We start from the raw sequence: 72,089 nt of genomic DNA on the forward strand, positions 1-72,089 counted from the left end.
TGACAGACTCGCTTTCTTGTTGCAAATGCGTGGAAAGCAGATGTCTAGTGTGAATAACGCTTGGAGACTTGTCGTAAACGCCTTTCAATAATTCTACAGCATGTTCAAAACCAGAGCAACCTTCGATAACGTCAGCAACAGAGGGACCGATCTTTAAATAGAGAACTTCTAGCTTATCAGGGTTTAATGAAGCAATAGTTGATAAGTAGCAATTAAAGTTGCGGGACCATAATTTCCAAAACTTGTTGGCCTGAGGGTCTGCCGAGGAAACATCAAATTTATCCAGGTGAATTATCTTCTCTATGAGGAAAATAAAAAATTAGTTCAGTAAATCCTAGTAAAGAGGTTTTGATCTGTCTTCCATTCTACGATAAAACACCTAAATTTACCGAACTAATATTTCAATCAAATAGATTTATTGCCTACTCTAGCCGAGGACCAACTGTGGTGCACCAGGAGGAAGTTTCCCATGCCTTCCCACATTGACTGAGTTCACAATAGATGTAGTCTATATTCCACGGTAGACAGCCTACCGTTGATTTTATAAAATTATTATTATGGAATGGCTTGAATTAACATTCAAAATACAAAAGTCAAGTGTCATGGTTCAATTGTGCTCTTAGCAAAAACATTTATTTTCAACACGCCCCTGTTTTATCAAAGAATTCATTGTTAATTTTATATGCCGATCCCTGCTGCTTGTGCAGTGATAAAACTTCTCAAATACACTTGTGATGTTAAGCTGTATAAGGGTGTTATCTTTAGTCAAAATCGAACTGTTTATTGTTTAATTGGATTTTTTTCAATTATCCATACTTATCTGAGATATTCTGATACAAAACTTAACTAAGAACACTCCCAGTCACATAAAGTACATTTCTGTGAAATTTAAAAATAAAGTAGGCCAAATCGTTTCGGAGTCCATAGAGAATAAACTCACATATGCATAGACAAAGTTCCCTTTTTATATAAGTAGAGATAGAGATATACCCTATCTATACTGATTGTCTTAAAATTGTCACATTTATCTTGACTCATTAAATAGCTGTTTGGTGTAGAATAACTTTTAACAAGTGAAAAAAATGAAAACTCTGCACTTAATCATGTCGCTGGTTCCTGTTAGATCACCGAAGTTAAGCAACATTGAAACTTGTCAGTAATAAAATGGGTCGTCCTGGACTTCTCCTTATCACTGGACTCAAATAGTGCCAGGAGAGGTGTGGTTAGAGATTGCGCAACTCTTGCCATACGATTGTACATGCAGAGACCCTTACAAGGGGCATCCATTGTTTCAAGACTGAATAGAGGTATCGAAGCTCTGCACATTAACTCAGCATAAAAAGCTTTACTTTAAATTCTAATAAAAACAATCCAAATTTATTCTTTTTGTAACTTATTAGAATGAAAGCAATTATACACTATTTCCTCTTCTTGTTTATCATAATAAAGCAATGTCCACCTGAAATTTTTCTTCCCAGATTTGTTTGTTTCAATTATATTCTAACCGCTATGATAAATTACTTATCATAAAATAATTAACATTCATCGAAAATTAAAAGTTTTGTTCAATAAAAGATTCACAATATAAATTGAAACAGATAATGAATATAGATATATGAAACAGATAAAATAAATTGAAACAAATTCATTGAGGACATTGCCAAGGATGCTGCAAAGAATGTAGGCTCCTTTTACCATACTAGAAAATTACTTACACCTGATAGTATCCTATATCGCTACAAAGCCATAATTCGCCCATGCATAGAGTATTGTTGTCACATCTGACTGATGTCTCTAATCTCTTAATTTTAGACAAGGTTTGAAATGGGGCCTCCAATCAAATGAATCTCACACTATCATCCAAGCTTTAACTCTTATCCAATCGCCACAAATGTTGGATCCCTATGCCTGTTCTGCAAATACTTTAATGAAATGTGCGTTGATAAATTCATAGCACTTGTGACTCCTCAACGCACATATTTCCGACTAGTCTGTCAAGCATATACGGCATAATCACGTTGACACATCAGTTCTTGTAAGATTACCGAAGTTAAACAATGATGACCCTGGTCAGTACCAGATGGGTGACCAATTTGGGAACACTAGTCACACCTCAAAAGCATTTTACTCGACCATTGCCGTTTCACTCGATTTGCTTGACTTTCATTACACCTGTGTAACCTTTTGCCGAAAATTATATTTTAAATATAATGCTTTTAACTTATCTTTTGTTTGAGAATTGATCAAGTGTGTTGCTTCTTTACGGCAGATACATGCGTCGGGTTCATGATTTTTATGTAAATGACCTTTTTAATAATTACTTTATTATTCTTGCATTTAGCCAAATGCACGCTTTTGTCAAAATGAACCCTCGCTAGGCACAGCCTACATATTAAACAAGATACCAGGTTCATAATTTTTATTCAAATGACGTTTTGGTGCATCTGATAATTATTTTTTCTTACTTACATTTGTTGTCAAGTGGACCCTTTTGTCAAAATGAGTTTTTCTACACACAGCCTAGATATCTAATAACTTGTGTTTCAATAAAAATAATAAAAACGTTCTTTATTTAGTGTATACTAAAACCAGGAACTTTAGCTTTTTTTTACATAAGCATCACCACTTATTAAGGCCCAGAGGTCACTCGAGGATAAGGGTTAAAGAGTGTACAGTAGAAATTGGACAATATAGTAATCGTTAGTAATGGAAATTCGGTAAATTTGTTAACTTACATGGAACGGCTCATGAAAAACTTGTTTACATTAGACTTGAAGACAACCATATTTTAGTCAGCTGGAAAGCAGGAAAACGGAAGACAATTCCATAGGCGTGCAGTTCTAAGAAAGAAGCTTTGCTCATGGAATCTATGTTTAGGTTTAGGCACAGATAAAGAGTGGGGGAAATTATTAATAGTGTTTTCTGCTAGACGGGTGTTTCTTGTGAAAGTCTAGCGAGGGGGGACCATAGATTGAAGCTCAGCCGAGCACTTGCCATGAAAATAACGATAAAGCAGAGACAAACTCGCAATATCTCTTCTGTGAGAAAGAGGTTGCAAGGAAGAGAAAAGGACATCCCCTATGAGACTACGAGCTAGTTTTATATAATTAATTCTTAAAACAAATTTTGATTTTCTCTGTCTTTGTTTCGTTTTTTTTTTTTTTTTGACTCTCCCTGTTTATTAACATTGGAACGAAACTCTTCGACAGATTTTATTTTTTAAGCATACATTTTTTTCTTCCTTCTTTTCATCTTTGACTCATCTATTTTCATCTTCAAACTAAAAGTTGAGTTCTAAAAAATGACTAAAATTTATCACAAAATTTGTCTACGTGCCAAATACATTTTTTTCTACATGTTATTCTGCGAGTTTGCTCCAGGATTTTGCGTTTTTATTGCAAAGCAGACGTTTAAATTTCTCACTGTAATTATTTACAGTGACAACAAGAAAAATAAGTTTTGTAACTAATAGAAATATTTTTTCTTCCTTTATAATTGTTAAGACCATTAATATATCTTGGATTATTGTAATATTTACCGAATTTAACTAAAGCAATATAAAAGGAATTCTGTTGTTGAATCAAGAAAAAATAAGTGACTAACTAAACATTGACAATGAACTACGAGCATCGCATAGTAATTCCACAGTTGCACCATTCAACAATTTGCATCTTTTACTATTAATAATATTTATCTTGAAATAACAAATACCTGTCAAGGTTAATACTATCAAGGACGGAGATCTCTTTCTCCTTCAGTAAAAATAATTGTTATTCTCAGCACAATTTATTTTCAATAAATAAAACGAGTGTGTATTATTTGGAGTGTTATTTTTTACATTTCGGCTCATGTAACCTCTGATCTTCAGTTATATTTTGTTGAACTCGGTAATCTTTCCATTGAATTCGTGAATCTGCATAGAATTTGATCTACAGGAGTAGCATGCGTTCGTCAGGCTCAATTATGAAATCAGAACTCAAAATGAAAGTAGTCCGAATAATCCAAATAATACGAATTGTCAATACTCATCCCAAAAATTAATATTTCTCTTGAAATAATAAATTCTTAGGTCAAACAGACTGAAAGTAATTAATTATCACATTATCAGATTTGGTTAATTTTGTGGTACATCAAGCCTATTTGGGGTCATTCAATGAATATTGGCCCAATTTACTTGCCTATTTACAAGAGTAGAGTTAGACAAGAGGTCAGTTTTTGATGTGTGAAAAATCCAGCTATCCAAGAAGGGCTACTCTGGATCAAAACAAAAATAAAAATAACTTCAGTTTAAAAAAACTTCTCTTTTAAATAAGAAATGTCTTTCAGTTAATACTATTAAGAAAAAGTATCTTTTCTCATAAAAAATATCATCGTTAGTTTAATATGCTTTCAATAAATAAGATGAATACGGTTTTCATTTTCTATTTATTTAATATAAAAATTTATATATTTTTAAAACAATAGATGTTCTCTTTTTTTAATCAGTAAAATAATTGTCAACTAATTCGCTTTTGAATAAATAACATTTAAACAGACAGGTGAGATTTATATTATAGATTTAGTGATACTTGTGCAGAATTTGAACCAGACGGAGCAGGTTGTCATGCGCTTCGGTTTGATTGTAATTTAACGTAAGACACCTATTAGCCAATCAATGCACAGCAAAGAGCAGACGATCTTTGGGGAAAATATTGGAACAAAAATCAATAAATTCAGTAAAAAACACACCCTCAAATAGCCGTTCCTAACAACTTTATGTGAGATGAATGTCTCCACCTTGGATCGACAGTTGCAGACACCGGAATATGTCATTTTTGGTACTGATCTTTTTGTTTCCATCTTAAACATATCAGAAAGCTTTCTGGTTAGCGAAGTTCCTTCCACATCTGCTGTCTCTTCTCATCCCACGTTGACATCGTCTGATGCGACCGTAGAAAAGTCTACCTAATCCTAGGGGGATATCCCGGCTGTCTTAATTTAATGTTAGAAAAAACACAGTTGTCCAGTGTTTCCCTAAAGGAAAAACAATTGTTAGTGAATAGAAAAAAATAATAATAAAAAAGAAGTTACAAAAATAAAGAAAAAAATACAAAAAAAAATAATAATACATGAAAAACACATTAAAAAGTGCTTTTAAAAAAACCTTTTGTTTTAAAAAATATGAAAAGCACAAAAAATGGTTATCTCATTCATTTTTTTCAATTTTATCTGACCAAAAATTGCTGAAAAAAATATACAACTTACTTGTTTATTTTTTTCACTTAAAAATTTTCACAAGAATAAAACAGAGATTGTTACGGTAGGGCGTTGTTTCTTTTTTATTTTCATGTATATATTCTGCTGATTTTATTATATTTAAATGTTTTCTGCAGTAGTTTCCTTGAATAGCGTTCTTATGCTTTGAAAGCCGGCGGCTGACGTCATTTTTCAAGTAAAGTCGAACGTTAGTTACGTCTGGTTCAAATTCTACACAAGTACCAATTTAGTTATTGTTAAAATTTAACTCGTTTTAAAGTAAATAGTCTTTCAGGTATATTTTTACTGTAGTTAGCATTAAAAGAAAATGGTTTAACAGACGATTTTTTTCGATAAATGAATGTTAACAAAAGCAATATCAGTTGCTCTTCTGCCTACCTGAATAAGTCTAATTGTGTTTTAAAATATTTTAAAGGTTTTTTTTTGTTCAAAATAAACCGAGTGTCCATTGTGTTCAGTTGGAACAAAGAAAACATGGTTGTCATAAGCATTGCATAAGAATCCTTCATAAAATGCACAAAAACTGAAAAATATTTTCACATGATTGATGAAATTTATTGAATGAGTTTCTATCGGTATTTTGTTTAATTTTCTATTTCAGACAATTATCAGAGTCCTTATGCATTGCTGATGGCAGCCATATTTGTTTTGTTTTTTTTGTTCTAACGGAGAAGAGGAGATTCTCGATGTATTTTGAACCTGGGACAGAACAGATACTACATTTTAATTTTAGACAAAAAGTGTATTTTAATTCGAGTTTCATACCCAAGTGAAATAAGATGACTTTTAATAATTATTTTCCTTCCATTGCTTCTTCGGCAATCATTCGATGTCATCTTTAAAAAAAAAATGGCTGATAATAACGTACTGTTGTACATGTGTCTATACTCGTGTATCGTCTAGTGGTATAAAATGTTCTTCTAATGAATGTATATACGTTTGTATACACGTGCCACAGTCATCTAGATGACGTGTTTATATACTTGTGTTCGTCTAATCTAGTTTTTCTATCGTTCGTTTAATTGATGCGTGTATATAACACTTGATATATTAACAAATACAGTTTAACAACCGACATGTAACATTTGCAACAGAAAGGGACAAATAACAGTTTTCTGGGGTTTTACATTGGGCCACTCGGAAAAATATATCTGGATCTTGTTTGACAGATTCTCGGAAAAGCTGCAACAAGGATTCATCCAAATGAATCAACAAATCTTGGGTTGTCTTTTCAGCAACTTTATTTACCGATGGTTCCGCATTGATAAACTGAAACGCTGGTCTTAGACTAATGCATTCTAATCATCTCTACTGGGAACCATCACGATCTGTTGACCGTCATTCTCCCTCTCTCAGATCCAATTGCTCTCTCTCTCTCTCTCTCTCTCTCACGATTCTTGACTAATAAATCAGATGCGTTTTTTAAGCTATACCTAAAATCCATTATACTTTAAGTGACCTCTAATAAGACTACGTACGACTCTAGAGGTAAACCTATTTTAGATTGTTGTTTTTGTTCTAACATTCTTTTCTATTAAAGCATTAACATAAATAATCCCACCATTTGCAACAATTTAGCCAATAATATGCAAAAACAAATAAAAGCTGTTATAAAGGCGAATATGCCAAATATTATTGTTGTTAAAATAAGTTTATTAATGTTTAATCCACTATTCTTAACCTTACAGGGTGTCTCAATAAAATGTATACACTCTTTAAATGGCCATTAAACCAACATTTCTCATAAGAAAGAAAAGTTTCATACATCAGAATACTATGAACAAATATAGAAACCAATTAATTATCGAAAGTGTTCAAATTATTGGCCATTGTGGTTCATGAACAGCTGACATCACTCACTGATTGAAGCGAAAACGTTCCTAATCAGTTCAATTGGTATGTTGACACATCTTCTTTCAATGGTTGCTTTCAGCTCATTCATTGTAGCTTGTTTAGTGGTGTGAACCCTGTGTTTAACATGTCCCCCACTCACCCCAAAAAAGAGAAAAATCCTGGTGGGGCAAATCCAGTGAGCGTGTACATTACTCTATACTTTCTCTTTGTCCTAAATATCCGTTTCGCAAGTGAATATCAAGATATGCTCTTACACCATGATGATAGTGGGGAAGTGCTCTGTCCTGCTGGAAGTGCCATTCTTTATTACTAAACATCTATTGAGAACGTGGTATAGCGTATTCATGCAAAAGTTAAGATAATTCAAAGAGTCTATACATTTTATTGGGACACTCTGTATATAAGTTTGAACCATAATTTGGATTTTTCATTGGTACTCCATAATTTTGACCATGGCTATATATATAATGCCTGAAACCATGCCTTAGCCTAGAGTCATCATCTGATAAACACTTTGTTGGAAGCAATGTGTTTGTACAAGCAACAGTTATGAACTGATTATATATATATATATATATATATATATATATATATATATATATATATATATATATATACCTCTCATATATAGATCATCTAGCTGGCAGCCCGGCATTGCCCATTCGTATAATATGCTTAAACATGATATTTTAATTCATGCAGATTGCATATGTATTATTATAGAATCAATCCTCTATTGATTATTATATATTATGAGGAACAATTTGCCTGATGGATTAATTTGCAACAAAAAATCAAAAAGAAATCATAAAAAATAATAATTATAAAGTCATTCATAAAATTCTGTCTGTGTTTGTTTACAAGATCACGTCAGTTGATATTTGGGCTTGACGATGAATGCCCTGGAAAAGTTACTTCTGATTAATGTTTAGTTTTAAAATATGCAAATGTAGAAATGATTAGCAGCGGTTTTAAATAGTATCTTTTCTTTTATTGTAAATTGAGCTCATTAAAAAGAAAAAATTAAAATAAAATGGTGAGGTACACCCGGCCTTGAATAGGGAATCACTCAATCTGTAGTCGAATGCTCTGCCACTAAGCTATATTTCTAGATTATAATACATCTGATTTACAGAAGAAATGATTTGCTGAGGTTTGATTATTTTCCTTGGCCAGTGTAACGAACAATATTCCCTTGCAAAATTATTCTTTCTATCTATAATAGAGAAAAGCTATTTTAAAGATCGGATGAATTTCTGTATAGACCATATTTAGGGGCAGTGCCAGACATATAAATTAGCTTTGTGTGAAATTTGCAAAATATAAACTCAACCGTTTCGGAATCTATAGGGAAGGAACTCATACACACAAAGTAACTTTATATAATCGTAGAAATCGAGATACATATTTCAGGTGAAATTTATTTCTTGAACAGAACAGTGTTGCAGCACTTTTATGTTTTGTTACAAAGATCGAAATAAAAGTACATAATCTAAACCTTTACTTTAATTTTGATCCAAATCCATTATATGATTTTAAAGTATATCTCAAATTTGAGGCTTAACCTCAAGGAGGTTTAAGAAAAAAATGTATGTCAAAGAAGCTTCTTTGATCTAATGACTACAAACCAAATCCAATGTGAGTCTGCATCAATTCTAATGCAAATTTTAAAAGGTTTCTGATGTTATTTTTAATATCTCATTCATTATTAACAGTCTGAATTTTCAACAGATCTTGTTTACTTGTACCATATACATGACATCACTTCTCAGTGAACAGGCCTACTTAACGAAAGTCGTGGTTCTGTCCTTATGGTTTATTTAGAGGAGGGAGCATGTAAGTATTCAGTACTGAGGAAAACAAACATTCGGGAACATTTCCATTGCCTTACCCCGCGTAATTTCATATATATGATATAAATTTTGCCAAAATAGGATATAATTAAATTAGATTTTTCGATTATGTAGTCACTTGCATATTCAGCACAACTTCTATTGACTTCTTAAGAAATTTCTGCACACATGATTTAAATTTAATTATATTCCCGCTAAAAAAAAAGTAAATATCTATAATTAATTAGTAAATATTAGCACCATGCCGAAATAAGTGTTGGTAAAAAAACACTTTAATAAAATTAAATATAATTCTACTAGAAGCATAGCGTAAGAAAAAACGCTGGTCTGAATCAATTGCGAATTTATATGTCGACACGATTTTCAATATCTGATTAACTTAATTTTAAAGCGTGTATATATATTAGTGTTGGAACGATTAATTGGAATCAGAATCGGGAATCGGAAAAATCCGAAGATTTGGGGTATCGGAACCGGATTCGGAAAAATTGATGCCTATTTTCCGATGCCAAAACGATTCTTTTGTCTTTTTTATTTAATTTTGTTTAAACCAAAATCTTCCATTACTGGTAATAATGATAAAATAATAAATATTTATTGATTTTGAATTAATAGTAAAGCTAAAGTCGATAGATCACTCTCTACAAATGTATTTTAACGTTTAGGAAAATAGCTGCATATTTAACACGTGTTTTTACAATAACCGGGGCAAGTAACAATCATATAGTTAAATAATTAAAGATTTATAAAGAATTGGAAATTGAATCGGAATCGGGAATTTAGCACAGAATCGGTAATTGTATCGGAATCAGGAAAAAATATTGAAATCGTCCCATCACTAATATATATACACACACTATTCTATATATCTATAAAAGTGAAAGTGTCTGTCTGACTGCCTGCTATTTCTGTACACAATAACCGTAAATTTCTGTACACAATAACCGTCAATTTTAAGTCTACAGACTCGAAATTTGATATATAAGGTACTGAGATTTGGTAACATATTTGTAATCCGTTTTAGGCCAGAAATCTGGCTGTTAAGGGGTTAAAGTTCAACGATTTCACCTTTGAGAACTCTACCAAACTCCTCCGACAATTTTGGGTCTAAACACTTGCAATTTTAGATAGAGGTTGCTTGGACATGGATCTAACTTAATAACTTGATTTGAGCCTAAAACAATAAATGTAAAGGGTCATAATAGGGGTCAAAATTTTTAAATGTTTGACCTCTGCGGTCTCTCCCAAATTACTCAGACAATTTCTGGTCCAAACATTTGAAATTTTACATAAAGTGTATTCAGAGATAGGGCAAACTTTTTAATCGGTTTGGATCGAAAGTTTGAGCTATCAATATATAAATGTATGTATGTATGTATGTATGTATGTTTGCATGTCTGCCTAAAACTTTCGTCAGAGGCAACGGATTTTTACAAGATCAGTATCGTTTTGAAGGTCGACCATTCAGACGACAAATATCGAAAAATTGGCTAAAAACATTAATATCTTCATCCTCAACTCCACACTTTTCTACAGGGAGGGGTCGCTTTTTTCGCCGATATTTTCGAAAGTCATCCCCTATTTTCGGTTTTTTATTTTTTTAATTTAAACCTACGTCACTTCCGATTTGGCGGTGGTCGTAAGAGCAAAGACGTCACGTTTTTTTTTTTCACGTTCTTTTCCTCCTTTACAGTACGGGTTCGAGCCTGCTTTCCTACTACTACTTTTTTGTTTTTGCTCAACACACACCCCCAAACACCCGGGCACGCATGCTAGTATATATATATATATATATATATATAGATAGATAGATATATATATAGATAAATATAAACACATGCCTATAAATACACATTCGCATCGATATACATTTAAACATGTATATACTCACACAAATATCCATAAACATGCACACAGGCATCTATTATAATAAAGTCATATTCCTGTCTGATTTTTTTGTTGTTTGTTCATAATTGGGTTAATATATACAAACATGGGTACACTGTTTCTCAAATGCATTTAATACCACATGCATTAATTCCTGCATTATTTCTATATATACTATTTATTCCAAAGGAATCAACACTCAAGTAGTTATCTCATTTGCATATTAGATTAAAGAAAACCTGTTTTAATAATTAGCTCTAATTCTTTTATGGAAATTAGTAACAGAATTTTTAAAAGTATTCTATCAGGAAATATTATATAAAGTTGATTTATTGATTTTATTTTCATTGAATTTATTTTTAATTATAAGTCTAACCAAAGTCAGCTGCATTTAAAAACGGAAGTAAGTTTTTATTTACCCTATAAATTATTCCCCTTTAAGCTATAAGATTTTATTCCCCTGTTTGAATGTCATAGATGAACATTACTAAGTTTTATGCTTCTAAAGTCCAAAATATGGTTAACTTTCAGGGAAATTGTAACAACTCAGCATATTTGGTGTACCTTAAATAGCATGTGACTGAACCCTCTGCCTGGCAATGCTTTTTACTTGGCAACACCTAGAATGTATAGCTAATATATACATATATTATATATAAAAAAATAATATATACATATATTATATATAAAAAAAAAAAGAGAGAGGGAGAAAAAAAAAAGAAAAGGGGGGGGAGAAAGAAAAAGAAGGAAGGGGGAAAGGAAGGAAAAAAAGGGAAATTAAAGAGAAAAATAAATAAATAAAATTTAAATTAAAATCAAAAAGTTAAAAAATAAAAATGAAAAAGTTAAAAACAGCGTTTTTCCTCTGCTTGAATATGCCAGGTATTTTTTTTTTATATCCTATTTATTGCTTTGCCCAGCAGCAATAGCTGCTGGTGGCGCTAGGGGTGGCAGTCCCGCTTTAGCCACCGAAACTGTGTTATCACCTCTGGTTAGCGGCTGATGAGGGCAAAGTAAAAGCACATGTGGTCACATGTTGTATGTAGAATATATATATATATATATATATATATATATATATATATATATATAACTACTTAATTTACTCACATAAAGTTAATATACGAAAGTATAGATTTATGCGTAAACTTTAAGTATTTACTTCAAAAGTGCTCAATACGTAGGTAGAGCTAGTTAGTAAGTTATAAAGTGTATATGGCGATTAAGCTACACTGAATATTCCGCGTTTCATCCACTCTAGGATTCTTCAGGCTTATGCGCCTAAGCCTTAACAATCCTAGAGTGGATGAAACGCAGAATATTCAGTGTAGCTTAATCGCCATATACATTTTATAACTTACTATATATATATATATATATATATATATATATATATATATAATTATTTTTTCACTACAATAAATAAATACCTACAGACACTAGTGTTTCATCCTTTCGGGATTCTTCAGTGCAGGGTGTCACGATTACTACCAGTCGAACGATTCGAACCCCGCGACACGAGACATCTCTGGCTCGATTAGCGGAGGCCGTATCCATTCGGCTACCATTAATCATGTGAAATAGCGTTGAATTTTAAACATTTTAATTTAAATGTTCATTACGTCAGACAGACAGTGATCAAATCGTTATACGATGATCTACGCATAAGAGCTAAATTGACCGACTTTTTAATTCAACAGAAAGTGCTCAACGATAAGAAACGTATTTCTTAAAAGGGCTGTCATAATTATTTTTTCACTATAATAAATAAATACCTACAGACACTAGTGTTTCATCCTTTCGGGATTCTTCAGTACAAATTATTTCAAAACTATTTCAGACAAGGTTTCCTTGTGAATTCGTTTTGAATTCCATTCTTTGATTTGTTTTTCATTTTCGTCTCCATCATATTGTATGAATCCGAGGATTCGGTTGTTGGCTTTTATTTCTCCAATATTTTTTCTAATTAGAATTCTTTCTAGAAAGATATTGGATCCTTACAGGATGGACTATAGGAAGGTTGCCAACATCCTAAGTGAAAATGAGTTTTTGTGGAACGAACTGGATTCGAACTTGAAACACTTAGGTCCTGAGTCTGTGTCATTAACCACTTGACCACCATCAACTTCTTGAGTCATTGATGATTTCTTTGGGATTTTATAAACATTTAATAGGCAGATCCACGGTACGTCTTTGAAATTTGTTATGTATAGTTTGGAAATAAATAATTTGTGTGTATATATATAATCCCTACTTGTAAAAGTTAAGATAGTGTGAAGATCCTGGTTTCTTCGGATTGTATATTTATTATTATTATATTATAAAAAAAAAAATAGCAAGAATCAAAAATCTTGTTCTGCCTGAGTTCACTAATCAAACAATTTAAACGCAACAGGTGACATGTACAATAAATAACACAAAAACAAAAGACACCCACGCACTTGATGTCATGAAATGAGATTTCACTAAAAAGAAAACAGCAAAAAAACAAAACAAAAAAAAAGAAAACAGCAAAAACAAAACAACAAAAAAAGAAAACAGCAAAAACAAAACAAAAAAAAAAGAAAACATCAAAAACAAAACAAAAAAAATGCAGAAGGAATGAAACGAAAAGCAAACGTGCAAAACATTGTCAACAATGAACCTAAGAACATGTCAAAACAGAAAAAAAAATACAAAATTTGAGGATGAAAAAAAAGATGGTCGAAAAAAAATCTGGAAACTTTTTTAAGGAACTACAAAGCTAGTTTAGATTTAAAATTAGATTCAAAATTCGTTTGCATATGTAAAGCAATGAAAAATGAAAAAAAAAACTAACTTCACCTTTGTTTCCTTTTATTTTTTATTTTTGTTGTTGGAAGTTGAGCACAACCAATTAAAGATGTTCCAGGGATGATTATTACAGATTTGTACATTTTCATGATGGTTGCTGCTGTTGCTGATTATTCGATTGATGCTGACGATGATGAAGATTATGACATTGTTACAGCTTTGTTTCCTTGAGCAAATGAAATGTCTTCCTTTAAAAAAAATAACCCAAAAATGAATTTTGGAAGATTTCCCTAAAAATTGTTTCTTACAAGTTTGTGAAAATAATGACTTGGATCCGATCTGAATGACAAAATAAATCTACCATTCCCACTTCTAAAAAATATATTGGATTACGCATGCCCCACCCCCACCTACCTTCTGTTTACTTTCAGAAATATATAATCTAATTTATAAAACTCTCTATGTCTATCTATCTATCTGTCTGTCTCCATATTTTCAAACTCTATCTCTTCCTAAACTAAAAATCGCAGAGCGGAACTAGGGGCCTCAAGTGATTGGATTTCTATGGCCCGTTCTTTTATGGGGTTTTAACCGGTTAAAATAATTTTTATGGAGTCAAAAAGGGGTCAAAATTGAAAAAATCTTTATATATTTTGTACATTCATCTTAGTTTATTTTTAATTAGTTCATATGCGTGGTACAGTGGTAACGTCACCAGCTTTGAGTGCTACAGTTTTGCTTTCGGTTTCGATTCTAGCTGATAGCACTCAAATACTTTTTTTTTTACTTTTGAAATCACCACTTTATAATAATATATACGAAATCTGGACAAATTAAAATATCATATTTAAGCGTATTTTACGATCGGGCAAAGCCGGACACCCCCCTGTCCCCCCCCCGCTAATTTTAAATATATATGTTGCATATCTGCTCTCCATAGGGTACAGTTAAAGAATAAATCGAATTCAGTTTTATGAAAATAAACATATTCTTTTAATTAATTTCTCATTTAGTCTATTTTATGTATCCTCCTCTTCATTTTAAATATTCGTCCATAAAAAGTTATTTTATTATTGGAATTATAATTATTTCTTTCATTAAAAAGATTAATACTAGTACAGATTTTAAACAGACAAATGACTTTTTTAAAGAGAATAGAAAATGGACCCTGGGTTTACTTTCGACAGTCTCATAACTTTCGCTTCCCTTTTTTTCTCCTCTAGTCCTCATATCATATGTGTGAGGTTTCTGACAAAGGAGGAAGAACTGCTGTTTTTTTTAGGTTGGAATCATTCCATCAAACATTGTTTCCTAGTTTTTGGCATTGCAGCCACTTGAATGAAAGGGCAAAAATACTTCATGCCTTGTCTGTAGAAAAAATGTTAAAACATTTAAAGCAAAATAATAAAAAGCAACAAAAAAAAAACACTGACTTTATTTATTTTTACAGAAAAATTATCTATTTAACAAAACTATTTATTCATTTTTTTGTAAAAAGTTAAATTAATCATTTTTTTTTTGTACTGCTTCAGCTTTTGGACCAGACAAAAATTGAGCCGTTTTCTTTTTAACCTAACCCTAAACTAATCTTACCCTAACCTTAAACTAAACCATAACCTACTTTTATTGTCTTTGGTAGCAGTTAAAAGGAAAAAAAAAACAAAAAAAAAACACTTCTTGTTCTATGCTATTTTTTATTTTTATTTTTTTATTAACACGTTAATGAGGATGATCAATAAAGCTGTTTTAAATGTTAGAATGGATTTTTCTATTCTACGAATCCATCGCTTCTAGTTTTGTTAGGAATAAGTTTCATCTTATGTGCTTGCAAAATATCTATTAGCCCTTTTCTCTAATTAAAGAAACAACTCTTCTAAGTTTATATCGTTTACGTCCAGATTTGGAAAGTTTTATTTAATTCTATATTTATCTCCTCTCCCTCATCGGAAAAAAAATACGTAATCTTTCTTTTTTTTTTTTTTACACTGATTACAATTCTAATATTTGTGTGGAAATACTGTCCAGCCACCCCCTCATGAAAAAAATTAAATTATCTCCCCTTCATGTCACTTTTTTAAATTAAAGACGAAAATATGGCAGGTGCTCATCTGAACTCCAATTTCTGGTCCCCCCTCGCCAATCTTTCACGAAAAACACCTGTCTAGCTGAATCCACTGTAAAAAATTTCCCCCACTCTATATCTGTGCTTAAGTCAAAACGCAGATTCCATGAACAAAGCTTCTTTCTTAGAACTGCACGCCTGTGGAACTCTGTTCCGTCTGCCTGCTTCCCACCGGACTACAACTTGGATGTCTTCAAGTCCAATGTTGACAAATTCCTGATGAACCGCCCCCTTGAGTGAACACTTCGTCAAATCTCCACACTAACGTAATGTACTTGCAATAACCCTTATCCCTGAGTGGCTTCCGGGCCTTGATAAGTGGTGATCACTGTGTAAAAAAAAACAAAATATATATTTCATAAGTACACAACGATGCAGAAACACCAATAGTTTTAAGAATTGAATTAACCCATTGCTTAAAGAAGAATACCAGGCAATCTATATCATATTTCTCTTTGTCTGTCCATTTGTCTGCTCAACTTTTTTTTTTTTTAAATTGCTGTGTTAATCTGGCCGAAATTTTGTATGGACATTTACCTTGATAAAGTGCAGCGAATTGAGTATTATGGCATCCATTCGAGGAACAGTAAGGGATTAACAAGGATTGGTATTTAATCCGAAAATGAGCACAAATTTAACTATATTCAACCATCAATTTGACATAAAGCACTCATTCTAAGTCAACGGGCTATAACTTTTGCCATCTTTTAACAGGTAAAAACAATATAGTAATAAATAATAATAAAATAACGCTAATTACATAGCAAGCAAACGACACTGAAAACCTGGGTGTGTCATGGTCGAATCCAATTTGTTCCACAGAAAACCTTTGATCACACCCACGCCTGATCTTGTGTCTGACCTGAGAGAAGGTAAATAAAATAACAAGCAATTATAGATACTAAAAAAAAAATACATGCATGTTAACCGAAGTATTGCCATTTCTTAAATTTGAATAGCAATCAAACCTGGAAAATAAATTTTTGTAGGGCTTCAAATAATTTGAAATTATCAGGTGGATTAATTAAAATTACATTTACTTTTAATTTTTAAAAGTTCGTGAAAAATAAAAATAAGATCAGTAATGAAAAAATAAAGGTTCAAAGAAGAAACGATTTTAATTGTTGAAACAAAATGTCAATAAAAAAAAAATCTTGCATCAAACCCATTTTTTTATGAAAGGGATTATTCCCAGATTGTTAGACTAAAATTCATTCTAAAATTCTCTATGGTTTAATTATTGGGATTGAACAGACAATTAATTGGGCATAGTCTGATAGAATATTCGATATTTTTTCAGAAAAACATAGTTGCCAATTTGCACATATTTTAACAATAATTATGCAAAATTTTAATGCTTACATATCAAATCCTAATTAGGTTCTAATTAGGTATAATAGGTTCTATGCCTTATAAAAATTAGTGTTTTACAGCGAATATTTTTCGACTGTACAAGAATAATTAAGAGCGTGGGAAGAAAGCTAACTGGTGTAAATTATTAAAAGGGAGAAAGGGATGGAGGGAGAGGGAAGAGAGGAATAAGGGGGAAAGAGAAAGATGAGAGAAAGATAGGGGAGATAGGAAATAGAGGAGGCTGAAATAAGAGAGAGAGAGATGGCGAGAAAGAGAGAGGGATGAATAGAGGGAGGGAGGGAAAGACAGATTAAAAAGAGAGAGAAATGAATAGAAAGATGAAAGAACGAGAGAGAAATGAGTATGAGGAAGAAGAGAAAAGGGGATAAAGAGAATGAAGAGAAAGAGAGGGACGAAGAGAGAGATGAAGAGAAAGAAATAGAGATATATAAAGAGAGAGGAAGATAAAATAAAGCGGGAAATAAGATGAGAGAAAGAAGAGAAGGACAGAATATGTAGAGAGAGAGAGAGAGAGAGAGAGAGAGAGAGAGAGAGAGAGATGAATAGAAAGAGATGAAGAGAAAGACAAAATAGAAAGAAATAGAGGGTTAGATATAGAGAGAATAGAAAGAGGGATAGGGGAAAGAGTTAGAGGGAAGACAGAAAGAGGTAAGAAAGAAAGATAGAGAGGGAAGAGAGAGAAAGAGGGTGAAGAGAAAGGATGGAGGTCTACTTTATTACATAAATATGAGTGTGTCTGTTTGAAAGCAGCAGCAGCAGCTATAACTGCTGCTGCTACTGACCTACATAATATTAAAAACTGTTGATTTTTACAAATATTTATTAAAAAATTTAGGAATTTCTAAATATTTAATAATATATAGAACTTCCTAACCCAACGGGTCATGGGTGGTCTAATTTCATTAAAATGTATCATTACATTGCTTTACTAGCTAACGTAGCCGTCTATACCAGGGTTTCATTTTCCTCCTTTGAACGTCAACTTAACGAGACAAATGTGTTTATACTTTAACTTTTAAAAAACAAATAAAAGGATCTCTTTTTTTAAATCAAAAAACATTATTAGATTAAAAGCAATCATTAATTACTTCTTATTACTTATTGACATAACTAAACAACTATTACCTGAACAGAAATTCTGTACTCAATCATGTGGTGAAGCTCTCCAAAGAAAAACATGCATTTCATTTCGACTTTGTATTTTCGTATGACACTAATTAAATAAGATTTAGTAGTAATTAATGTTATAATATATTTGGTATAATCGAGTTTGGTAAGATCATAAAAAGTTTGATAATTATATTTATCGCGAGGGGTAATATGAACAAACCAATCAGATATCAGAATCGCTGTATAAAATATTCTGAATCTGAATTTTTCAATCAGAGCTTTTCATCTTGACACGAGAAGGGAACTAAGCTCTGCTGATCCTGATTGCATTAATACTATCATTCTTTATCTGGAAAGACAAAGCTGCTAGAAAGGACTTATCCTGCCTTGATAGAGTTCAAAATAGACTTCGTAGCCTCGTAGGGGATGTCCTTTTCTCTTCCCTGCGACCTCTTTCTCACAGAAGAGATGTTGCGAGTTTATCTCTATGCTTTATCGTTATTTTCATTGCAAATGCTCGGCTGAGCTCCAATCTATGGTCCCCTCTCCTCGCCAGACTTTCACAAGAAACACCCGTCTAGCAGAAAACATTATCACTAATTTCGCTCACTCTTTATCTGTGCCTAAACCTAAACGTAGATTCCATGAGCAAAGTTTCTTTCTTAGAACTGCTCGCTTATAGAATTGTCTTCCGTTTTCCTGCTTTCCAGCTGACTACAATATGATTGTCTTCAAGTCTAACGTAAAGAAGTTTTTGATGAGTCGTTCCATATAAGTTAACAAATTTACCGAATTTCCATTATTAACGATTACTATATTGTCCAATTTCTAGTGTACACTCTTCAACCCTTATCCTTGAGTGGCCTCTTGACCTTGATAAGTGGTGATGCCTATGTAAAAAAAAAAACAAGAAAAAATAATTTTTTTGCAATTCAAACTTTTCTAACTGGATTAATACTGCCTCTTTTTTACTTTGGACAACTGCGTTTAATATCTGCAATTGGACAATTTTCTTCCCATTACGATAGAGTGATTTCTTTTGCCATCTTTTTTTTTGGAGGGGGGTCATTTTTTTTTTTCTTTATTAGAAGAGTGGATTTTCACTGCAAAATTACAGATTCTGTTGAAATGAAAAATATTGAGCAAAATAAAAAATATTTTCATTAACTTACAGAACAAACTGAGATGTTACATATATCAGCAACAGACGTGAAGTATACAACCAGGGGTCCTGGGTTATGACGTCCCCAACAGACAACAACTCATAGTTATGTCACATTTTCAAAATCTGTAAAATATGAGAAAGAATGCATTAATTAAATATGAATCGTTTATGCATTGGAGTACAAGGAGGGGCAGGTGCTTGGGTTATTGCAAAAGTTAGGAATGGATAAACTAAGTTCGCAGAATTTGTATCCTTCTGCAATTAGATCACAACAAAGTGTTTTCATTGTTGACCAATGTGGCCTCCCAGGGCTACAAAGATCATTTTGTATTAATCCGACACCAAAAAGGCCACCGAAATGGCCTAATTACTGTCGGACTGATTGTCGATGCTGGAACCTCAACATATGAAAGTACACTGACCAGTGAGGGCTGAAAACATAGCAATGATATAACAATGATATGATATATGTGTAAGGCGAGTCCAAAATGCTTAACGATATGATGACTTTAGAAGATTAAATCTGGATTTTCTTTTTTTTTTATTTTACTTCATGTATAGTCTCAGAAATCAAGGGTGCCTCTTCCTAGGTCTAACACTTGATCTCTATATTGAATACATAGTTTTATCGTTTTTTTTCATGGCAAGTGCTCGTCAGAGCTCCAATCTATGGTTCCCCGTGCCTGACTTTCATAAAAAACACTCGTCTCTGAAACCACTATCAATAATTTCCCCCACTCTTTAACTGCGCCTAAACCTAAACATAGATTCCAGGAACAAAACTTCTTTCTTAGAACTGCACGCCTGTGGAACTCTATTCCGTTTTCCTGCTTTCTAACTGACTACAATATAGTCATGTTCAAGTCCAATGTGAACAAGTTTTTGATGAGACATCCCATTAAGTAATCCAATTTATCAAATTTCCACCACTAACGATTACTACAATATTTTCCCATCGACTACCGTACACTCATTAACCCTTATCCTCGAGTGGCCTCTGGGTCTTGATAAGTGGTGACTCCTTTGTAAAAAAAAAAAAAAAAAAAAAAAAAAAAAAACAGACATTCGAGTATTCAATTACAGTTATCCTTTATTCTCAAACGCTAAGTTAATAAAGATATAAAGAACATTAATTTTTATCTTCCAAATTGACCATCATTTTGTGATCTTTTTCTCTTACTGGATTCCATGACAAGAATTAATCTAGTTTGGTGTAGTATCCAAATAAGTTCTATTACTTGATGTAGCATCATATGAGCCAATGTATAGTTGTGTTACAACAAATCTTTCTTTTGATCTTTTGCTCTTACTGCATTCAACTTTCTTCAGGCGACGTCCCCCCAATGCTTGCTGGGGGCCTGTCAGAATAGAATCAAACATCATAAAAAACTTATCGAAAACAGAATAATCGCAAAAAGTTTTCCTATTTACCATTAAAATTTATTGAAATTAAAAACGAAAACTACTTCGGGAATATTCTGCATTGATTACGTTTTTCTGGTTGATTTTAGTCTGACAAGCCCTCAAGTGTCAGGAGACTTTGCTTGAAGAAAGTCTTAAATTCCATGACAAGAATTCACCCAGTTTGGTGGAGTATCAAGCTAAGAGCAGTTACTTACATCATTAGGAGACAGTGCCCTATTTCTTATATGAGCCAATGTATTATTGTGTCGAAGGAATCTTATTTGAGCTTCGAATATTATGTTATTTTGAATATTTGTTCACTTCTCAACCTATCTACTCAACGAATCTTTGATCTACAGACTTGAAATTTGGTATATAGGGTATTGAGAAATGTGGAAAACTTTTAAATCGGTTTTAACTCGAAAAAAAGGGACTGTTAAGCGGTAAAAACTGGAAAATTGTTATATGGAGTTTGTCGGATGTTTTTCTGTTTGCTAACTGTTTCATGAATGTGCATGCGTGAATCGTTCTCATTACCTATTCCCTATGTTAAGTATAAGTAGTTTTGAAAACACTTTTTAAAGATTGTATCACGCTGGTTACCATACTTGGCACATTGTGTTTAGGTTTAGGCTTCAATTTCAACTCGAGTATATTTTTTTACTTACAAAAAGTTAAATGTTTGAAAAACATAATACTTACATGCACATGTCTCAGCTTCTATATTAATTAAAATATAATATTTATGTATATTTTACGACCGGGCAACGTCAAGCGGCCTACTAGTATATATATAATTTTTCACATACATATATACATATAAACTGAGTATAATAGTCATTACAGTCTCATTATTATTATTGGAAGTTACATCAACACAAAACGTGAAAATAACAACTAAGATATGACTAATAGTAAAAACACTTTTCATTCTTCCTCCAAATCGTCTCAGTCACCAATTGTTTTGGGTAAACTTCTCTCTGGACTTTAACAGTTGCAATCAACGTTCTATACACCCAAAAACGGATTCATAATGTTTTTACTAGGGACAGGGTCACTGCTTATCAAGGCCTAAAGTTCACTTGAGAGTAAGGGTTGATGTGTATCATAGCCGGTGAGGCAACATCGTGAAGATCGATAATGGTAGAACTTGGCAGTGTTTAATCATGAGGATGGTGCAACGGGAACTTGTTTACATTAGACTTGAAAATGGACGTGTTATAGTTAGCTGAGAAGTAAGCACTCGGTATTGTGTTCTACGAACGGGTACTTCTTGCAAGCAAACTTTACTCATGGAATTTATGTTTACTGCTAGGCAAAAATAAATAATAAGGGAAATTGTTGGCAATTGTTGTAGAAGACCAGTGTCTGCTGTAAATGTTCTGTCATGGAAACTATCGATAGAGCGGAGAAAGACTGTGAGAATGAGAAAGCAGGACGGAAAGAATTAAATTTTATCCTTACATCATCAACGCTCTGATCCACATCTGGCATCAATTGAAATGAATGGCTCTCGTCTTGGGGAGGCCTCGTGTTTTGACAAGCTTCTGGGTTTGACCTTTACTCCTGATCTGAAATGAAATACATACATCAAATCCGTTGTCAATGCTGCTGGAAAAAATGGTGGGATCCTTCTATCAATCCAGTAGATATCTCACTGCTGATGCAATTCTCTATCTAAATAAGATCCACGTACATCCAAGGATGGAATACTGTTACCACATCTGGACAGAAGCTACTAGAAAAGACTTATCCTGCCTTGATAGAGTTCAAAATAGACTTTGTAGCCAAGTAGGGGATGTCCTTTTCTCTTCCTTGCAACCTCTTTCTCACAGAAGAGATGTTGCGAGTTTGTCTGCTTTATTGTTATTTTCATGGCAAATGCTCGACTGAGCTCCAATCTATGGTACCCTCCCTTGCCAAACTTTCACAAGAAACACCTGTCTAGCAGAAAGCATTATCACTAATTTCCCTCACTCTTTATCTGTACCTAAACCTAAACATAGATTCCATGAACAAAGCTTGTTTATTAGAACTGAATGCCTGTGGAACTGTCTTCCGTTTTCCTGCTTTCCAGCTAACTACAATCTGGTTGTCTTCAAGTCCAACGTAAACAAGTTCCTGATGAGCCGTTCTACTTAAGTTAACAAATTTACCGAATTTCCCTTATTAACGATTACTATATTGTCCAATTTTACTACTGTACACTCTTTAACTCTTATCCTTGAGTGGCCTCTAGGCCTTGATAAGTGGTGATTCCTATGTAAAAAAAGAAAAAAAAAAGATTTCTTTACATACATCTAGTATTTTCGTATTAGTCCTTTACTTGTTATATCAGCAGTGCCAGTTCGAAAATTGCAAATAGCTGCCTAAGGATTTTCATCTCCGTAATTTAACAGAGTGATTTTTACAGTCTCAATATTTATGAACCCGACCTGGAATAGGTATAATAGCCAGTAAAATAAAAATCATAAAAAAGAAACCCACACCGGACAGTACTACATGCATCTACAAAGCCACCATTCGCCTATGCATAGAGTATTATTTCTACGTCTGGGCAGGTGCATCTACCTCTCATTTCCCCCTCTTAGACTCGGCCCAAAAACATAAAATAAAAAGACTCTCCACCCTAACAAATCCTACACTATAAATTAAGCTCCAACCCCTGTTCTATCACCGTAATGTTGCCTGATTTAAAAGTACTTCAATGAAATGTGTTCTGATGAACTCATAATACTTTTCCCCTTCGATGTAAATACTCTCATTAATTCGACAAGCAGGAAAATCCTTCATTGTAGAGGTCTTTAGATCTTGGAAAGTGCTCTATTCGAATAGTTTCTTCCAATAAACTCCTATACTTTGAAATTCTCTGTCTCCTACTTTCCTGACTGCACAACATGCAGAAGTTTAAATTTAATTTGAACAGACATTTCGCTGCCCAACTCCCTACATAGTGTAGCTCAGCTCTCTGTAGAGTAGCCCTTTGTGTCCAAATGGCAATATGCCTTGTTTGGGAGTGAATAAGAGAATAAAAAAAAAACTATGTATGAATCTGTACATTGAGAGAGAGAGAGAGAAATCATGGAGGATGGAGGCTAGAAAGATAAATACACTTAAAAAAGAAGTAGAAACAAAAAAGAAATATTTCACTTCGTTATTTATTATATTCAAGAGGGTTCATGTCAGCTCATTCAGCCACAAAACAAAAAAGGCTCTCTATCTTTGTTCACATCTAAAATTAACTCATATTCACATATGAACAATAACACAACTTGATATAAATTTCTTTAAAAGAAAATAACAAAAAAAAATAAACAGCTGTCATTGCTACAGGAAAAAAAAAGGATCAATTACATAAAAAAAATGAAGGATTGATAGAAGAAAAATAAGGACAATAAACAAAAAGAGCGCCTGTCTGATTTTATTTACATCTTTGCTCTTCAGTAAAGGGCCATAACCCTGACAAGGATTGGGTCCGATTTCTTAGAGATAAGTTGCATTGATGCGTCGTTTTTATTCCAGTTTGCTGTTCAATTCATACGATTGAATTAAATGAGAATGGATTTGATTATTGACGAGATTTACACCGACACAGAAATGTTTGCAAAAAGTTTTCGTTTGTTAAGATATTTTATGCATAATATTAAAATAAATAACAATAAATATTATACCATTTTATACAATAAAATCTATTTGATGTAGCTCGGAATTTATAATAATAATATTACAGTATTATATATGCTAATTGGTACAGAGCAATCCAAGAGTGCTCAATTTCGTAGAAAGAACAAATGTGCTTAAACACAACATTGACCGCAAAAAAGACCGACTTTGTTAATTTTTTTTATGTCATATACTAAACAAAGTACATAATCGGCAAAAGAGAAATTATACAGTAACCTATATATATATGGTAACGAGTATAAGTTAGGTAATCCAAAGTGCGCAACATCCTGGATAGAGCAAATATTTTTAAAGGCCATGTAGCCCAAGAAAAAGAATGTCACTGTGTTTTGCTATACTATTTTATCAAAGAAAATTTACTTGGCTTTAATCAAGATAGAAAGTAATTTATAGTCATCAAGAATAGTAGGTGATAAAAAGTGATTTATAGTCATCAAAATGGCAGGTGATAAAAAGTGATTTATAGTCATCAAGAATAGTAGGTGATAAAAAAGTGATTTATAGTCATCAAGAATAGTAGGTGATAAAAAGTGATTTATAGTCATCAAGAATAGCAGGTGATAAAAAGTGATTTATAGTCATCAAAATGGCAGGTGATAAAAGTGATTTATAGTCATCAAAATGGCAGGTGATAAAAAGTGATTTATAATCATCAAGAATAGTAGGTGATAAAAAGTGATTTATAATCATCAAGAATAGTAGGTGATAAAAAGTGATTTATAGTCATCAAGAATAGTAGGTGATAAAAAGTGATTTATAGTCATCAGGAATAGCAGGTGATAAAAAGTGATTTATAGTCATCAAAAATGGCAGGTGATAAAAAGTGATTTATCGTCATCAAAATGGCAGGTGATAAAAAGCCATTTATAATCATCAAAAATAGTAGGTGATAAAAAGTGATTTATAATCATCAAGAATAGCAGGTGATAAAAAGTGATTAATAGTCATCAAAATGGCAGGTGATAAAAAGTGATTTATAGTCATCAAAATGGCAGGTGATAAAAAGTGATTTATAGTCATCAAAAATGGCAGGTGATAAAAAGTGATTTATAGTCATCAAAATGGCAGGTGATAAAAAGTGATTTATAGTCATCAAGAATAGTAGGTGATAAAAAGTGATTTATAGTCATCAGGAATAGCAGGTGATAAAAAGTGATTTATAGTCATCAAAAATGGCAGGTGATAAAAAGTGATTTATCGTCATCAAAATGGCAGGTGATAAAAAGCCATTTATAATCATCAAAAATAGTAGGTGATAAAAAGTGATTTATAATCATCAAGAATAGTAGGTGATAAAAAGTTATTTATAGTCATCAAGAATAGCAGGTGATAAAAAGTGATTTATAGTCATCAAAAATGGCAGGTGATAAAAAGTGATTTATAGTCATCAAGAATAGTAGGTGATATAAAGTGATTTATAATCATCAAAATGGCAGGTGATAAAAAGTGATTTATAATCATCAAAATGGCAGGTGATAAAAAGTGATTTATAATCATCAAGAATAGTAGGTGATAAAAAGTGATTTATAGTCATCAAAATGGCAGGTGGTAAAAAGTGATTTATAGTCATCAAAATGGCAGGTGATAAAAAGTGATTTATAGTCATCAAAATGGCAGGTGATAAAAAGTGATTTATAATTATCAAGAATAGTAGGTGATAAAAAGTTATTTATAGTCATCAAGAATAGCAGGTGATAAAAAGTGATTTATAGTCATCAAAATGGCAGGTGATAAAAAGTGATTTATAATCATCAAGAATAGTAGGTGATAAAAAGTGATTTTTAGTCATCCAGAATAGTAGGTGATAAAAAGTGATTTATAGTCATCAAGAATATTAGGTGATAAAAAGTGATTTATAGTCATCAAGAATAGCAGGTGATAAAAAGTGATTTATAGTCATCAAAATGGCAGGTGATAAAAGTGATTTATAGTCATCAAAATGGCAGGTGATAAAAAGTGATTTATAATCATCAAGAATAGTAGGTGATAAAAAGTGATTTATAATCATCAAGAATAGTAGGTGATAAAAAGTGATTTATAGTCATCAAGAATAGTAGGTGATAAAAAGTGATTTATAGTCATCAGGAATAGCAGGTGATAAAAAGTGATTTATAGTCATCAAAAATGGCAGGTGATAAAAAGTGATTTATCGTCATCAAAATGGCAGGTGATAAAAAGCCATTTATAATCATCAAAAATAGTAGGTGATAAAAAGTGATTTATAATCATCAAGAATAGCAGGTGATAAAAAGTGATTAATAGTCATCAAAATGGCAGGTGATAAAAAGTGATTTATAGTCATCAAAATGGCAGGTGATAAAAAGTGATTTATAGTCATCAAAAATGGCAGGTGATAAAAAGTGATTTATAGTCATCAAAATGGCAGGTGATAAAAAGTGATTTATAGTCATCAAGAATAGTAGGTGATAAAAAGTGATTTATAGTCATCAGGAATAGCAGGTGATAAAAAGTGATTTATAGTCATCAAAAATGGCAGGTGATAAAAAGTGATTTATCGTCATCAAAATGGCAGGTGATAAAAAGCCATTTATAATCATCAAAAATAGTAGGTGATAAAAAGTGATTTATAATCATCAAGAATAGTAGGTGATAAAAAGTTATTTATAGTCATCAAGAATAGCAGGTGATAAAAAGTGATTTATAGTCATCAAGAATAGTAGGTGATATAAAGTGATTTATAATCATCAAAATGGCAGGTTATAAAAAGTGATTTATAATCATCAAAATGGCAGGTGATAAAAAGTGATTTATAATCATCAAGAATAGTAGGTGATAAAAAGTGATTTATAGTCATCAAAATGGCAGGTGGTAAAAAGTGATTTATAGTCATCAAAATGGCAGGTGATAAAAAGTGATTTATAGTCATCAAAATGGCAGGTGATAAAAAGTGATTTATAATCATCAAGAATAGTAGGTGATAAAAAGTTATTTATAGTCATCAAGAATAGCAGGTGATAAAAAGTGATTTATAGTCATCAAGAATAGCAGGTGATAAAAAGTGATTTATAGTCATCAAAATGGCAGGTGATAAAAAGTGATTTATAATCATCAAGAATATTAGGTGATAAAAAGTGATTTATAGTCATCAAAAATGGCAGGTGATAAAAAGTGATTTATAGTCATCAAGAATAGTAGGTGATAAAAAGTGATTTATAGTCATCAGGAATAGCAGGTGATAAAAAGTGATTTATAGTCATCAAAAATGGCAGGTGATAAAAAGTGATTTATAGTCATCAAGAATACCTGCTGTGTTCAAATGCAATGTCATTTTTTCTATTTGTGTTATATGGTACTGGGCAATGCTGGGTAGCCTGCTAACATTGAAATAGATAAAACATTAGACCATATTAAAATGTGCATAAAATAAAATAGATCAAATAGTACGTATCATTATCATATTAGGTTAAACGTTTGTTTTACAGGTTGACGTATTGGACGGCTTAAAAAAAAATGACTTCCAAACTAACCTATCTTTGGCCATATTTTTATTTATACCTCTTTCGCCCAATATATTTTTATTACATTCATGCATGCTTTTCCTCTTTGAACTTGACCTGCTACCTTAACTACATTTCTGTGCTTGTTTTACAAGTACGTCAATAGGATGTGCTTCAGCAAACTTGATGTACTGATGCTCCCTCAATGCAAATATCTTAATCGATCCAAAAATCATCAAAATCCCCTTTGCTTGTGAGATTCTCAGGTGTCAGATGGCTTTCTACTCTAATAGTTTTTTTTCCTTGAACTGCTAACCTTTGGAATTTCTATCCCGCTCCCTATTTCCATGACTGTTCCAACATGCAGAAGTTTAAATGTAATGTGAATAAACATTTTGCTGTATAACTCCCCACTTAGGATATTCCTGTAAGTGTGGACAATAAGAAGCTCCCTGCTTTGACAAGCTCCTGGACTGATCATTACTCTTGAAGGGAAATGGAAATCTGTTGCCAAGGTAGCTGGAAAAATAATTGGACCATTCTACTGCTCCAGAAGGTATCTCACTCCTGACGCCATCCTCTACTTGTAGAAGAACCAAATATGCTCTAAGATGGAGTACTGTTGCCACATCTGCTTAGAACACCATTTCCTGCTTTGACTAATAATCGGCTTCAAAATCTAATAAAAGATGCCCTCTCTTCCTTTTTCTCACAGAAGAGACGTTGCAAGCCTATCTATACTCTATCATTATTTTTATGCCTACCACTCGAAATTTTACATTCAGAATCTCTCAAGGATCGGCTACTGTGGCACATCCACATTAATATCATGTTTGGAAGTACGGTCATCAAGGACAACCTCGACTTTATTCTATAAATCTAATTTAAAATATCTATCTATTTATTATCACTAAAAAACTACATTATATATATATATATATATATATATATATATATATATAGATATAGATATATAGATAGATAGATAGATAGATAGATACTCATATAAGCTGCATCGACGTTAACCTTACTGTAATAATGAAATTTAACAGTAAAAATGTTTTTAAAAATATTCTAGTAACAAATCAACATTAAAACAAAAATCAAAATTATTAATGGGATTTGATCGATTTTATTGGAATTTATTAAAAATTCTAAACTTTAAATTTAAAGCTTCGTCAGAGTTAAAAGAAAATCAATACAAATAAAGTCTGAAAATTGTTCACTATCAGCTCCCCATGCCTTGTCTTACATTATCTGGTGTTACCTTTTTTTTATTTTTTAAATAAATCCCGGATGGTCACAAAGTGGAAGCACAAGATATAGCTTTATAGTTTAAGGGAAACAATAATGAAGTTATGGCAAGTGCTCGACTGAACTCCAATCTATGGTCCCTCCCTTGTTAAACTTTCACAAAAGAAACACTCGGCTAGTTACAACCACTATATAAGATTGCTCCCACTTTCTAACTGTACGTAAATCTAAATGTAGATTCCATGAACAAAGCTTGTTTCCCAGAACTGCCCACTTATGGAACATTGTTCCACTGGCCTGCTTTCCGGTCGAATACAACACAGTAGCCTTCAAATCCAACGTAAACAACTTCTTGTCGAGTCGTCTTTATAAATAATCAAATTATAGCCAATTTACACAATTAACAATTACTACACTACCACCTTACATTTATTAACCCTTATCCTCGAGTGGCCTTCAAGCCTTGATAAGTGGTGACTCCCAAGTGAGAAACAAAGTTATCAATTATTCATGTATAATATATAGCTTATGGGAACTAATAATAAAGTTGTCAATTATTTATGTATGAGCAATATTTGTATTATGTTTTGTCTCCTCAAATATTTAAAAAAAAATATTTCCGTTTGTAATTTTGGAAAAAAATTCTGTAGCTTTCAAAGAGTAATATAGCTTTGAAAACTGTGGCTTCAGTCCTCTTATTAAAAGTGTGACCAGCACATACACACGTACGATATATGTACATCGTATTTATATTTTATAATTTTTTGTGGGGTACAAAATTTATATATTACAATTATGAAGGGAAGACATGTTTTATTGATATTTATGACTAAAAGTATAAGAACACTTACAAAAAGAAACAAAAAAAACAAAAAAAAACAAAAAAAAACGGAGAGACACCATATATTTAAATTAAAGTTATGTGCGAATCAATATACAATGATAAAATCTCCTAGAGGTTAATCACATTCAAACCTAAGAGACATTTGTTTACAAAAAGAAGGTTTCTTCAAACGAACGTGAATAGTCTTCTTCAGATGAAAGCTTGAACGAGTACATTTTGAGTCATGCTCATTCGGACGTTCATCCGAATATCTTGGAGACCATTATTGTTCGTAGTAAAAGACGTTCTTTTTTAAGAGATTCTATCATTATACATAAATCATACATAGCTTTATTTTAGATATATAGTGTATCTCTGTTATTTATATTTACTTTTTTATCCCATCCCATCCATAGCCTTGAGCCCCTGGAGGAGCATAGACCATCCACAATTTTGTAGATGCTTTGTAACGAGGAGTTCTTTTTTGGGAGTGAGGGTGCTGGCCCCACGCCCAACCTTCCCAGAAGCTACATACAGCGCTTAGCCTTCCCAAATGGTCGCCCATCTCGTACTGGCCAGTTGTTTAACTTTGGTGATCTGGCGAGAACCAGTGTATCAACGTGATTGTGCCGTACATAATACACAATAAATCCATTTTATTTTAAACGTACATTTTCCCTCGTGGATTTCACTCACTTTTACAAATAAAAATCTCTCAATCTATCTCTAGAAGAGTGAGGGTGAAACCGGTCGGCTGGCCTTCACATTTTTTTCCATATTTAAATCATGAATATCAATAAAACATGTATTCTCTGCATAACTGCTATAAAAAATTATTATACAAAATAATTATATATATATGTGTGTGTGTGTGAAAAACATAGGGAATAAAGAAATAAAAAAAACACCGCAAATAAAAATTTAAATTTAAAACGAAAGTACAGAATGATTTCCTAAAAAAAGATATAGAAATTCCGATTATACCGGCTTCGAATTGGAGGCTTAATCTAAAGAAAAGGAAGGAAGCGGAGTACTCCACACAATAAATAAATAATTCTAACCGTTTCCTTAATTTAGGGGCTATTATCATTACATTTGGAACCCAAATTCTCCACTTCACTGAATATTTTATCCTACTATTTGCCTTGAGCGATATTTTGCGTTGGATTACTGCTACACACTCAGGGATTTGTTGACATGTTCCAGCTTATCCTTTATATGAACGGAATACCGAAATAAGGTCTCCCTTTACGGAACCTTCTCACTAATAACACAGAACTGTTTGACATACTTGGAACCTTTTAAATCAGCCATAGACTTTTAGCAAACTTCCAGAATAATTTCACATCTGAAAAATTCTTTCCCTGATAAACTAAAAAAAAAAAAAAAAACGAAAAAAAAAAAAACAAAGAAAAAAAAAAGACGTTCTATAGCAGTATTGCTTTTAGTTAAACTGAATCATAAACTACTATTTACTATCTAGAGTCTCATTCTTCTTTTTCTTTGAATTAAGCCTCCAATTCGAAGCCGGTACAATCGGAGTTTGTATACCTTTTTAGGAAGCCATCGTGTATTTTCGATTTTATTTCGATGTTTTAATTTCTTTATTATATTATTTTATTTATTCCCGCATCCTTTTATACACTACTTTTCTATCCCCTACTTTTTTATTCCCTACTTTTTTATCCCCTACTTTTTTATTCCCTACTTTTTTATTCCCTACTTTTTTATCCCCTACTTTTTTATTCCCTACTTTTTTATACCCTACTTTTTTATTCCCTACTTTTTTATCCCCTACTTTTTCATTCCCTACTTTTTCATTCCCTACTTTTTTATCCCCTACTTTTTTATCCCCTACTTTTTTATTCCCTACTTTTTTATACCCTACTTTTTTATTCCCTACTTTTTTATACCCTACTTTTTTATCCCCTACTTTTTTATCCCCTACTTTTTTATTCCCTACTTTTTTATTCCCTACTTTTTTATTCCCTACTTTTTTATCCCCTACTTTTTTATCCCCTACTTTTTTATTCCCTACTTTTTTATGCCCTACTTTTTTATGCCCTACTTTTTTATTCCCTACTTTTTTATCCCCTACTTTTTTATCCCCTACTTTTTTATCCCCTACTTTTTTATCCCCTACTTTTTTATCCCTTACTTTTTTATTCTCTATTTTTATTTCTTATTCTACTTATCTACATCTACATTTTTTTCTGTTATTAAGTATTCTCTTCACCCAATCCCCATCCTACTCAATCCCCTTCTTCCGCCTTTGAAATATTTCTACTGCTCTCACTTCCCATTTTTTTCATTACATCCCACGCTAAACTATTCCATTTCTAACCTTAAATATGTATAAAATCGGTGTTACCTTTTTTTGCCCGTACACTTGTATTATGCTTTTTTTCTCCTTTTTTGGTGAGAAGCATCTAGCTTTGAAATGCCATGGCCTAAAGAAATTTTTCCCCCTCATTTCTCTTTCACTTATTGCAATCATCCTCAACCTTATTGACATGGTAGTGTAATAAAGTTTTAATGTAACTTTAATCTTTATCCTCCTGTCTTTTCTTATAAATTGCTCTTCTTAATCGGATAAGGCTTCATCTATCCAAACAGGTTGTCGTTATCTGAAAAAAATCTATTCTTCAGGTTAACTTTACTGGGACAGAAATTATATAATAATCCTTTTTTAGGGAGCAAATTTATACGAACAAAGAGTACAAGATCCTTTTCGAAAAAAAAAAACCATAACTATAATTAAATTATTCAGATAAATCAAATTTATTATCAATTATTATTGTCATGTATCTATATATATATATTCTTAAATATGACCATATATGTGCGTTTTGTCTATATATAAATTTACAACCATTAACTCGCGCACACACACACATTTCTAATGAAATAAACTGATTCTATTATTTATTTGCCGAATTCGAGTCGCAACATATCTAGTCTTTTCTTCACAAGATGATCATGGGTCACTTTCAATATCTGCAAAGAGAAAAATCTTACGAGAGACAAAAACCCTGCTACCTTTAGAGCATTCTTCTCGAAGACAAAGGTTCTTGCACCAATATTCAAATGAGTGAATGATGCCGATTGGTCAGCCATCCACTCCAATCAAGATCAATTTTGCCACTTCATTATTCGCAGATACGGAGACGTAAATAACACAGACAGGCCTTTCGCATGAATAAAAGAATTCCACACTGATTTTATCTTCAGCAATCGACAATTTCGTTTGCTTTCTTTGTTTGTTTCTCAATCTTAATTCTTTATTTGTCTTCGAGTAGATCTTTTGAAGGGAAATAGACTTCATTTTCCAGAAACTATTATATATTTTTTTTAAAGACATTTTATGATTTTTTTTCATATTAAAAATATACTTTATCACTGACTTTAATTTCATATTAAGTAATGGACTTGGGAAGATTTTCATGTGTATATATATATATATATATATATATATATATATATATATATATATATATATAACTACTTCATTTACTCACATAACATTAATATACGAAAGCATAGATTTATGCGTAAACTTTAAGTATTTACTTCAAAAATGCTCAATACGTAGGTAGAGCTAGTTATAGTTATTATATATAGTGAATGAATGACAAAAGTTTATATTCCAAAGTTCATGATGTTGGCCATCTTACAATTCATTCCTTTATTTCAATCGACAATTACAATTCTTGACAGTATCTGTTTCGTAGCACAAAAGCAATCACTTAATCATATCAATTCAAAATGGCGTAATGCTAATATATTATGAGTTTTTTACAGCTTCTCTTCCAATTTTCGGATTTTAATCATGTCAAAACGCGCTTTCTTTCCTTTTGATTCATTGATTGTTGCCATTTCTTCTGATGAGTTAAGGGCAAAATAGATTCATTAACTGATATAATAATTAAGTGATTGATTTTGTGCTGCGAAACATACTGTCAAGAATTGTAAATGGCAACAGAAAGGAATAAATTGTAAGATTGGTCAACATCATGAACTTCGGAATATAGACTTTTGTCATTCATTCACTATATTGCTCTGTAATTACATTGAGCTTCTTAAATAAGGATTGGTATATATTATAAGGAAATAAAGTATATTGCCATAGAAATATATATATATATATATATATATATATATATATATATATATATATGTATATGTTTGTTTAAGGGTGTTGGTTTAGCAAAAAAAAATAATTAAAAGTAGTAGGCAGGCTCGAACCTGTAGCGTACGGGAGGAAAAGGATGTGACAAAAAGCAAACGGTCTTATCGATGCGCCCACTGCAATTGTGGAGTCACAGGCGGTCGAAATAATGTCTTTTATGCGACGTCGTTGACGCGAGGTTTGAAGGACTTGCAAAAATGTCAACGAAAAAAGTGACCTCTCTTTGTAAAAAAACGACCCAGTTGACGTTGAAGGTATTAATGTTTGGGGCCAATATTTCGATATTTGTTGTCCGAGACATCAAGCTTTATAACGATACCAATTTTGTCACGTACCAACATGTGTCGGAAGTTTTTGCGAGATATGCAAACACACACACACACATTTTGCCCTTTATATATTAGAAGAAAGTGTTTATGTAAAAATTGTGAGTAAAGACTTACCCATCGATTTTGAATGCCATTTACCATTTCCATTTGTAAGAAAGGTAACGATTTAATTAATCAGTGGGTATAATTGTAAAGTATAGTACCTATCAGGAAATTTCTATTGTTAAAAGAAGTATCGTGCTAATGAATCAAATCGATTGGAATTTCAATTTTAATTTGTAGATAACAGTGGCTAGACAGAATCAAATATTAATTTTGTAGGACAAACTGTTATATAGATAAATACATCACTATTTTTTATATTGATCACTGTATGATATACAAGATTATTTATTTCTGTGAATACAACTATACTGTGAATGCTATATAGATATTTCTTTGTATACAATCAGTTTCCTGAAAAGTAAAAGTGAAGTAACAGGCAAAAAAAAAAAAAAATGCAGAATCATCAAGACTCGTTCATAGCAAAAAAAAAAAAAAAATGTCTAAAAACTTATACATGTACTCACACTTCTAATGACGATAAAACCTTTGTTTATGAACATAGAGTTAAATCGAATAGCTTCCAATACAGAAGACTAATGTAACTGAAGAATCGCAAAGGTTTAAATCAGTGACCATTATTGCCCAGAGAATGCTGATAACAGTTGAAGAGTAATTACATCGTTTTGAGATATGACCATGATGTACATAGGACACTTTTTTTAAAACCATTTTATCGTTTTTAGATAGAAAGAAGAGGGGAGGGTAATAATTTTTAACAACTAGGGCTATGACAACAACATATTCTTTTCATTGTTTTCACTCGGGTATCTGACACAGTTAGACACAGTTAATCAACCGAGAACCACATCACTCGATATAAAAGCATATAAGATATCAATGGATACACACGCGAAAATCAAAACAATGAAAAGAATATGCTGTTGTCCTAGCCCTACTGATACCAGTTAAAGAGTGATTGCATTGTTCTGAGACATGCTGTAAACATTGCTATACAAAAAACGTAAATTATGTAGATGTGTAAATAAACATTGCATAGTAAAATAAATAGTTTTTTAATTATTACTTCGCTGTGAGGTATGAAAAGCGCAATTTAATCTGACCATGTGTTGGCAAAACTCATTTGGGATCTAACTTAAGTGGCTTATAAAACAAAATTGCTAATCTTTGCCTTATGGTAAAATGACTTAAACTTAATATTAATTGATCAGTTATTGGTTACTTTGCTCTTTCATTAAGTCGAATGTTTTATTCACATACTAGTTGTACTGACTTGGCGTTGCCCGGGACTTTTCTTTCTTTCATTTCAGTTTCTTATCTTTGTTTCAGGTCATCCATATATATGAGGTGCTTTATCTTTTTTTTTATTGTTGTTGTCTTTGACTTTTTACACCTCTTGAGTATGTTGTTGGGTGGCATCACAAAATAGTAGTGATAAAATCGCTTTTTTATTTGGTAAAATATAATATCACTCCAAAGCTATAATAATTTTGTAAAATTAAAATTGTAAGCTCTATTTAAAAAAAAAAGTCAAAATTGATTAATTGGTGGAACCTCAAATTGAACCTCTCAATATTTGGTCATGGCGTCCGTTTTATTTGTTGGAAATTATTTGCTATTAATGCGATATTCTTCATTTCTAAAAGTAGTTGAAATCTCTGAGATTTCGAAATAAGAAATTCTTTAATGTATTTATTGCATTTAAAAAGAATCAGACAGAATCTATGTAGTGAAGTAGAAAAAAAAAGAAATTTAAAAGAAATATATAAGACACAGCTGTTCCTTCCAAAAGGTCGAGCTCTTCAACGTCCAAAAATAATTCACCGTCACTTCTTCCAACCGTCATTTCACTCTCTGCGCTCTTCACCCTGCTTTAAAAAAAGTACCGTTTATATGCTGCCCATTTCTCCACTTATGCAAATTGACTATCAACCAGAGCCATCTAGTTTTCCATTTCTCCAAACAGCCAATTTGCAAAGGGGGACAACTCAAACCACACGCCCCCTTGATCTACACGATCATCACATGTCAACCCATCACGTAGTCGCTCAACCAACATGGCGGCCGTCTCTTTCACTGCGATCTCTGCGGAGCCTCTTCGTGAACGTCGCTACTTGGCTCGACGTCGCTGTCTTCCTCTGATGACACCACTACCGGCCACACATCAAGGATGTGTCGAGGGATGCCGTCGATAGATACATTGTTCGGGGACTGAACACTTGTCACAATGCCCCTCCCCCAGCATGTGGTACAGCGAGCATCAGGCGGTTTGATCCACACTTCCTCTCCCACTCGCACGGTCGCTCGCTTCTCGCCTTCCTCCGCGGGTACCTGTGCAGTTCAGGGATGTGCAGTTCAGGTACTTGAAGACTGCCCTCTGCGGCACTGACTCCACTTTTTGCCCTGACTTTGAAGCCATATTATACCAGAAGACAGCTTCTGGCGGCAAAATCTGGCCCCTTTCAGCTATAGCCTTAATGGTCCTGTGATGCCGCTCCACAATTCCGTTTCTGCCTGGTCTATATGCAGCCCTGAAATAGCGCCGCACTCCCCACTTATCCAAGACATTCTCCATGGCAGCTGAGCGAAAGGCAGTTCCATTATCCATTAGCATTTCCGTCACTGGACCCCTCTCCAAAAACACCTCTTCTAAGACCTTTGCAATTTCACCTGCATTTATCGCCATGATCTCCCTCCAAATGGCTACTCTTCCTGGTCCACAGTCGACCATTGACAGATACGGCCTCTGTTGATAGTGCGTTACGTCTATCGCCAACCTGCTCCAGTTCTCTGCCACCTGAACCTCACCAGCTTCGTGTCTACTCGGCGCAGGGTCGATTGATTGACACCGGCTGCATCTCTCAACCACTGTCCTAACGGCCTCCTTTGTGATTCTGGGGTCCACCTTCCTGGCCAAGAACAAGGTTCTATCCACTCCAAAATGGTGCATGTCATGCAAATCCTTCAGAGTGTCTTCATTCAAACAGAATATTGCAACAGCCGCCTCATTTGGCGCCTTTAGCCAAGTCTTCCGCACCCTCGTCATCACATCTGCTCTGTTCTTCGCTGAAGGAACGATAGTGACTCTAAGTTGAAGATCAAATTCCCTAATCAGCTCCCTTAACATCATCAATCGACGCTTTACTAGCATCTCAGCAGCGCCTTTCATCTTCACCCTCCTTTCTCCTGTAGCTTCGGACTGGATCCAAGAGAACACAGTGGCTGAGTCGGTCCTCACCTCAACATTCTGTAGCCCCCATTTCAAGGCTAAGTTAAGCCCTTCATAACCGCATCCAGTTCCGGGAGGAGCTGTGTTAGGGCTCCAACTAAGAAAGGACCAGATAGGACGGTTAGTGTTATTGAAGAGGTGAAGAGGGAGGATCCAGTGAGAGGTGTTTGGCATGTACCCAACAGTGCAGAAGATGTTGTGTGATGTGATGCAAGTTGCAGTAACACCACCTATCTCCAAAGTGACTCCCACAGCTATACAGCTTGCATCACACCACACAACACCTTCTGCACTGTTGGGTACATGCGAAACACCTCTCACTGGATCCTCCCTCTTCACCTCTTCAATAATCTCTCTCATAATGTCCACAGTCTCTTTATCAACTCCATCCTCCCACTTCGCTCCACTAGCTAGCCTTTTGATATAACTACATGCAGTCAGTAGCCATCCTGCAATAGGGTAATGGCCCACCAGTCTTTCGCATATTGAGAAGAGTTCTCACCTGCTCAATTTTCCCGACACCTCCGGGATCTCATTTCCCCTCCGGAACACTAACCCTCCTATCTGGCCCTTTCTTAGTTGAAGCCCTAACACAGCTCCTCCCTCCAACGATTCCGAGCATTTTGCAATTAGCCCAAAGCTGTTGAGGTGTTTTACTACATCCTCCCCAGTTTTTACCGTCTCATCCACCAAAATATCATCAATGTAGGAACTGGTGGCTCTTCTGACTGCGTCCTCCTTGCTTAGCACTGTTTTGAGGATCGCTGCCATGATTTTTGGTGCAGAATTCAGGCCAAAACCCAACCTAGTCAGGCAGTACGTTCGGCCCTTGTATCTCACCAGCTGGTATTTCCAGAATTCCTGTGAAATGTGGATCTGTAGGTATGCAGATTTTAAATCCACAATCGTCGCAGCCTTCTGAATCTGCCTCCACTCTCGCATGGTCTCTCCGCACACGTCCATCACATCACCTCCCGTGTGACATGCAACGTGTACGTTCAGCTCCCTGAAGTCCAGTACTGGCCGAACTTTTTGTTTTGTGGGCTGAACAACCGCCATTAACGACAGCACACCTTCCACCTTCTCCATCCATGGTCTTAAAATCCCCTCTGAGATCCATCGGTCCACCTCCTTCTCAAATTAAACTCTTGTGCCTCCTCGCAACGTATGCTCGTAGCATTCCACTCTGTTGTTCAGTATGACAGGTTCTCCCTTCCATGCCCACTTGACTGTCCATTTCTCACCATCAAAGTGTGCAGAGAAATCTTGGTCCTCTATCGTGCAACTTCTGTCTGACCCGGCCGTTCCTGTGACACCTTTTCTGAATTGCACACCTGCAGCCCCTTGATATCCTCCAAATCTCACGGAGTTCCTATATACCGTAACGCCCCCTAGTCGAGCAATTGCGTCCATCCCTAGCACCACATCGACACCCATGACAATTTTGTTAATAATAATCGCCTGGATTGTTAGTGACATCCAACGTACCATCAACCGAACGATACTTGTGCCATTGCACTTCACCTCTCTGCCGTCAACTACCGTAATGCTGCTGGTTCCATTGCATGTGTCAACCATGTCTTTGGTGACAATTGTTGAAGTACAGCTCGTGTCGACAAGGGCTTTTGCACTTCATCCATTTAGGGTCACCTCTACTTGTGGTGACATATCCTGAAGTGCCTTCATCGAATAAGTGGGGTAGCCACCGGTGCAGTGGCTTCCCCCTGTTCGTTTCCCTGGGGACGGAATCTGCTGATGTGGCTGACTTCCCCACAGCGGTAACACGTGACTTCTGGCTTTGGCTCCCTGCACTCCCTCGCCATATGGGGGCCTTGGCATCGGTAGCATCTGCCAGAGAACCTGGGTCTCTACCACAGTCCTCTCTGCTTTTCGTCCTTCACAATTTCCTGCTGCAGTTTGCTTCGTTCAGCGACAGCTATGATTCCCTGCTCACTCTCTTTTTTCCTGGCCAGCACCCTAGCCTGTGTAATAAACTCCGCCACCTCCATAGTATTTACACCGGGCAGTTGCTGCAGAGCTATAGAAATATGGTCCGGGAAGCCATTGATAAAGGTCATCTTAACCATCTGTCGACGGCCTCCTCCATTGAATCCTGCTAGTCCCGTCATCCTTCTGATATTGTTGGCGTAAACATCGACAGGCTCTCCGGTCCACACCATATGGCTTAGTTTGCCATATGCCACAAACGATCCTTCGGTAAATGCTTCCTTCAACTTTTCCCCAATGGCGTCAACAGACAGTCGATCCTCCTCCTGCATATCCAGATATAGGGCCAGAGCATCACCATCAAAATACAGTATCAAGCTGGCTACATCCGCGATGTCCCGCAACTTAGCAACAAGTTTAACCTTGGTCAGCCAGGTTATACCATTTCCCTCTCCAGAGAACGTCTTAAGCTGATCCTCTTTGCTTCCATAGTTCCCGCCGAAATAGCTTGTAGTGAAGTAGAAAAAAAAAGAAATTTAAAAAAAAATATATAAGACATAGCTGTTCCTTCCAAAAGGTTGAGCTCTTCAACGTCCAAAAATTATTCACCGTCACAAAAAGAATTCACCGTCACTTCTTCCAACCATCGTTTCACTCTCTGCGCTCTTCACCCTGCTTAAAAAAAAGTACCGTTTATATGCTGCCCATTTCTCCACTTATGCAAATTGACTATCAAACAGAGCCATCTAGTTTTCCATTTCTCCAAACAGCCAATTTGCAAAGGGGGACAACTCAAACCACAATCTATCTATACAAGATAGGGTTTCAGAAGTCAAACTTAATTATAACCATATGTTTTGGTCATTAAATGATTATTTAATAGGAATACAAAGAAGCATTTTACAAGGAGATTCTATAACAATTAGTTCTCATCAAAGCAATAGTGCTACTCAAGAACATATTCTTAAGGTGAAATTCCTGGACACTAAAGAAAAAATAAATCGCCTCATCTATCTATTTATCTATCTATCTATCTATATATATATATATATATATATATATATATATATATATATGAAAGATCTGAAACTATTTCCAAAGAGCAAAACCTAGAAAAATCTAATAAATACCATTAGAATCTTCCACCGTGACATTCAAATAAATTTGCAAGAAAAAAGTGTGCACTACTGGTGATAAAAAGGAGAAACTAGAAAATAGCAAAAAGCAAAGAACTACTCAACTGAAATGCGATGAAGGCACTTGGCAAAGATCATACTTCTAAATACCTGAAATATTCTTTTAAGCAATAAATAAACAGAAAGAAGGTTAGAAGAGAACACTTGAGAAGAACAAGAAAACAATCATTGCTCAATATCTTTAATGCTGCACCATTTCCTACCATTCTGATACTTCCGTCCAGTCTTGAAAGACAAAAGATACCCCTTGTTGGGGTAGCTTTGCATGTAATTGTGAGGCAAGGGTGCGCAATCCACAACAACACCTCTCCTGAATGGGCAATGTTTTAGTCCAGTTGCAAAGAGAAGTCCAGGACGACTGGAAACAATGCCGAAATAAGCGGAGAGTACATACAGCACCTGGAAGTCCAAATGGTCACCCATTTAGTACTGACCATGTTCAATGTTGCTTAACTTTGGTGAACCAGCAGTGTGACAATATCATGTGACTTTGCAGTTCCTACTAATCAGGCCATAAATGCTAACCATCCAGGGCGCTGTGTTATTAAGATAATGGATACCGTCATTGATTATATAATTGGCAGTGTCATATTAAAATCCTATCAAATTCTTCATCTTTTATTATTTCACAAATACAGTTGTGATAAGTATGAGGTCACAATTTTAGCCCGTCATGGGCATAATAGCAACTGCTATATGAAAGCTTATTTACAATTTATATAGTGGTTCAGCATTAAATATGTAAAAGGATTGATATGCTCGACTAGCTACAACCACTATATCAGATTTCCCCCACTCTCTAACTGTGCCTAAATCTAAACGCAGATTCCATGAACAAAGCTTCTTTCCCAGAACTCCCTGTCTGTGAAACAATGTTCCATTGGCCTTCTTCCAGGTTGAATACAACATGGTAATTTTAAAATCCAGTGCAAAAACGTCCTTGTTAAGCTGTCACCATAAATAATTTTTGCCCAATTTACATCATTAACAATTATTACATTACCACCTTACATTGATTAAGTCTTATCGTCGAGTGGCCTTCGAGCCTTGATAAGTGGTGATTCCCAAGTAAAAAAAAAATGCGGTACAACAGACAGAAGAAACAAACTAACCATGGAGGCATAATAATCAAAGATTAGAAGACTCACTTAATTATCGATTTCATTATAACATATGACAAATAAAGAATTATGATGCAAAGTTTTATGAGACAAAGTTTTGGAGTCTACCAGTGAATTTCTTGCTCTTAAACTGAAGTATAGACGTGATCAGTTCTAGAAGGTCAACCCCATAAGGCTTTACTGTCTCTCTGAGAAGGGATTAGTTTACTGCTAATCGCCTGAGGCGCCACTACTGGGGAAAGTCGACAGACATTTTTAAGGCCAAAGTGTGCATATTCTAATGTGCTGGCTGCTCCAAATATTAACTGATTTTGTGTCTAACCTACTGGCAAGAGGATAAATAAATAGTATATGACAAATACTAATAAGTCACTACTAATTAAGGTGAAAAGCGACTCTAGGATTAGTGTTAAGGGGATGGATGGATTGTCCATTAGATGATGAACAATACTATGAGAAGATTTAAAACGATAACTGGAATGGTGAAAATTAGATTACTTAAAAGCATATAAGATATTTGCCTAAAAGCATATAAGTATTTGCTGACATTGGATTTTAAGATGACTATATCATATCATGGAAGCAGTATTGTGATAACGTTTTCCACAGAAATTATTGGAAAGAAAATTTGTTTATCGAAATTCCATTTGATATTAGGTACATACAGAAGAAATGAAAGTTCTTTGTAGTGGTGGTAATAATCTGAGTTCTTGCTGTAAATGTCTTACAGGGAGGAACCAGAGATTCAAGATCAGTCAAACTCCTACTATGAAAATACAGATAAAATAGGGAGAGACTAGCAATAGATATTTTGTGAGAAAGAGACTGTAGGAAATATTGCCACTTGGACGTTTGGGATCGTCTAATAAGGGATTGTATGGAGTTGAACAGCAAGATGACTGCTCAAACTACATTTAAACTTCTGCATGTCAGTACAGCCAGGAAAGCAGCAGACACAAAGGTAATTCCAAAGTCTAAATTTTGGATTTTGGAATTTCAACATGGGATTTCTACATAGTGAGATAAAAGATGAAATTATTTGAAATTTAGGTATTTATGTTAGAATATTTTTATGTTATGATATTTTTATGTTATGATATATTTATGTTATGATATATTTATGTTATGATATATTTATGTTATGATATATTTATGTTAGAATATTTTTATGTTAGAATATTTTTATGTTAGAATATTTTTATATATTCTTATAGCAAATCATCCTAAATCTTATTTAGACAAAAAAAATTGATCCTGGGAAAGAAAACTATTAGCGTACAAGACTTTCCGGCATCTAGAGACTTCAATAGTATAGAGGTGGAATCTTGGTGATTTTTGGGTTGGTCAAAAGTATATACGTCGAGGGGGCACAAGTGTTCTGAGTTTATCAGAGCCCATTCCATTAAAGTATTTGTCAAACAGGCACAGTGATGCAACATTGCAGAATAGGAAGGAAGTTGAAGCTTGACCGATAGTGCAGGACCTATTAGATTTGAGACTCTTTATAAGAGTGGGGAAACTACTGGTAGATGCACTAGTTCATCTGATGCAATAATACTCCATGCATAGATGAATGGTGGCTTTGTAGAGGCACAGTATACTCTCAGGTATGAATAATTTTCTAGCCCAGTAAAGGAAGCCCATCTTCTTTGCAGCAACCTTGGCAATCTCCTCTATGTGCTTGTTCCAGTTTATGTTACCTGCGAAAGGTTACACTCCTGTACTTGTTTTACTGACATATGTTCCAATGAACTTGCTACACTGATGTTCACTCGGTATAACTACCTCCAACTATTGTTTATGCTAATGTAATCATCAGTTTAGGAAGTGATAACTAGAGCTATAACAAGAGAATATTCTCATCATTGTTTTGACTCTCGAGTATATATCCGACACAAACACAGTTACTCAACCGAGAACCACATCACTCTATATAAAAGCACATAAGATATCAATGGATACACACTCGAGAGTCAAAACAATGAAATGAATATGCTGTTGTCATAGCCCTAGTAATAACTAATACAAGTCAGAGATTCAAACCCAGCCACAAAGTCAGTCTAGACTCCGGAGGCTAGCATTCTACATCTGAGCTTCCAGCAATCAAGAATTGAGGAAATTTAAATGCCAAGTAAGCAGTGCTAAACAGTAAACAGCCAGAGAGTATTCAACAACAAAGATGCAAATATTTGATATTAAAAATCTTTCATTTTTTTCTCGATTTCCAAAACATATGTAATATGTTTTGGATAACAAAGCCATCTTCAGAGAACGATTTTTGCGATATTACTTTTATTTATTACTAGCAGGCCGCCCGGCGTTGCTCGGTCATAAAATATACATACATATTATATTTTAATTCATAAAGACACTGAGACGTGCATGCGAGTATTATGTTTTTTTTCTATAGAGTTCACTTCTTGTAAGTAAAAACAGAAATACTCGAGCTGAGATTGAAACCAAAACCTAAAGAAAGTGAGTTAAGTAGGATAACCATTAAGCCAGCTTACCATGATCCTTAATAGGTGTTTTCAAACCTACTCATTCTAAGCATAATGGATCTGTCATGTGAAAGATTCACACATGTGCATTCATGAAACAATTGACAAACAGATAAAAATCCGATGACCACCACATACCAATTTTTCAATGTTGACCCCTTAGCAGCCCTTTTTCCGAATGAAAACCAATTAAAAAATTTTCCACATGTCTGAATACACTATATAACAAAAGTCAAGTCTGTAGATCAAAAATTCATTGTGTATATAGACTGAGAATTGTCCTCACATACAATCACATTCTCACTTTTATAGATAAATGATTAATCATTTCTATAGTTAGTAGGGCCATATTTTTTGTGTGTTATCGAAGTGGCCATCTGATTTAAAAACATCTTATACATAGAATTATGATAGTATCTGGCCGCTAGAAATATATATATATATATATATATATATATATATATATATATATATATACAAAGATGAATGTATCTGAATGGATAAATATGTATATAAATAGTTCTAATTAATATTGAGCAATATTATATAAATCCGGTGAAAATTCTCTGGCTTTTTATCCTACGAATACATACTAAACTTGGACCAAGATACACAGGTGTACACACACACATTATATATATATATATATATATATATATATATATATATATATATAGAGAGAGAGAGAGACAGAGAGAGAGAGAGAAAGAAAGAGAAAGAGAGAGAGACAGACAGAGAGCGTTTTTTCCGTGATATATGCATTGTTTTAATTTTAAAATAAAATACAAATAAAATAAAAATTTATTATGTCTAAATTATTATCCGCCATCTTATGTAATTTAATCACGCCGTTTTAGACACATTTATTCATTATAATAAAATCCTACATTACATCCTAGGAGAAACATCACCACTATCGCCACCATCTACAAACGAAGTAGTTCATATTTTTCCCTCTAATTCTTATGTCCTCTCATCGCACCTAGTCATCACCAGGAAGAAGCACATATTATTACTATACTGACCTTGCACAATTCGAAATTGGATCAAAAACTCATATAAACACCATTAACTTTCCATTTCTCATTACAAAAATAACAATTTTCCCTTCTGAAATTCCCTCATTTCCCATTGGCTGAGGCTTGAAAAACCAATGATTCTGGAATACAATCTTAACACATAAACAAACATGCTTGACATTTACAAAGTTAACTTCTCTTTCTACACGACGCAACTCTTATAAAATAAATTAATCTAAATACAACCATATCAAAATCCCATTATCAGACATTTTAGTATGGATACACAAACACTTACATACGAGGGGCGTGCAATAAGTAATGCCCCTGACCCACTTCCCATAGCAGTAGAGCAACAAAACTTGGCACAGTTATTAGTCGTTCTCTATATCGCAACCGCCTAGAGTTATGCATTTCTCCCATCGTTTGATGCAGCTCTGGAGTCCGTTTTTGTAGAACACCCCAGGTTGGTCCTCCAACCACGAACTGACTTCAGAAATCAAGGCTGCATCATCTGAGAAAGGCTTTGCTTTCAAAAACAACTTCATGGCTGGAAAGAGGTGAATCAGAGGGTGCAAGGTCAGGAGAGTAGGGAGGATGAGGGAGGATTTCATAACCACACGCCCGTGCTTCTGATTTGGCAACATGCGAGTCGTGGACCGGAGCATTGTCCTGCAGGAGGAGGGTACTTTTGGTGATCTTGCCCCACCTCTTAATTTTGATAGCTTCCCTTAATTTCCTCAAAAGTGAAGCATAATAGGCTCCTGTAATTGTGGTACCCTTTGCCAGGAAATCTGTCATCACTACTCCGTCCTGGTCCCAGAAAACTGTGAGCATGACCTTGCCAGCGGAGGGCTGCACCCTTGCCTTCTTTGGGGATGGTGAGTCCAAGTGCTTCCACTTGATTGACTGAGCTTTGGTCTCTGGATCATAGTGATGGACCCAGATTTCATCCTGTGTAATCAGTCTTTTGAAAAACTTTGACTCATCTTCTTGGCACATCTCCAAATTCATCCTCGAGCACTCAACATGTTCTCGCTTCTGGAATGGTGTGAGCAACCTTGGAATCCATCTGGCAGACATCTTATGCATATGCAAATGGTTATGAATAATAGTTTCCACAGACCCTGTACTAATCTTGATATCTTGGGCTATTTGGCAAATAGTAATGCACCGATCTTCCAAAATGGCAGCCTCAACTTGACGGACAGATGTCTCATCAATGGCAGAAGGGGGGCGACCAGGTCTGGGAGCTGTTTCCACAGACTTCTGGCCATGTTTGAATTCATGATGCCAGCGTTTTACAAGGTAATATGATGGGGCATTATCACCATATGTTTCTTTCATTTCATCAGAAGTCTCCTGTGGTGTGCGTCCTTTCAAATACAAAAACCGGATCACTGCTCGACATTCAACAGGCCCCATTTCACACCTGACTCAGTTCAAACACCTGTAAAACAGAAACCACAATTAGTTCAGGGCTGTAATTTGCTACATAACCCGTAGAGATATAAATCATTGCACATGCAAAATTTCAGCTAGATCAGACAACTGGAAGTGGGTCAGAGGCATTACTTATTGCACACCCCTTGTATGTACACATTAACTATTCAAAACAACCACACCCTCACAAAAAATACCCTGTAAACAAAATACATTGCATTTAACCATGTTTACCTTTTACGCTTCCCAAGAAGCAATGTTTTCTTTCTACTGAACGAATCTCTTAGTAAAGGACAGTTGTCTCCTTCAAATCAGGACGAATTCGGGGGTGCTGAAAACGAATATCACATGTAAATTTGTTTACATGATATGAAGACATAATTAGGTGGCCAGAAAGTAAGTGGTCATTTTTATATTAATTTTTTTATCGGAAACTGATCCCTCACTTTCTGGAAAAATAATTTCATACCACGCACCATATCAAACTCCCATCATCAGAAATTTTAGTACTGATAGACTAACACTTACATTCGAACCCCCACCCCAAAAAAAAAACACCCTGAAAACAAAATAAATTAAAATAAATTACATTTAACCATGTTTACCTTTTACGCTTTCCTAGTGGCAATTTTTCCTTCTACTTTGCTTAACTACGGGCTGTTTCATTTTTATTTTTAAATATTTTATAGTCTTTTTTTTATAACACCGAACAGTTCTACAACTCTTCCCAACAAAAAAAAAAAAAAAAATTACCATACCCGTAACCCTATATTTTTTGTATATACACTATATACTTCTACATATATTTCTACAAAAGGGACCCCTTTATTGTATGTTTACCCTTTACGCTTTCCGAGTGGTGATGTTTTCCTACTACTGAACGAATCTCTCAGTAAAAGACAGTTGTCTCCATCAGACAATGACATAAAAGGTAATCATAAAATAACACACACATATATATGTCAGCATAAAATGTGCACTTTGAATTCGATTGCTTTTTTGGAGATGCCCATGAACACTGCAATAAATGTTTCTTTAGTATTATGCTTTTGTGAACTTTAAATATCTCCATTTTTTAAAAATTTATATTGTTTCTTTACCAAATCCGTTTTCATTCTAAAAAAAACCAAAAAAAAACCTTAGTTTCCAACCATTTTCCGCGCAGCACACTGTTGTTTCGTGGGATTCCACTATTCAGCAAAACGTGTGTAAGACGTACTTCATAAAAATATACTCTGCCGAGGTTGCTCCAGTTCTGTCTAAACTTTACAATAAATGCCTTAACGAATCTTGTTTTCCCGACTGCTGGAAAACCGCCTCTGTGGTACCAGTCTTCAAGAATTCTGGTGAAAGAACTGACCCACTAAATTATCGCCCCATTAGCCTCCTCCCACTTTTCGCCAAAATATTTGAGTCCTTAGTTAATCAAGCCCTAGTCCAGCACCTAACAGCTGCTAAACTCCTGACTGACAAACAATATGGATTCAGGCAAGCCCGTTCAACAGCAGATATCTTAACTGTAGTTTCTGAACGTATATACCGTTCATTGGATAAAACAGGAGAGAGTAGAGCGGTGGCCCTTGATATATCTAAGGCTTTTGACAGGGTATGGCACGATGGTCTTCTAAGGAAAATTAGATCATATGGAATCACTGGAAGAATTCATAATGTAATTAAATCCTTCTTAAGTAATAGAAAAATCAAAGTTGTCCTCGACGGACGTACATCCAAACAATATGACATAAATGCGGGAGTACTTCAGGGGTCTATCCTTGGACCTCTACAATTCCTGATATTCATAAACGACCTCCCTGATAATATTGTTTCAGAGATGGGTATATTTGCCGATGACACCACTCTCTATAACAGATATGAGGAGAAAACAAATGAACACATATCCAAGGAAATGGCAGAAACACTAGAGGATGACCTCCAATCCGTAGTGGAATGGGGACAAAAATGGTTGGTCACATTCAATGCTGCTAAGACTAAGCTTGTTTCCTTCAATAACTACAAGAAACCTTCTCTACCACCAATAGCAATGGCCAAGAACACATTGCCTGAAAGTACTTCTTTTAAACTCCTCGGCCTAACGTTTACAGGGAATATGAACTGGAATAGATACATTGAGAGCATTGCCAAGGCTGCTGCAAGGAAGGTTGGCTCCCTCTACCGTGCTAGAAAACTACTTACGCCTGACAGTATCCTATACCTCTATAAGGCAACCATTCGCCTATGTATGGAGTACTGTTGTTACATCTGGGCTGGTGCATCTGCTGCTTGTCTCTCGCTCCTGGACAGGGTTCAAAAAAGAGTCGCCAACCTGATAGGTCCTGAACTGTCATCTAGGCTTCAACCTCTGTCCCATCGACGAGATGTTGCATCCCTCTGCCTGTTGTACAAATACTTTAATGGTGAATGCTCTGACGAACTGCAAACACTTGTACCTCCCCGACGTAACTACCCCCGACAAACCCGACAAGCTACTAAGTCTCATCCCTTTACAGTAGAGATCCCTAGGTGCAAGAAAGCCTTTTACTCCAATAGTTTCTTCCCCAGAACTGCGGGTCTTTGGAACTCCCTTCCGGGATTCTGCTTTCCCAACTGCAATGATATGCAGAAGTTCAAGTGTAATGTTAACAATGTAATGTTAATTCTACTCTTCTCCCTTCATAATGACCCCGCTAATTAAGTCCCTGATAGTAGCCCCCTGCTTCAAAGTGGCACTGTGCCTTGTTTGGGGTGAAAATTGAATAAAAAAAAAAAATTAAAAAAAAAATATGAATAAACTATTGAGTGTGAATTTTATACATCTTCTGGTTTGGAATGATAGCTAACGATATATATTTTATTATTCTTTATGTAAATACAGACATAAAGAATAAAAAATATAAAACTATAATTTGCCCTCTTTCATTGAGCACTATCAACGACCCTTGTTGAAATTCAATTATTTTTAGTTTTTTAATATCTTTCTACCTGGAATACATACATATATATATATATATATATATATATTTATATATATATATATATATATATATACATATATATATATATATTGATTGGTTGCTTTTTCCTGGCAGAAGTTTGCCATCCTTTCAATCAACTGCTGTGTGGCTGTGCACATCTAAGTGGCTCTTTAACCCAGCTTCATAAGCGTTCACATATGTGAAAAAAAAAAAATCTTTCTTGTAAGGGGGCTAGCATGTTACTTTTCTTTTGCTTTGTTCAAGCTATGGATGGGGCATCCTACCAGATGCCAGACATTCACTCGCTATCTCATACATTCCAAATAACAGATCTTTCTAAAATTCTACCTTTCCCTTTGAGTGCAATTGTTTAATCACTCTTGCACTTGGTTCACCGGGTATATTCGCAACTTTAGCTTTTCTACTGTTCTTTCTGGTATATATTCCCAGGACTTGTTGCTGCATTCGAGATTCGTTATTTTATGGATCGTTCAGTGGAGACATTTACACACTCTGTTGTGTCACATTACATTGTAGCTGTCCTTTAGCAGAACCTTACAATTGGATGTCAGGTGACTTACTCACTATTTCTGTGAGGAAGAACATGCATTTACTGTCATTATTGAGATCAATCATCTTTTAAAAGCATTGGTTATCAAGTCTTCATATTGAGCAGCCATTATAATCCTCTCGCGTTCATTGGGAATCGATCCTCATTTTAGCCAGTCTACAGAGCTTTCCTTATAGGCCCAGGTGAATTCATTCAGAAAATACTTGGCACGCTGTTGATTATCCCATTCTTCCAGTTTTTTTTCAATTTCAAAAGTGCATTTTTGGATATTTTTCTTTGGTTGGAGATGAGAGGGGTGCTATTTCCGTAGAAGACCTCTTTTTTTTTTTATTCTTTCTTATTTCTAAGACATCCTTGTCCAAAATGTTTGGTCAATTCATGATAGAGGTTATTCTGATCACTTTTGTCTTGTGATGTTGATGTACCATTTTGAGGTTTGGATTTTGAGAGCTTATCAGATCTTGCCCGATGCTTATTCTTTGTTTCATTTTCCTACACAGAGTCCTCAGAAATCAAGTGCCCCGCTCACCTTGGATTACCATTTCAACTTTATATGACATACATAGATATTCGGATGTCCCATTAAAGTTCTTTAGCTGTCAAACACGGAGTAAGTAAAGAAGTTGATGCCATAATTTTCTTCTCCCCAATTAACCATTTTAATATGTTATAGTATATCTTCCTGGATTCCAGGACAAGAATTCATCTAGCCTGGTGGATTATCCAACTTTGTGTTGCTACTTGAAGTAATATCACTTGAAGAGAGTGCACCATCCTTTGTAAAAATTAGTGTAGGTTAGCAATACCAAGCTGATATTATTTAGACTGTAAATATTATGTGGTGCCTTAAATAAGTTTCCAGACTATTTTTGTATGAACACTTTTATCTATAGTACACACATGAAACTAGTCCCCTTCAAAGTAATCTTCCTCGGCTGCAATGCACTTGTTTTCGTTTCAACAACCTCTGGAAAGCTCCATAGATGTTCTCTTGTGTGAGAAAGTCAATGACTCTCGTCACAGCCTCTTTCATCTCTTTAATTGTCTCATAACAAGAGCCTCTAAGGCTCTGAGGGAATAACCAAAAGCCACAGAGAGCAAGGCCTGGACTATAAGGGGGCGAGAAACTGTCTTGTTCTCCATCTTGGTCAAATAGTTTGTGACAAGGATCGATTGGGGACTGGTGCATTGTCCTGGTGGAAATGCCACTGACCCGATTTGAAGAGTGTTGATCTCTTCCAACAAAATCTCTTTTTGAACTCCATTAAAATCCCAACATAGTATTTCTTGTTGATCGTCTGTTCAGGGTGAACTCAGTGCATGTAGATCATGCCCATGCTGTAAAAAAAAAAAAAGGGGCGCATCATAAGTTTCTAGTTTCTAAATGAGATTTGCCCTGACTGGCCGTCTTCGGTCTGAGAGAGCCAGCATGCTTTCATTGGGAACTCTGTCTCTTGTCTCTAGGTCATAGCAGTAGATCCACCTTTCATCACAGGTCGCCAGAGCATCAAGAACTGTGGGATCTGAATCGATCAGCTCGACGATCTCCCTGCTGTCATGACAACTGATCTTCTTTGAGCAACCTGGAGACAAACTTCATGGAAATCTTCCGCATCTTCAGTTCCTCATGAAAAATTGTGTGTACAGTTCCCACACTGACATCAAACTGTGCACTTATTGGCTCTATACACACAATGACCCTTATAAATGAAATTCTTTATTTAGACAATCAACTCTGGTGTTTTGACTTCATTACTCCTCCCACACCTAACATCATCCTTACAGACACCCTGCTTTCCTTGAATCTCTAATTCCACTCAAAAACTAATGCTTGATTCATGAAAGATGGTCCAAAATTTTATTGCATATCTTTCTTCTAAAGTGTCTTTATGTCCTGATCGCACTTTTGAAATTCACCAACTGTGATTATCAGACTTTAGTAGGGTGTATTCCAATTCCTTCTATAGCTGTTCCTTTGAACTTGAAATCATAAAAATTGGTCAGTCATCTCATAAGATGTGTAATAATAAAATACTGAATTTTTAAGAGTCCACAACAATTTTAAATGACTGCAAAAAAAAGTTTGGAAGCTTCTTGAAGGCATCTTGTATGTGATTTTGAATATTTAGTCAAAGTTTACTTATCGTAAAAAGTATCTTCATGACAGGTTGTCTTGACATACTCCTGTATAGAAAGACTGTAGACACTCGAGGATAGTGTCTCGTAGGCATTTAAGTTCTCTGCGGTATGCATTCAAGTCCTCTCCGGTATTTATTTATACTTAATGTCGTGTCAGGTCACTTTTAGATTTGCTAATCAGATCACAAATACATCTTAGCATTGACGGTGATTCTGTTATAAAGCTCTTATACAACTGTCGATGCTCTTGTTGATTGTATGATTTAAGATGATTTACAAAAGGAACCTATCACATACAGTTCTGCTTCCTTAAAACATTTTTTTTTTTTTTTTACAAAGTGATCACCACTTATCAAGGCCCGGAAGCCACTCAGGGATAAGGGTTATTGCAAGTACATTAAGTTAGTGAGGAGATTTGATGAAGTGTTTACTTAAGGGGGCGGTTCATTAGGAATTTGTTAACATTGGACTCGAAGACATCCAAATTATAGTCCGGAGGGAAGCAGGCAGACGGAACAGAGTTCCACAGGCGTGCAGTTCTAAGAAAGAAGCTTTGCTCATGGAATCCGCGTTTTGATCCAGGCACAGATATAGAGTGGGGGAAATTTTTCACAGTGGATTCAGCTAGACGGGTGTTTCTCGTGAAAGATTGGCGAGGGGGGGGGGCCAAAGATTGGAGTTCAGACGAGCACCTGCCATGGAAATAACGATAAAACAAGGACAGGCTCGCAACGTCTCTTCTGTGGGAGAGAGGTTGCAGGGCAGAGAAAAGGGCATCCCCCACTAAGCCACGAAGTCTACCTTGCACTCCGTCAAGGCAGGATAGGCTGTTTTTAGCAGCTCCTGCCCAGATATGGCAACAGTATTCCATCCTTGGACGTACTTGGCTTTTATATAGATAGAGAATTGCATCAGTAGTGAGATATCCTCTGGAGCGGTAGAAGGATCCCACCATCTTTCCAGCGACCTTGGCAACAGACTTGATGTACGTGTTCCATTTCAGATCAGGAGTAAAGGTCAAACCCAGAAGCTTGTCAAAACACGGGGCCTCACCCAGACGAGAGCCATCCATCACAACCGATGCCAGATGGGGATCAGAGCGTTGATGATGTAAGGATAGGGGTTTGGTTTTGGATGCATTAAAGGTAACTAGCCACATCTTCCCCCACTGAACCACGCGCTCGAGATCAGAGGAGAGAGAACCAGAGAGAACTCTGTCATCCACAGCCCTTGATGTGTTGCCGTAGATAATTGTGTCATCAGCATAGATGTCAACGAATGATTTCAGTATGTGTTTAGGGAGGTCATTGATGTAGATCAGGAAGAGAGCCGGGCCCAGGATTGACCCCTGGGGGACTCCAGCATTTATATTGCAGGCCTCCGATTTTTGTCCATCGACCACTACTCTTATGAGCCTATCGGAGAGAAATGATTCAATGATTGAGAAAACATTTCCCGTTATACCGTAGCTGGAAATCTTGTGAAGTAGACCCTTATGCCACACCCTGTCAAAGGCCTTTGATATGATTTGTCAAGAGATTCACTTATCCTGTGGGATATAACTGTCAGCACATCTGCAGTAGATCTTGCAGAGCGGAAACCATATTGTGTGTCACTAAGAAGGTTATTCCTGCTGAGGTGGTTGACTTTTTCTCTATTTAATATGGATTCCAGCAACTTACTCATAACACACAGGAGACTTATAGGTCTGTATTGAGAGGGAGATGACTTATCACCTGAATTCTTAAATATAGGGCAAACTGAAGAGGTTTAAGACAGCACGATCTAAACAACGCTGTTCAAAATCCTCGCATCTTTCTCTGATGTTTTTCCCCAAGGTTATCAGTCTTTTGATTGGGCTTCCCACTTGTTTGCATCCATTACAAACATAAGCATAAATCAAACTTTATTGATCTTCGTTCCAAAATTCATGATGCTGACAATCATTTATTCCTTTAAATCAGTTGATTTATACAATTCTTGACAGTATCTGTTTCGTAGCGCGAAATCAATCAATTATTATATCAATCAGTGAATCTATTATGCCCTTAACTCATCAGTTCATGTTTTAATTCTTAGTCTTGCAACAAACATGTCTTCATAGCTCAGGCATTGACGTCAAAAGAAAATATAAATCATCAGCTAAACGTTTTGGTTTCGATTCTCGGTGGTGTGTGTGTGTGTGTGTGTGTGATGGGGCTATTCCACTATTTTTCCCTATTCCAATACAATTACCGATTTAGGTTCTTTATAAATCTAAATATTTAAGTAGACAGTTGTCATTTTTCCCGATTATTGTAAAAACATGTAAAATGTGCAGACATACGCTTAAACGTAAAAATTAACATTTGTGGGGTATAATCTATAGATTTTAGTTTTATTGGTAGTTTTAAATCAATAAATTCTTATTATTTTATCATTACTACCAGCAGTGGAAAATCTTTCCTAAGAATCGTTTTTGGCATGGGAAATAGGCACACATTTTTCTGATTCCGATACCATGAAAAGTTTCGAGTTTTCCGATTCCGATAAATCGTTCTAAGATCTATATATCATTTTAGTGTTAGTAAAATCTGAAAGAGATATGAAATGAGTTTGAAACCATCAAGAAAACAGATCTTCAACTGATAATGTTGGAAGAGGAAACTGATCACATTTGGCTGAAATGAAAACTAAATGAAGGATAATTTCCCGAAGAAATTATAAAAAATAAAAAACAAAAACAAAAGATAATTCTTATTAGTCTTGGTGGGTCGTGTCATATGAAGGACATGTTTTGTGTTTTCTGTCTCGTTTTGTTTTGTTTTCTTCAAGTAATGCAACAGAGATCTTAGATTCCGCAGCAGAAAATCAGAAAATATTCTCATCACATGGGATTTGTGAAACACAGAAACTTCTTTGGAATTATTCCCAACTTATTTATGAATAAAGATAGCCTTATTAACCCGGGGCCGGAACCCAAAGAAAATCTCCAGCATAATCTTGGAAAACTAAAAGGAGAGAGTATCACCTCTCTCTCTCTCTCGTTTCTCTTTGATTTTTCTCTTCCTCCTTCTCCCTCTCATTTGTCGCTCTCCCTCCTCTCACTCTCGTTTCTCACTCTAATTTGTCTCTCCCTACCCCTCTCTCGTTTTCCCTCTCTCTCATTTGTCTCTCCCTCGCCCCTCTCTCTCACTCTAAGGCTACACATTTCTGTTGTTTTCGATTTGAATTTGTCACATTTTAACCACAACAAACAAACATATCAAATAAATGAATAGGGAGAGGTCCAAGTACGGGCAGTCCCAAATATAAACCTTTGCACAAATTAGGGTGTTTTTTTTTTTAATGAAACCTTTTTTTTTTCCTTTCCTTTAATTTTTTGTTCGTTTTTGATTTTCTTTATTTTTGTTATTGCAATTAGTCTCTGGCAAAAAGTGTATTCTACGGACATTTACGTTTTCCTTATTTTTTTTATATTTATTCATATTAACTATATCCAGAAAAGAAAAACAAAGCATATTTAAACATGAACTGAGCCTTTGCATACGCTTCATGCTATCTAATATAATTTAAATAGATTAGAAAGTGGACTTGCGGTAATCTGATAACTTTAACCTTCACTTTCCATATAGCCTTTCCATAGTGAATGACCATCCGTGCATGGTGAGGAGTCACATCCTTCTCAAGGTTACCTTGTTTATAGCTAGAGCATGGCTTATCCAGAAATCCTGTTATTTCATGTCTAACAGCAGTTTTCAACAAACTTATGGTCAGGTTCTGTGAACAGCATGGTTTCAAAGACCATCATCTATATCTGCAAATGGAGAGTAGAAATTGAACCTTGGGTTTATTTTTGTAATTTTAGCTCCGCTTATTTTGTCCTTTACTCCTCACGTTCCATAAGCGATGTTTCCGAGAATGTAGTAAGATCCATTGCACACTTATTGTTGACTGCTTTTTAGTTTTTTTAAAGGGGCTTTATAACTATAATATTTTAAAAATAACATTAACAATAATTTTTACACCAACAAACACTAGCGTACACTTATGTAATTATCAGTGTAGGAAGTGATAAGTATTGCTGGTCGGGAGATTTAAACCAAGTCACAATTTTTTTTTTTTTTACCCAGTGATCACCAGGCCCGGAAGCCACTCAATTGCTCTTGATTTCGTATGCTAGTATTCTACCACAAGCCCACCGACATTTCATACAGCAATTGAGGGGAATTAAATGCATATAAATATCAAGTCTGCTGATTTGATATTTATATGGATAAAATACAGAGAGTATTGAACGACCTTTGAGTAATTTTTTTTTTTTTTTTTGCTGTGAATATGCACAATATAACCAATTCAGTTAACCCTAACCCTAACATATATAATCTTTTATAGAAACATTTAAACGCAATGATTACCACAACTTTCAGCTGGAAATTTATTTCATTATTCTCTTCGAAGTTCAACTAAAAATTTCATTTCTTTTGAATTTCTCTTCAGATTTTGATTTTAAAATCAGTTTAACAATAGAATTTTAATAGGAAAAATCAGATAAAACTAAGGGTGTCCGACCAGTCCTCTCCAGGAAGCAATACGAACGAGACATGTCCAAATGATATAGAAAACCGATAATTTCAGTGAACGTTGCCGATGTATCTGTCCGTTCACGTTATCCATTTCGTTAAATTTGAAAGTTAAGTTCAAGTAGTAAACAATCAAAATAATATTAGTCTCTCTTTCTACTAAGTAAATTCTCCTCGAATAAAACCTTGAAAACTCAGTGAATGTCTCCTTGTGTATTACTTTCTTCAGAAAAGTTTTAATCGTCTCAGTTAAACAGACGAGAAACATAAGAAACAGCGACGACGAAAAGAATAAAAAGATCCCATATAAACATGTAACAATTACATTAGCTAGTGTAAATTTTCACAAGAGTCACACTGAGTGCATTATCCATATCGGTATAACGAAATCGTTCCTAAGATTGAGTGAAAAAAAGGTCACAAGGCGGGAGCAAAGGTCAAACGCCATAGGCAAAACTCTCTTCCTAATCCACATTAATGATCTTCCAAATCTCATCCTTACATCATTCGTAGACATTTATGCTGACGACACTACCATCTATGGTAGCACATCTAAGACCGTAAACGACCAAGCTCTCTCCGATTCTCTCTCCTCTGATCTTGAGCACGTGGAACAATAGGGAAAGAAGTGGTTGGTTACTTTTAATGCATCTAAACCAAAGTTTTTATCTTTACATCATCAACGCTCTGATCCTCATCTGGCATCAATTGAAATGAATGGCTTTCGTCTTGGGGAGGCCTCACGTTTTGACAAGCTTCTGGGCTTGACCTTTATTCCTGATCTAAAATGGAACACATATCAAATCTGTTGCCAATGCCGCTGGAAAAATAGTGGGATCCTTCTATCGATCCAGTAGATGTCTCACTGCTGATGCAATTCTCTATCTATATAAGAGCCAGGTACCTCCAAGGATAGAGTACTGTTGCCACATTTGGGCAGGAGCTGCTAGAAAGGACTTATCCTGCCTTGATAGAGTTCAAAATAGACTTCGTAGCCTTGTGGGGGATGTCCTTTTCTCTTTCCTGCAACCTCTATCTCACAGAAGAGATGTTGCAAGTTTGTCTCTGCTTTATCGTTATTTTCATGGCAAGGGCTCAACTGAGCTTCCATCTATGGTCCCCCCTGGCCAAACTTTCACAAATAAACACTTGTCTAGCTGAAAACACTATCAATAATTCCCCCACCCCACTCTTTATCCGTGTCTAAACCTAAACATAGATTCCATGAACAAAGCTTCTTTCTTACAACTGCACGTCTGTGGAAGTGTCTTTCGTTTTCCTGTTTTCCAGCTGACTATAAGCTGATTGTCTTCAAGTTCAATGTAAACAAGTTCTTGATGAGCCGTTCCACTTAAGTTAAAAAATTTATCGAATTTCCATTACTAAGAATTACTATATTTTCCAATGTACTATTGTACACTCTTAATCATTATCCTCGAGTGGTCTCTGGGCCATGATAAGTGGTGATGCCTATGTAAAAAAAAGAAAAAAAGATGAAGATGTGACGAATGATGTCACATTTTCAAGTGAGAGAAAACTAAAATTTTCAGATCAGTTCTCTCCAGGAAGCCATGCAAATTAGATATGGCCACGATGTAGAAAACTGATCATCTCAGCAAATGTTATTTCGATGTCTGTCCGTCTGTGTCACTCATTTTGTTAAGTTTGAAAGTCTAAAAAGTAAATAATTAAGATAGTATTAATGCCTCTTTCTAATCAGTAAGTTTTCAAATAAATCCTTGAAGAAAACTCAGTGAACGTTTCTTTGTATATTTCTTCACGAAAAGAGTTTTATCCGTTTTAGTTAAACAGAGGAGATGGCCACGTCCGCTCATGAGAAATAGTTTCGATGAAGATAATAAAAAGACTCTGTATATAGAAAAGCGTCTACTTGTTTTTGTTATTGAAAATGTTACATATCTGTATCCGTTTAATTATGGGTGAAATAGTACAGTAGTACACACTCTATGCTCTTGCTAGGACAACTTGTCTAGGAGAAGGAAAACTAAAATAAATTCGGACTATTCACGTAACCGCCATAAAAAATAATTTAAGTGCAACGGTTTTTTTAAACACTAATATTCCAAAACCCACTCTCGATAATCAAGAATTTTTTTTATAGATGACAAAACCGTTCTTTTATTTTATTATTCTTTTCGAAGTTCAACTAAACATTTCGTTTACTTTCAATTTCCCTTCAGGTTTTGATTTGAAAATCAGAATCGTCATTCACAAGAGAATTACCTTCTAACCCTGTACGAAGAATTGCTTTTGTTCCGGCTATTGTCTTGCTAAAGGCACTACGAAATGGGCTTTGAAAAGCTCTGAATTTATATGCAGGAACACCAGCATTGTCTACGACGAGAGTCAACAGAGGCTGACATTCCCATGGTTTCATTCAAGCAACTAAAACTGAACCATAGATTCCACACCCACACTTTTCTTGCGGAATTGAATTTTCTAAAGGAATTGGTCACGAAACGTTTTTCCATCTACACATATCTTTCTTCTTAAAGAATAGGCATTTTTGGAGTTTGCTTCTCTGCCATGTTAATTCGAATATAATCGTTTCTTTTCTTTCAGTTTCTACGAGTTCAAAGTCAATTTTGGAATTAAAATCATGTTTTCTTTTTGCTTTTGTTCAATTTTATTTTTCTAATTCTAAGACTTTTGTTTCGAATTGAAAAAAAATATTAAAATGTTACATTCTTTTCGTTTTCTATTAAAAATACAATTAAATAAAACAGTAGAAATTGAAAGAAAGTCTATTTAAAAATGTTCCAATGCACAGCCATGGACGGCATAATCACTTTGGTGATCTAACGAGAACCAGTCAAAGTTAAACAGCATTGAGCCTGGTCAGTACCAGATGGGTGATCATTTGGGAATATCAGGCGCTGTATGTAGGAGGGCATTCACACATCATTACAATAACTGAAAAAAACAAAAAAAACAAACTAGCTCTGTAATCTCTCTTAATTGGGATATGAATGCAACTGGTGACGACTTGTGAATTTAATATTCCCTTGAAACTTCTTATGTTGAAAGTTAGTTCTACCCTGTTTTCATACCTCATTCTATTCCAGTAGTTTCTTTCCAAGAACTACAAGGTTGTGGAATTCTTTTCCTGCTTCTTGTTTTCCTCCTACCTATAGCTTTCGTATTTCAAGACTTAAGTCTTTCGTTCTTGTTAGCTACTTACATCAAGTGGTTTCACGCCTTGTTTGATGCGATTTCCATAAAAGCAATAACTACAAAATGGAAGCAAATGTGAAGAATTGACCATTTTTCTTTCTGAACTAGTATCATTACAAAATATGATATATCCTATCAGATCAACCAAATTATCAGAATAGTTTTTATGGAATCATTCAAATCACAAAATATATAGAATTTTGGTAAGAACATTCAAAAGTTATTATACAATGAAAAATGAATCAGTTTTGATATAGATTTTGCGTATTTTTATAAGATATGTCATGTATTATTTGGATTCGTTTGATTACTGTTCTCATCTTAATTGTTATTCTCAAGATGATGAATACCACTGGCTTCTTCTTAATACACATTCAAGGCTAGCGCTAGATTACACATAGATCAATTAGAAAATCGTAGCCGTTTATCATACAACAGCTGAGATCAATGTTTTACTCTTTGTGTAACATCTTGCATATTCACCAAAAGTCATCAAAGCATATTTTAATAGGGACTCGCCGTTTATCAAGACACAAAGGCCACAAGAGTATAAAGGTTAATGAGCATCAAGTAGACGGTGATACAACACCATGAAAATCAGTAATAGTGAAACTTGAGTCAGATTGAATTACCAAATGCCCTCTTCTACAGCATTCTTTAGAAGTTTTCAAACAGCCAATAATCGCTGTGGGATAGACCTGGAGAACAACGTAACTAAAGAAGCAGCTTTATGTGTTATTTTATCATTATTGCGATCGACTTGTGACAAAGTGCATTGTCTTGGTGAAAGAGTATTTTTTTCTTTTTCATTTGTAACCGTTATTTTTTTTCTATTTCTTCCTTAAAACACGAATAATTTGATATGAGACGCCTTCAATAAGTTTCAAGACATTTTTCGTATGGGCACGATAGTACAAACATGAAACTCTAGTCCCCTTCAAAGTAATCTCCTCTGGCTGCAATGCACTTGTTGTACCGTCCAAACAACTTCTGAAAGGCCCCATGGAAGTCCTCTTGCGTGAACGTGTCACTGATCCTCATCACAGCCTCCTTCATCTCAATTGTCTCATAATGACAACCTCTAAGGTTTTCCTTGAGCTTAGGGAATAAACAAATATCACAGGAAACAAGGTCTGGACTATAGAGAGGATGAGAAATTGACTTGATGCTCATCTTGGTAAAATAGTCTGATCCTCTCTGAGCATCCTTGAGACAAACTTTGCATAAACCTTCCGCATCTTCAAATAATTGTGTGTACAGTTCCCACACTTGTTGTCTCTATAGGCACACAATGATCCTTATCCATGGAATTCTTTATTTGGCCATTCGACTCTGGTGTCTTATTCCTTCCATACCTCTCATCATTCCTCACTTTCAGCCTTCCTTGAATCTCTTATGCCACTCAAAACTGATGCTCGATTCACGCAAGATGGTCTAAAAGTAGTCTGAAGCATTCCATGCGTTTCTGAGACCTTTTTCCTTAGTTTAATAAAGAATTTTATTGCATATTATTGGTTCTAAAGTGTCCTGACACCCAGATTGCATTTTTGAAATTCACTAGCTGTGACAATCAGGCTTTAGTAGGGTGTATTCCAATTCTTGGTGTAGCTGTTCACTTGAACTTGAAATCATAAAAATTGGTCAGTTATCTCATAAGATGTATAGCAATAACATATTGAATTTTAAAATGTATGTGACAATTTTATATGCCTGTACAAAAAAGTCTGGGAACTTATTGAAGACACCTTGTATAATATTCGTTATTGGTGATTTTTCCTTTTGTAAAATACATGACAAATAAAATATGTTGTGCATCCAAAACTATGATGGCCAACACTTGCCTTTTTTTTACTGAGCAGGTCACCACTTACCAAAGCCCACAAGCCATTCTAGCATAAGGATGAATGAGTGTCGCGTAAACGGTGAGATGACACCATGATGATCGAAAATGCTGCAACTTGGGTAGAGATAAATTGTTTAAGAGAACAGCTTAACAACAACTTATTTACATTAGACTTGAAAACGACCATGTTATATTCAGTTGGGAAGCAGCCCCACGGTATTGTGTGCGACAGGCAGACAGTTCTAAGTAAGATACTTTGCTTGTACAAGTTCTGTATAGTTTTAGGCACAGACAGAAAATAAGTGAAATCGTTGACAGTTGTATTCATTGGGAATGTTATACAATGGGCAGAATAGGGATAGAAGTTCAGCCAAGAATCTGCCATCAGAATAAGCAGAAGAAAATCGTTGAAACATACCTACGTATATCTACGTAATCATATCTTGGAGGGCTGTGGTCAATAGTTTGTCTGGTGCTACCATATCAGGCTTACTAACCTTACATGCACCAAACATTGATGCTTTGCCCTCAATCATTCTGTAAAGTTAAAAAATAAAACAAGTTTTTCTCTACAAAATAACAAAACTAAACACCATGAATAAATATTTAAGATATGAAGAACTTTAAACATATTTTTCCACAAAATTACTGAATTCAGCATTAAATTACCTGCAAAGTGTTGATATGCCGTTAAACAAAATAACCAAACAAAACTCCATGAATAAATATTTGAAGCCATCAAAGAACTTGAAGTTTTATTTTTTTCTTGCAAAATAACTGGATTTGGCATTAAATAACCTGACAAAGGTTGATATGCCATAAAACAAAATAACCAATCAAAATAACCAATCAAAATTAATAGTTTGGGGGTCAATTATGAGTCACAATTTATGCCATCGATTTTGTAAAATGCCATAATTTTGTATAAATAATTGAAAACTGTCATTTGGATTATTCAGAATACTATTTCGTCTATGATATTATTTTAACAACGCTCCGACAGATGTAACCGTCGATCTTCTTCAGGTACATCTTGTCAAACTCAGAGAACATTGGTGAATTCGGGAATCACATGGAATCCTAAACTGAAGTTAATAAATAGTGGTATATTATTCTCATTTCTTCAGGCTCTGTGGTAATCATCTATGATCGAATAGATCAAGTAATCTTAATTTTATCGTTAGTATCACTTGTAATAAGGAATGAAACTTCAATGCTCAGACGACTATCACTTGCAACTGATTACACCTAACACCCTTATCCATACTATCCAAACTATTGATCTGGCCTTCGGGTCAAGGTCAAAGTGTAGTATCTTTTCTTCAGATGCTGCAATTCAATTTCTTGTTCTGTCAGTGGAGGAGAAATCCTTCACGACTGAGATTTTTATTTTTGTTTCTTTTCTCCACATTAAAAAACGACCCTGGTGTCTAACTCTCCCATGGGAAGGCATTGTAAATAGGAACACCCTTATCCATTGTCTATGTGAAAATTCTAGCATGAATTTTAGGAGCCTTATTGTTTTAGACGTAGTATTACTACTTATTACTCTCTCTCTTTCTCTCTCTCTCTATATATATATATATACATTTTTAATATAAGGGAGTCACCACTTATCAAGGCAGAGAGGTCACTTGAGGATAACGGTTTATGAATGTAAGGTGGTCACTGAGATCGTTTCTAGTTGAAATTGAGTAGAATTTGATTATTTAAGGGGATGGGACAGCAAGATTTAAACTACAAGTAAAACTAAAATCGACACATCATTGCGCAGAGAAAAACTTTCGTCTGTAGACGGTTTATTAATATACATACGGCATCATGAAGAGAAAGTGGGTTGTGGAAACTTAGAAATCTGTCAAAAGTCTTAAGAAGCCATGGATCATTTTTCACTTCCTTAGAAATGATAAATTCATATTCATTTTCTTCATTTAAGAAGACGGACATTTTTATCAAAAGTAGTACGAATACAAAATCTGGTATACGTACAACCTTTGTACCAGAAAAAAAAAACTTTTCGTTCGGCTTTTGTTCACAGTAAACAGCTGGAAGATGTCGAAGCGTTTATCTAATCAGAAGGTGACAAAATTGAATTAAATTAAGATAAAAAAAAACAAATATCCGTCCAAACTTGTTACCAACTCTCAACAACTAATCTTCACCGACCATTCTCAGTCTCAACTATCCAAAAAAGAAGACTGCCCAGTGTTTTCCCCCTTTCCCTTTTCACAGCAGTTATTGTCCTCATATGTATATTAATAAACAGTCTATAGACGAAAGTTTTTCTTTTCTCTTCCTTTTCTTGATTCCGTCAAGCGACATGATAGACAGGGGCGCCGTCGCTTGTGTAAGTCATGTTTTTCATTACTTTCGTCACACTTTTACTGTATTTATCCCAATTAATGATGTTTGTGAATCATGAAGAGAAGGTGTGTGTGGAAACTTAGAAGACTATCAAAAGTCTTAAGAAGCCATGAACCATTTTTCACCTCCTTAGAATTAATAAATTTATATTCATTTTCTTTCATTTAAGAAACGGGGCGTTTTTATCAAAGGTATTACGAATACAAAATCTGATATATGTACAGCCTTTGTACCAAACTTAATCAAGTTTTTGTTCGGCTTTCTTTCACAGTCGAAGTATTTATCCAATCCGAAGGTGACAAAAGAAGACAAATTAATTAAATAAAAAATAATGGTTGTCAAAATTTCCCAAAAGAGGAAAACAGTGATAAAAAAAGTAAACAAGCAAGTTAATAAACTTAGGTCAAGGTCAGAGAGTTTGGTTAGTGTTAGTTTAGGTAACAAAATAAATAAATAAATAAATAAAACAAGGTTCAATGTTTACTTTGTTCCAGCACGGAAAAAAGATATTTTTAATTTAACTTTTTCATGAAAATATATATCTATAGAAGTCGTTTCATTGATTTTTTTTTTGCATCAAAAATAAATGATAAAAGAGATAAACGGTGAGTGTTTTTCTTGCCTTAACATTTCTACGAAAATAGTGTCTATTGAATATAATAGTAACCTAAATAAGATAAATTAATAAGTACTTAGAAATACTGAGAAAGTAATATTATGCTACATAGTTCAATGCAAGTAATAAAATCACATTATAAGAGACAATCATTAATTTACTCCAATAGTCCAGAACCTCTTGCCAGATAATATTTTTCTTTTTTATCCAGTTTCATTTGAAGGTTCCCTTTCCTTGTGTAACAATACACTGATTTTCTGTGGTGAAGAACTGCTGTACATCAAAATTATTATGAGTTCCTTCCTTAAACCATTGCAGCAATGGTCATGTATTATTATGATATACGAAACCAAAGCTAGATCCAAAGGTGGTCACTTTCATAATATTTTAAAGTGTAAAGGAAGAAACAAGCAGAGTATTATATAGATGAAATTGCAAGGTACAACTGAGAAGCTTGTCAAAAGTCTTGGTATGCCATAGTTTCTCTATAACTGCCAATTGACAACGATTTTTTTTTTATTATTATTCAAAAAGAGCATAATTTTCCTGAATGATTCAGAATATTAAATGTTTCTTATTTTCAATGTCAAATTCTTCTTTTTGTTAACATATTACAACTTTATAATACGTCCAGTTCAAGCAAAAATAATTTTCATCCATTTTAATATTTAAAATCATTTCTGAATTTGTCTTGTTCCCACTTTTAATTTCTGGATCTCCAGACTTTTGTTAAATGCCTGCAAATGAAAAGTCATTTGTTTGCAAAATCGACATAAAAACGTACAAAGGATGACTGTAAAAATTCCTGCAGATTTTTATGTAGAGAATTTCCCTATGTATCTTTTATTATTTTATTTTTAGTTTTAGTTTTCAAGTGAGGACGGTATCAAGTAATCATTGATTTTTTAATGAAACGAAATTTGCTGTAAAATCTTTTGTCTATCATTTGCTCCTTCATTTTCCTCAAGAGATTTTACATGTGTCTTCGCTGTCCAATGTGAGGCTTCGTCAGTCGACGTTTCAGTTTAAAATAGCATTTTTATTGATCTGTCACAAAATGCCGTAAAACATGGGTTTTATATATGTCCTCGCTTCCCTGTGGGCGCCGTTGTGTGTCAGTGAATCATGCTTCAGTTTAAAAAAACATTTTCATTTGTCTGTCACGTTTCATTTTAAAATAGCATTTTCATCAATAAACGTGTGGATTGAGTGGATGTATCTTATTTTAGATGCGTCAGAACATTTCTATAAGAAGTTTTGTCCCTCATACCTAAGTTTATTACATAATCGTTACTGGTATTCCGAGCTTAAGCTTCAAATAACAGTTACATTGGTCTGCCACACTTAGGTTGAATTAACATTTTCATTGGTCTGTCTGGCTTCATATTGAAACAGTAATTTTTCTCATTTATTAGACTTTACTTTGAAATAGCATTTTTATTGGTCTGTCATGATTAATTTTGAAGTAACATTTTTTATCTGTCATAAGTATGCTTGAAGTATACGGTCACATTTGAAATGACATTTTTGTCAGTATTTCAAATATCAGTTTGAAAAATTAGTTTTATCGGCTGTCATGAGCAATCTGAAATAGCATTTTCATCAGTTTTTCTGGCTTTACTTTCATCAGTCTGTCATGACTAAGTGTGCAATACCATTTTGGTCGGTCTGTTATGCTTACATTTGAAATAACACTTGTCAATCTAGCATGCTTAAGTTTTAAATAACACTTTCGTCAGTCTGTCATGCTCAAATTTGAAAAAACAGTTTTGTAGATCTGTTATGCCTTAGTTTGAAATAAGATTTTTGTTAATATGTTATGCTTATGTTGGAAATATTATTTTCGTCAGTTTGTCATACTTTAATTTGGAATAAAATTTTGTTGGTCTGTCATGCATAATTCTAAAATAGCATTTGCATCAGTTTTTCTGGCTTTACATTAAAATATCATTTTCATTGGTTTGTCACGCTTAAGTTTAAAATAACATTTTCGTAGTCAAACACACAGATTGAATGGACGCATCTTTAAAATACCTTTTTGTTTCTTTTTTTTCAAACAAAAGCGTTTTTGTGTGAAAAGAAGACTTTTTAGAAATAAAGAAATCTTGTTTTCTGTGTTTCTTTTCATATCTTCAATTATTAGCCACCTCCAATGACTATTTACAAATTAAATATTTCGGATGACTAAAAGTCCCTCAAATTGGTCACAATTAGTATTCTATTTCATTTCACACATTTTTATATTCTTTACAATGTCTTCTTTCTTATCCACATTTTAAAAAATCTGAAATGTTCTATAAAGATGAAATAGAATATGTCTTCCTCCTTTTTTTGTTGGCTTTATATGATTTAATAAATTGTTGTAATTTCAGCAAAATTTTTAGCCTCGTTCTGATTTCAGCGGAAAAAAATTAAATGTGAATTTTGGTTTCATTTTATTCAATTTACTTCGTTCAACATAATCAGTATTAATTTGATTCTGCTTTTTACAAGAAAGTCAGACCATATATTTTGCAAAAATACTTCATTTTTGCCATGATACATGCGAAATCAGTAATTAGTAATTCTTATTGCTAGAGAAATAACGATCTAGAAAAATAAATTATTATAAGATTAGAGTGCTCAATATTTTTAACATAGGACATATACATCTTTTATCGACTTGATCACATGGATTCAGGCAGATATAATTTGCCACAGTGTAGTTGATTATATATATATATATATATATATATATATATATATATATATAACTACTTCATTTACTTACATAAATGTAATATACGAAAGTACAGATTTATGCGTAACTTTAAGTATTTACTTCAAAAGTGCTCAATACGTAGGTAGAGCTAGTTAGTAATTTATAAAATATATATGGCGATTAAGCTACACTGAATATTCTGCGTTTCATCCACTATAGGATTCGTCAGGCTTATGCGTGAATTCTGTGGTTGCTTCTTGTTTTTATATATGTTGAGGATTTCTAGTTAGCCAATCAGCTTTCTAGTATCCACCGCGCTCCTTCCTATCAGCCAATGGACATGCATTTTATCGAACAAAGGATCTGTTTTAGAACTAGGTTAGTGGTTTAAGGTAGATCTTTTCCTTCCTTTTTTTTATATATATAAGTATACCTATGTGTACACACATACATGCACATATATATATATATGTATATATATATACATATATGTGTGATCGTTTATTTATATTCATGTTTATTTAATTTATTTATTTGTTTGTTTTCTATTGTTATTGTTAGTTTTAAGGCTATTTTGTATCGCTATCCTAGAGTAAGTTTTATTTTGTGAACACAGTTGTTTGCTATTTCTCGTCTACAGTTTAATAGATTTTGAGGTTCTTTAAAGTACAGGATAGCAAATTTTTCATGGAGGGATAATTTACATGGGTCGTCTAAATGTCTGCACGTGGTAGCTTGTCTCATTATTTTGCATTCAACTACCGGCGAATGTGCGCTTTCTTTGAGTTCCCAGTATTTATTCGCTAGTGTTGTTTTTATATTATACTAGCCTGAATGCCCGGCGTAACCCAAGTGGTTGGAAGTTTGCGGCTCGAACCCGTTCCGCTAAGAAGGAAAAGAACGTAAAAAAATAAGCGTGCCATCCTTGCTATTGTGCCCATCGCCAAACCGGAAGTGACGACTGTTTAAATTAAGGCTAGACAATCGAAAAAAGGGGATGAATTTCGAAAATGTTGGTGAAAAAAGCGACCCTTCCTTGTAGAAAAAAAGCTGAGGGTGAAAGAATTAATGCTTTGGGCAAATTTTTCAATATTTGTTGTCTGGAGAGTCGAACTTCAAAATGAAAATCCGTCGCCTCTGTCGAAAGGTTTTACGAAACATACATACATACATACATACATTTAAACAGACATGTAAGATTTATATCATAGATTATATTATTCTCATATCCCTCATTATAGCTCCAAATTTCTCCCAAATCCCCAGTTAACTTAAATTCACCTATATTAGTTTAGCCTCCCCAGATACTTCACATACCCCTCATCCATCTTTCCCATATATACCAGATAACCCCTCGACGTAAATACTTCCGACAAACCTGACAATCAGCAAATCTCACCCCTACACAGTAGAGCCCTAGATGTAAGAAGGCCTTCTACTCTAATAGTTTCTTCTGCAGAACTGCTTGACCCTGGATTTCCTTTCGGGTTCCTGTTTTCCCAACTGTACTGACATGCAGAACTTCAAGTGTAATGTGAACAGACATCTTTTTGCTCAACTCCCTACATAGTATTCCTGCAACTTATGTCCCCGATCGTAGCCCCTACATCAAAGTGGAACTGAACTTTGTTTGGAGTTAAAATGGAATAAAAATATCTTAATATCTCACTATTACCCCCACAACTAGATGCTGCATTGAAATAATTGCAACCCAGCCCTCTAGACCCTATTTTGATGAGGATCATTAGGCTTCGAAATACCGTGGAATAAAGAGCATATAACCCCAATTATAACCTTTCCTTATTGTATCTACGAATTAATACTATATATATATATATATATATATATATATATATATATATATATATATATAATATTACTTCATTTACTCAATTAATATACGAAAGTATGAGGTTATGTGTAAACTTTAAGTATTTACTTAAACAGTGCTCAATACGTAGGTAGAGCTAGTTTGTAAGTTATAAAATATATATGGCGATTAAGCTACACTGAATATTCCGCGTTTCATCCACTCTAGGATTCTTCAGGCTTAAGAAACGTAGAATATTCAGTGTAGCTTAATCGCCATATATTTCATAACTTACTATATATATATATATATATATATATATATATATATATATATATATATACGAGCAAACAGTTAATAAAACATGTTAAAAACACTTTGAAAAATAGTTAAAAACATTTAATCTGAAAAGGAAACACTTGATAAATGGATAGTCCTTAATCCGCAGATTTTCGAAGGACACCCCTGATAATATTGACATCTTGATGGGTGCTTCTGACTCGTCAGAAGTTACCGATTTAGTGGAACTCTTCTTACTGAAAGAACTTAAATACCACTTTAAACATATCCAAGGGGTCTTTATAGAGACGATGCCCTTTTTACTACAACAGCCAGGCCAAGAGAGTACAACAAAACAAAAAATTACATAACTTTTTAATAACTTTGGCCTTTCTATAATTATCGAACCAAACAAAAATAACTTCAAATTTCTAGATGTTACACTTAATATTAACAGCGAAACTCATAGCCCCTATCATAAACCTAATCTTACGCTTTTATACGTCCATAAATCTTCTACCCACCCACCCCAAACTCAATTATAAAATCTATAGTACCATCCATCTCTAGAGGAATTTCTGCTCTTTCTGCTGATAAAAACTTTTAATCAAAAGGCTACTTTCTTCAATAATACCTTATGGAACTCAGGAAACAAGGAAAAGATTAAATACAATAATTATGCTCCTCCTGCAGGCCGCCTTAAATCTGTAATCACACACAATATGACTCGTAAGAAACCAGTTCAAATAACAAGATCTGCCGCTATCAATAACAATGAACCAGTCTACATATATAATCCTAACCAAAATACTAATCGCAATACCTCTAACCCACCAAGTCGCATCAGGAGAAAGAAACATATTTGGTTTAATCCTCCATTTAGCCTAAATGTCAAAACTAATACATCATCAAAAAGTGTGTAGGGGCAAAACAACTTGCTTATTTAAATTTGGCGCTTTAAAGCGAAGGTTGCTCCAAGAATGTTAGTGATGAGTTTATATGAGAAGGTGATCCTTAAAGTTTGGTTCTTAATATACGTTATTTATTTTGTTTATTTTTCAGGAACTCTAGTAAGTATCATGGAGTGGACGAAGTTGGAACGCGCTTTCGCTGTTGACGCATTTTTTTTCAAACGGTCGCTCAATCGTCGCAACACAACATGCATTCCGTAGACAGTTCAATATTGCTCCCGCCCCTAGATCATGTTTCTGGCCAGTAGTAGATTTTTTAAGGGGTAAGCAACTTTAGGGAAACGGATGATGTAAAGAAAAAGATACCCGGCCTCCAACGAACAACAAGGTCCCCCAAAACTTTGACGCAGTGAGACAATCTGTTTTGAGATCTCCCCGACGGCCTGCCCACAAACACGCATCTCCTCTTGGGTTGTTTTTTCTTTCTTTGAGACGAATCCTCCATGAAGAATTGGAATTTCATCCCTACAAATTGGTTATGGTGCAGGAACTTAATCCATGCAATTTAATTGTTCGTGAAAATGCATGTGAGGCGCTTTTGGGCCTGCCTGACGACACACGTGTTTTTTTCAGTGATAAGGCTCACTTCCATCTTTCAGGATCGGTTAATAAGAAAAACATGTGCTACTGGAGTTCTGAAAACCACAGAGAACTTCATCAACGTCCTCTAAACGCACCTCGTGTAACTGTTTGGTGTGCACTATCGCGAGTTGGCATAATTAACCCATGTTTTTTTTAAGAAAACGAACAGGCAGTATCAGTGACATCTGACCGTTATGTCAACATGATCAATGAGTGTTTCTCGCCAACACTGAACCAGATCGGCGTGGAAAATATGTGGTTCCAGCAGGACGGTGTCACGGCACACACCGCACGCGTCAATGACTGTTTTTAGCAAAACTTGACTCACCTGAAAAACAACATTCGTCGAGCTGTCGCCAACATACCCATTGATATACTGAAAAGAGTTGACCGAAACTTCAGAGTTCGATCAACTCAATATATAGAGAGGA

Source organism: Euprymna scolopes, chromosome 5, assembly GCF_053919585.1.
Source record: "Euprymna scolopes isolate OS-2025 chromosome 5, ASM5391958v1, whole genome shotgun sequence".
NCBI lineage: Eukaryota > Metazoa > Mollusca > Cephalopoda > Sepiida > Sepiolidae > Euprymna > Euprymna scolopes.